At 38.8% G+C, this 54,805-nt stretch overlaps 1 protein-coding gene across 1 annotated transcript; it reads left to right on the plus strand.

The window, feature by feature from the left end:
* Window positions 1–563: 563 nt before the first annotated feature.
* On the plus strand, window positions 564–41,955 carry LOC146311339 (neurexin-3a-like). The gene is made up of 5 exons (XM_084743000.1): window positions 564–958; window positions 22,207–23,371; window positions 37,612–37,632; window positions 39,507–39,533; window positions 41,942–41,955. Exons 2-5 carry the CDS (start codon window positions 22,687–22,689, stop codon window positions 41,953–41,955), a joined length of 747 nt encoding a protein of 248 aa, XP_084599126.1. The 5' UTR covers window positions 564–958; window positions 22,207–22,686.
* The last annotated feature ends 12,850 nt before the right edge of the window (window positions 41,956–54,805 follow it).

Below are 54,805 nucleotides of genomic sequence, written 5' to 3' on the forward strand. Positions count from 1 at the left end.
CCCTAGATGTAATGTGTGTTCACTGCACATGGCAGTATATCATTCTTCCGGCTACTGTATTGTAATCTTGACAATAATCACAATTTTTATTCAATATATCTGTAATCTGATTATGTCTTTTTTTCCTTTAACTGTAAAGGAACACAGATCCCTTTTTCTATCCTTATTACATAACTCTGTCACATGTAATCCGTTACTCCCCAAGCCTGAGCACTGAATAGATTTTTTACCTTTTACAGGAAAATGCCCTGCAGCAACATCCATCAGTCACTGCTGCTTTGACCACATCTGAAAACTTCACAAATAGTGACTACAAATGCGTAAAATGAAAACACACAGAGACACACTGCAGATACACCTGAGCCTCAGCGACGAGCTAACAAACCTGCTGATTGTCACGTGTAACTCATGGGAACTCCTCCGATTTAATAAGAACATGAAGGCCACTGAAGCAACATACAGCCACATGCATGTGTGTGTGTAAGACAGAAGGGTGTGTGTGAGAGAGAGTGTGTGTCTCGACCCCGCTTACGAGCCGTACGCCTTTAAATGTCTCGTGCTGGTGCTGAGTAGAGGGCGGACCCGGAGTGGCGCGTGTGCGTGCGTCCGCGCGCGTTTATGTGTGTGTGTGTGTGTGTGTGCGTCTGTGTGTGCGCGCGCGTGCGCCTCTCGCCTGCAGCCGCTGCGAGTCGCACGAGCTAAACAGCGGCTTCTCTAACGTATGATGCACCGAGCTCGACGCACCTGTGAGGACCGATAAAGCAGCCCCGGTACCAGCCTGGTGCTCACCGCCCCGCCGCTCCTGCTCCCGCTCCTCTCCGCTCCCCACCGCGCTGTGCCGTGCCGCACCAGCGGAAGAAAGAAGCCAGAAAAGCTGGATTTTAAAACCACTGCGGCTCTGTGGAGTTTACAGCCGGATTTTAGCAGGTGGATACTCTCTGTGCTGTGTTTAACTAAGGTCAGTAGCGTCGTCTTTTTTTTTTTTTTTTTTTTTTTTTTGTTTACTTCAACCTGTTCATGTTGCCTGAATTCACTGTAGCGGGGCAGAAAGAGGAGAAGCAGGCAGGGGAAATGATGGAGTTTGGGGCTCCTGCCGCACAGGTATCTGGGAACTCGCCACTTTTCCGGGACTTTTTCCAGTTTGTGCGCACGGGGCCGGTGGATATGGTGAGTGCGGAGCAGGTGCGAGTCTCCTTGAAGGAACGGCACCGACTGTGAGCATCAAAACCCGGGGATTTCTGCCATGTTGGCCTCTGAATTCCCCCGGTGGAGCGGAGACACGGTGACAGGCGGGTTTAGAATTACACACGTCCTCTGCGCTCCCCTGAGGCCATGTTTACTATATGAATTATCAATTATATATTTTTATTAAAGCTTTAAAACACATCCAGGTGGCGTTTAAATCTTATCTAGCATTAACTATGAACATCCTCCACCGTAAAAAAAATAGGACTTATTTAACCGCGACCTGCAGGACTCCCTCCACCTTGTTTTCTTAGCGCTGATGAATAATAAATGCGGTGCACGCCAGGTGTCCAGTGTCCACGCATTGTTCTCGTCTGCGGCTTCATGTTAAAATGTCAAACAAACGCACCCTGACACGCCGCGCGCGTCCCTCTCCGCCCAACACACACACAAACGCGCGCGCTCACGCACACACAAACACTCCTCACACACTCTTTAAATATAGATGCATATTTTTTTTTTTTAATGTAATCCGAGTGTTCGGGTTGACAGGCGGTTTGATACATGACCTTCTGCGTGCGTTAACGGAGATGGACAAACACGGCACGCGCCAGCAGGGCTGCACACTTCCTCGCGATGCAATAATAACCATCACATTCCTCCATTATCCCTCCTCTTCCTCCGTGTGTGTGTGTGTGTGTGTGTGTGCACAAATCCAGCTGTTTTCACACAGAAAATCACATTAATTTAATTAATATAAGCGTTTTACGCATTTCAAACGTGCTATGACATTAAAACGTTGCTATTTTTAAAAAATAGGCATCAAAATATTATGTTTTTGTATTAGAATTCGCTCAAAATATCGGAATAAATGAAATAAACCATGTGATAGTTATAAACGTGACGTTAGAACGATTAAATGTGGGGGAAAATATCAAAATTTCCTCAAATGATGGTTCTGATTATTTTGGATGATTTCGTTTCCCCGGCGGATCAAATGGCGTCCGCAGGGACAGCCCAGCTCTGCTCCTAATAAACTGCATTTCATGGTTACAACTTTTTTTTTCTCTCTCTCTTCATCAATCCACACATTTGTAAATCCACGCACAGTCAGTCAGTCAGTCTGGGCCTGAGCCTCAAATCCATTTTACAGACAGGAATTTTAATTTCAATGAGCGCTGCTGCTTTCAGTTTCTCTCCTGTTTTTTTTCTTCCACTGCGACGAATGCAGGATGTCCCATTTCTACAGCACATTTGTCAATTTTCATTGCAGGAAAGAAAAAAAATACGAGGCCTTATGCGGTGAGTGCGCCATAAAAATACTCCACCTGCCGCAAAATCAGCAGCAAGACATCCAGGCCTCATCTAACGCCTTTTACTGACTGATCCAAATCTAGAAAAATAAAAAAATAACTGATGGGTGAGTCTTAAATTGGTGCGGATTCATTATACAGGCAGAAAAGATGACAGTGATATTTTTCTTCATCGCTGCAGCAGCAGCACATTTCGATGTGTCGGATTTTAAGAGTTAATAGGATTAGATGATTCTTGTGCATTTATGCAGGGGGAATTCCTAATCAGGCTTTCTCCAAAACGGGCTTCAGAATGGGCGTGACCCAGCTCGCAGAATGCGTCTCTTTTCTCTGCCTGCAAAAGGGCCTAAAGGTGCTCCATCACCTGCACACACACACACACACACACACACACACACACACACACACACACACACACACACACACACACACACACAAACACAAACTCTGCTTCATGAAAAACAGTTGATGTCAGATGTGTTTGGAGAAAGAGAACAAACCCTTTCGATTTTTAACCCTAATTTTAATTTGTTTCTTTTTGTTGCATGCTCCGGATTAAAATAATTCTGGATTAAATGTGATTGTAAATGTGTGCTCACTGTGAACAACAATTCGGCTGTGAAATTGATAAAGATTATGTTATTTTATAGGGAAAAAATACGCAAAATGTTCCTCTAATAGACGGACGGTGCGAATTTTCTCGATTTAATTTCCCTTCTCCTCTATTTTTAAGGTTGGGGTGGGTGGGGGTTGTATGGAGGGGGTAGGATGGAGGCTGTTTTGGGTAATTTGGCTGTCCTGCTTTTTTTTCCTTCTTTTTTTTTTGTTCTGGTTGGCAGCCGATTAACTGCGCTGACAAATCAGGCGCAAAAAGCCAAGGGCTCTCAAGGTAACACTAATCCCTCTGGGCGGGGAGAGTCAAATATTACGCAGGATTTTGGGAGAATGCTCTTTTTTTGCCTTTAATTTGCTCGTTTTTCTGCGTTCAGACTGTGCACCCCCCCTCTGTCGTTTCTTATTTTTAATTTAAAGGCGCTATAGTGTGTGACATTGCTGGGCCTGTCTTACACACTGTCTAATATATAAATTATCTGATATAACAGACAGCCTTTAAAATGAGATGTTAAAATAGAAATCATATGTAAAGCGAAAGTATTTTCCTTTTTTTGCAATTACTAAGATTTCTCCAGGCCTAAAATGCACAGACACGCAATATCCATCTTTTAATGCAGTTTAATTTCTGCTGATGCACAGTTAGAGTATTATTAAGAAAATAGATGATAAAAAAATACACAAAAAGCGTTATAAAGAGGGAAAAGTGAACGCCACAGTGAGAAAGGCGGTGTGATGTTATATAAACTGCTGCTGCTGGTGGTGCTGGTGGAAAAGGCGAGGTATTTGTGGGTGTGTTCGCTGGTGGAGGAGTGTGGTGTGTATTTTTTTTTTTTTTTTTTGCATGTCTGCAGTAATTTGTGCATGTGTGCGGCCGGCATCTTTATCATTTTCTGGTGCGTATAGGCCTGTGAAGGTGTGTATGCAGATGTGTGTATGGTGCAGGCGTCGCGGTATGCGCGCGCGCGTGTGTGTGTATTTGTGGGGTGCTGGGTGCTCTCTCTCTCTAACTGGGTGATGTAATGCCGTGAAGGGTGCTGCAGCAGAACCACAGAGCCCAGAGAAGGCGTGTCCTGCCTGCAGAGTAGCTGGATGATAACAACACGGTGCCCACGCTGCACCCGCCGCCAAAATAACACGCGCTCTCCCACCCACCCATAAACACGCACGCACACACACACACACACACACACACACACACACACACCCTCCACCCCTCACTTTAACTCACCTCCACATTTTGCATGGACCTGCTCTTTATTTATTAGTCTGTTTTTATTTAAAATGAGCAGAAAACAGTGACAAAACTGATAATAATTCCTTTTATTTAAAATTTCTTAAGGATTTCTTTAAACCAGCTGCTTTATTGCCATCATAAAACCAGTCTCTGCAATGTGTCTGTCCCACTGCTGATCAGTGTCCTCCTGTCTTTAAAATCTAGTGCATGATATGGGAAATATAGACAGAGTGGGCCTCCTCCCTCTGTGCAGTATTAAAAACCAAAAGCAAGATTATACATATATTTAAATAATGCTTTTTATTAGGGCTTGGAAATATGGCTTCTAATTAATATCCCAACATTTTTATTTTGATGTATACATTTTTTCATCATAATGGTGAAAAATCTCAACAATGACTAATCACTTTAAAAAGATAGAACTGATAATCAGCTAAATATGTTGTGATGCCAGCTGCTGATATTAAATACATTTTGCATAAACTGAATGGTGTCTAAATGGACACGTTTTTGTTTGTATCATAGCAGATGATTTGAGATGCAGAGGTGATTTTGTGTTGACAAACCACGTGGTACATAGAGATCTTTTAGGGTTGGGCAATATGATGGTCAGGGTTGGGAGGGTTACTTTAAAAGTGTATTCAGGTACAGTTAATAATTACCTGTTAGAATGTAGTTAGTAACCTGATCACAATACTATAGTAATATAATTTGATTTCTTTCCATTACTTTTGGACTGCCTTGAAAGAAAATGTGGTGAAATAGTTTAGCCTAATAATGTTTGTTGTTAGGTTTATTAGTTTGGCCAGCTGTTCCTTCCTTTGTTGTGAGCAATTTATTAATTGATTCAGTGATTAAAAGACAGAAAACTGTCAACATTTCCACCCAGTGAAGCATTTTTTCACTAGAGGCCATGATAATAAATTGGTAACTGTAAAGTAAAACGTGGTGTTAAGACTTGTGAAGTGTTATAATCTGTGCACACTGCATTTTTCTGTATTTTAAAATGTATTAAAAAATGTAATGCTGCTAATAATCCCCATTTTTGCTAAATGTATCTGTAATCTGATTACATATTTTTTTTAATCTGTAACTATAATAAAATAGTTACCATTTTTGTATCCACATTATGTAATCCATTACTCTCCAAGCCTGATGATGATATATAAGATAAGGTGACACTATTGTCTGCTCACATGGAAATTTGTCTTGTATCACACACTTCAACAATCATCAATCAGTGGAATGAATGTAATATAACATAAGACTTCATCTAAGGCAGAGGCAACATCAGTTTGTACTGTCAGTACTGTGGTTAGGGCTGGAACAATTATCATTTTCACGATAAACCGTGATAAAAATTCCCGAATTCCTTTAGTTTTACCATTTCAAATTTTGTAATCATTAAGACCATGTTTGATTACCATGCTTTGAAAAAGTAAATACTCTCCAGCATCTGTCAAAGTTTGCAAAAATCTCCCAGATGCATTTCTGTACTTTTTAATTTCTACTTGTTTAGCCCATCCACAACCTAAAAAATTTCACTTTACTGTCAGAGAGAACTAAATAAACCATAGTTGAGAAACTGAAATAGAGAATTTGGACATTTTTTTTCCCAAAAAAATGACTCAAAATGATCAATCGATTATCAAAATGGCTGGCGAATAACTCTAGCAGAGACAGCATCTACCAGTTTTATACTACTGATATTAAATACTTGAATGGATATTCTACCTTTAGCTCATTGGTCTTTTTTTAAAATTGATGGATTTTTGCTTGTATCTCAGTAGATGATTCTGTGTTGACCACGTGGTGGTACACAGAGATCTTTCAGGGTCGGGCAACACAATGATATATAATGAGATAAGATAACAATATTGTCCATTCAAACAGAAATTTGTCTTGTATCACAGTCAGTGGAATAATGTAATACTAATACTGTAAGACTTCATCTAAGGCAGAGGCAACATCAGTTTGTACTGTCAGAGATAAACCGTGGTTAGGGATGGAACAATTACTGGTTTCACGATAAACCGTGATGAAATTCCTGATACTTAATATTACACTTTAAATTTTAATCATACTTAAAATTGTGTTTGATTACTGTGCTTTGAAAAACTCACAGAAAATACTGTCCATCATCACAGTCTCCAGCTGCAGGCGGTTTTTAAAACAAGACTTGGTGAAATGATTTCAGTCATTTCTGAGCATTTTCAGCACATTTGAACAAAACAAAATAGTGATAACTGTGTTAATTTTGGTCACTATAATTGTGATGTGAAAATTTCATACCATTGCATCTCTAATTGTTTGGTCCATAAAAAGTCAGAAAATGTTGATCAGAGTCTCCCAAAGGCAAAGATGACGTCCTCAAATGTCTTGTTTTTGTCCATAACCCAAAGATATTCAGTTTACTGTCAGAGAGGATTAATTTAGCGATTATCAAAATTGTTGTTCATTATTTTCATAGTTGACAACTAATTGATTAATCAACTAATCATTGCAGCTTTAGCTGAGACACCAACTGCTGGTATTACACTACTGATATTAAATACATAATCCATTCTACCGTTTGGTAATTGCTCTTGTTTTTTCAACAGTGTTTAAACAGACACATTTCTGCTTGTATCTCAGCACATAATCGACTTGCTGACATGATTTTGTGCTGACTAACCACATGGTAGGGTTTCAGTGTGGTATGAAAATTGTCAGTTTCATGCATGCATGCATTGTCAGTTTCAGTTTGCTTATCTATGATATTGAATCCTACTGTATTAGAGCCTATTTGTTACAATACTATGTAGTTTAATATCTGTCAGGACGTCATATATCGTGGAATTATAAGAGCGTGTTTGTTCAACCAAAAAACCCTGTTTTCATTCCTTGAAGGATCATTGTAAGTGATAATAACTGTGTCATACTGTATACCGTATACCTCGATCCTGTGAAACCATGATATTTTCTGAGACAGCCATCATACCGTGATGATGCAAAATCAATTTCAGCGACTTTATACCAAAGTATCTATCCCTTAAATATGTCTGGGTGGGTGAGGCCACTATAAGCTTTGTTACAGACCAGTGAGCAGGACTGTTTGATGACAGCAGTGGATTCATATGATTTTTGCATCAGTGTGATTATGTACTGCATCAGTGGTCGACCAGTGTGGGTTCTTTAATGGCTGATGCTGATATTTAGAGAGCACTGCGGCCGATGGCATACATGGATAACGTGTTCTGAAATCTACACCACAGCCCAATGTATTTTTCTCTCTTATTAATTAATAGAAATTCCATCTAAAACAGCATGACTGGTATTTAAGGGAGAACAGGGTACAATTTGTTAGAAGCAGCGTCATTCAACCACATTATTCTATACATTATAATATAATATATATTTAACATTAACCAGTAATGGTTTTACGCTAAATTTGCTGTCAACTGATTAATCAGTTAGTCACTTGCCATGAATAGATCACTGAAAACAAACGTTCCTGTCCATTATTCATCTATAAACATAGCTGTTTCCAGAGACTTCACTGCATCACATATAGAGAGATGGTTATCAGCCTCAGATGCAGGGCTGCACGTTATGAACACAATCAAACGTTGTGATACTTTTGACCAAAGACCTAAATTGATATTAGTGTTGCAAGTTGTAGGCGCTTCTCTTAATCGATCACAACATTAACAATCAATTAATTGATTAATCGTTATTTAAAAAAAAAAAAAAGAGAGAGAATTTTGCTTATAGCAAACAACCAAATAGCAAATGTGTTTTTGTCCTTCTCCAAGCTTTATTTCCACGGCAACATATTGCATATTCTCTGACAGCATCACAGCCTATGAGACGCATAAAGACATAAAGGCCTTCATATTGAACAGATATACATGAAAATCAGATAATGTAGAGCGCACTCATAAAATAATCTGTTACATGTCAGATCTTTGCTTGATAGATCAATTAAATTTTACTTGATTGACCAATTTCTTAATCGTCATCATCCCTAGTTGATATTTATTGATAAGTGACCATATTGTAGGGATAAGTATTGATGCTTCCACAAAATATTAACACAATGAGATTTTTGATAAATAATTGTCAGTAATATGGATATAATGACTCAGTGCGTAAAGACAAGTTAAGAAAATGACGTCACTTGATAATTCTTTTTAAATCAATCTAAAATAAAAAACATAATAGCCAGAGCATTTATTTTTTTTTACAGCAGAGAGCTGAGGCTTTTCTTGCTTTTGCATCAACATAACTGTACACTTGGGACGACGCTGTTATGTTATATGTGGTACAAAACTTAGTGACAACATGTGGTGGCGGCGCAGAGTAGCAGATCAATAGTTCATATCAGAGAGAGAATGACAGAAGTCAGTAGTTTTGAGCTCAGGTTGATATGAAATATTTTAAATCATAAAAATGACATCAAAATAAGAAAAAATACTCTTGTAGGGTTGATCTCTGCTCATAAAAATGAACCTATCTAAAAAAAAACTAAAACATCTAAATGTTTAAAATAACTTACTGGAGGTTAAAAATATTTTGTTCATGTTTCTACATTTAGAAATCTTTTGGATCGATATGTTTTGTGTGTTTATTTAGTGAAACATGATGATAAAACATCTTTTTTTTTAAAAAATGTCTGATATCTCAGTACTTTTTATCAATTCCTATGGTTTATTGACTTACATCACCTTTAAGCTTAGGCTGTACAGATTTTAGAGATGTGACACATTTAGAGATATTCCAAAAAATGACATTTACAAGCAGAAATACTATTGCAGAGTTCAAAATGGTTAAAACCAGGAAAAGAAAACACTTCTGCTGTATCACGATATAACGATATTACACTGATTCATATTACGATATTAATATAATATCAATATATGGCCCAGTCCTGCTAAGATGGAGTGTTAATGTAGATGCTGTTCCTAGAAAGGTCTGCGTCTGACTTGAAGTGTGTGCTTTGCAGTGTGATGAAGAGCGAGGAGGAAGAGCAGTGTCAGGGTGTTTCATGAGATGCATGAGTGGGAGTGGATGAGGTGGAACATCTCTCCCTCTGTCTCTGTCGCTCCCTCCCTCTCTGCTTCCACTCATCTTTTCCTTCTGCCGTCTCTCCTCCTCCACCTCCTCCTCCTCCTCCTCCTCTTCCTCCTCCTCTTCCTCCTCCCCTCCTCTGTCAGGTTGCATGTCCTGGTCAGATGATTTCCCAGAGTACCACTGCAGCAGCAGCAGCAGCAGCGGCGGAGACAGAAAAAAGAAAATGGCACCTCTTTGAATCCATTGTGAGCCGTGAGCGGCGGCGTCAGTGTCTGCGCGCAGATTCTGCAGGCCTCACACTGAGCCGTACGAGCAAATCAGGAAAAATCACAGCCTGTCCTCTGAGATATTATCTGCAAGCGGCGGAGGACATTTTGTCACTGCGTCTGGACAGCCTCACTGCGTGTGTGTGCGTCTCTGTGTGTGCGATCAGACACCTGCTGTAAAATTACCGGCAAGTGGCATCCATTTAAACACAAGGGGCCTGCCGGTGGGCTGCTTTTATTTGCATTTACACTCACACACACACACACACACACACACACACAGGCACACACACTCCATCCCAGTCCATGCGGTTGTTAATAGGATCCAGAGTGCCGCCGCCTTTTGTCAGTGTGTGTATGTGGACTCGTCCCTGTGGGGTTCGTCAAAGGAGCCTTTCACAGAGAACAATGATCCATGCCGTTTAGCCTTTTAACCCCTGACGCTCCCCACACTGCAACAAAAGACAAACACACACACACACACACACACACACACACACACACACACACACACACACACACACAGAAACACACTGAGCTGAAAATGATGCCAGAACAAGTCTGCATTTGTAACAGGAGTGTGTAGTGTTTACACTCTAAGTGTGAACACATAGTAGCACAAGAACGTGTGTTTGCCAGAGTAGTGGTCCACCTCTGATTGCACCAATCACAAGATTGATTTATTTGTCAGAGACAGTGCACATTAATACACTGTATGGCTGCAACTAGCAATTATTTTCATAGATGATTTATCAGTCAAGTTCTTGATTAATCAACTAATATTTGTTTGTTTTAAAATGTCAGAAAATGGTGAAAAATTTTGAAATCACAGGCTAAAATGTGTTGTTTAACTCACAACCCAAAGATATTCAGTTTACTGTCAGAGGGGAGTGATGAAACCAGAAAATATTCAAGCAATCATTTTTGCCTCACAATTTTCATTTTCACAGAAAAAAAAATCCAAATGGTGATGATGAAAACATGAAAACATGGTTGTCATTATGATGCTGTTTTGTCTCATATTTTTTCCTTTTTCAGAAAACTGCAGATGTGATTTTTGTTGATTTAGATATAGCAATTGGTCAGATTGTGATTTAGACTGTTTTGCAATAAACTGTGCAGCCCTACTGTAAAATAATAAGTTAGTGGTACTCAGTCAGTTGCCACAGTTATTTTGAATTCACAAACTCAAAAGCTGGAAGTTATCTGATCTGAAACATTTGCAGTTAGTTTCACATATACTCTTTGATTACTTAAATGAAAATGATTAAGCCAACACAAATATTTTCAGTAACTGTGCCTAAGAATTTTCACTCACCCCCTCTTATTGCCACAAGTTAAGAAATGACTAACTTCAAGGATAAAAACCCATTATTTCAGGTTCACTAAGGGCTATATGAATCAAAAATTATGAGTTAATAAACACAATAAAAGAAAATCATACTTGCCCTCAACATTTCTAAACAAATTTTAAGTTTTCACTACTTATCACAATTGATTAATTTGAGTATTTGGTTTTAAACATTACTTTAAATGTGCCAGAGTTAGTAGTTTACATCTATAGCTGATGGACAGATGTTACAAAATCACCCAAAATAACAGAATATGAGATTAAATTGACAAAGTTATTCATCATATGTCATTTAAATGTGAGCAGAATGATAATAAAAAGACAACAGAATATTAGTGTTACTAGAAAACATCATTCAGGACATGTTTATACAACATTTTTAAAATGTGCAACACAGAAGCTCAATAAAACAACACATGCAAAGCAAATAAATCAGGAATATTAATGCAAGACAACATTATGCTGCATTGTTAGACACTAAACCCAAAGCAGAGGCACAGACATGAAAATGTGTGGTATATCAAATACTTCTATAAATAATAGTAAAGTCGTAAATCTACGTAAAGCAAATGATCTAAAAATCCTGCCGCTGCTGCAGAGACACACACTGATAAGCCAAAAATGAACAAAAAAAGAAAACAATATTTCTTTTTTATTAGATAGCGGTCCTGACATGAGCTTTAAAGGTCAATATTTGATAGTTTGTGTCATTCGTCAGCACAGCTGAATGACTGTTTTCATGCTCATAGAAATTATAACTGAACACAATTATAAAATGCCAAATATATTAAAATGTAAAAGAGAATATCAGCCTCTCTTAAATAATAACTAATTGAAGAATAAGTTCAGATAAGATAAACTTTATTGATCCTAAGTTCATGTCACAGCAACTCAAAAAATGTACAGGTAGAAAAAGAAGTGGGTGATAAATAGATTAAACAGATTAAATGAAGATAGAATAAAAAATATAAGCATAAAAGAAATGAAATTTAAGACAGTTCAAAAACCTCCACCCTGCAGACATAATCACATGATGTGCAGGTAATTAAAGCGTCATTATATCGGCAGAAATATTGCCGATTTCAGCTGATACAGCATTTAATTTTTTAAGCCTTTATCTGCCGATGCTGGTCAGGGTTGGTGTCGTCCATCACTATGCCAGACAGTCATCAACCACTGAGCCCTCTGACATCGTAACATCGTGATTTAAATGCCGCTGCCCCACCCCGATCCACACCACACACAGACTGGGTCTAAAATTAAGACCCAGCAAGAGCTAAATGCAGGTAGATTTTCCTTTTGCCCGGTAAAATCTTGTTATTGAAAGTACAATAAAAGGTGTGCGAGTAAAAACTGTGAAAGCACGTTTTCATGTAGGTGCAAATTATTTCTAAATCTACTAGATTTTTTCAGCTTCACTGCTAAAGCACATAACAGAAATACAACAATAAAATAAAACAAAATCATTGTCCTTTGTGATGTTTCACATCATGGCTGACATCGCCCAACCCTTACACTGATGACACGTCGATGACATCACGCATCTCTAGCTATGGAAATGCCATTTTTTGGATGAGGACAGATGAACAACAGCAGCTGTTTTATTTTTGTGTTTGTTCGTGATCCATAAATTAACATTTCACATCACATCTGTCACTAGAATTCTTTGAATAAAACTTAAAATGAGAAAAAGATCAATTATCGATTTGTTAACGTGTTTAACTGTCAGTTAAGCAAAATGCACAATCACAGTCAGTATTTAATTAAATGACACCAAATTAATCAAGTAGAACAGACATTGCTAAAAAACAGTCAAAGAATCCTGATAGATGTAATAAAATCATAAATATAATCCTAATACATAATTTAATAGACACAGCAGTGATGGTTAAGGAAGAAGCTGTGTCATGTCAGAGCTGGACAGCATTGATTGGCTGATATCTCTTATTTAATAGGCGGCTGATAAGCAGCTCAGCATGTATAGATCTAACCCCGGAGAGGAGCTCTGCTCAGCTCTGATAACAGCTCAGAATAAAGACAAATAAATCTCACCGCTGAAAATGTTTGCTGCTAGAGGAAATTTATGTGAATCTGTAGAGCTTGTAAATAATTATATGTATTCAACTGCTAAACACTGAGGGTGAAATGAAAATATCTGTATATATTTTTAATAGAAAATTGAGAATTAGTGGATTATAGTAGAAATGGGCAGCCACACATGAGCATTTTCAAAGTAAAGGTTATGCTGATTAGCCAGTGACTGTAATAATTCATTTTAAACTTTTACCTTGGTTGCTATAAATTCATCCTATATTTAAATATTGAAATAATTTAATGGTTAACAGATAAGTGATGATGGTGAAGCATGTGACTGATGAGTTGCATTGCCAAAGCTTTTTTCTTATTGGTTGCTATCCAAAACTTCTTGAGACGGGATCCACTGTTTTATAACGCTTCCAAAAATAGTCTAGGACTGCAGCCAATGATTATTTTCATCACTGATTAGTGGTTTCATTAGCATAATTTCAAAAATGGTGAAAAATGACGATCGCCGTTTCCAAAGCGTAAGTTGACGTCCTCAGATGTCTTGCTTTGTCCACAAGACAAAGATATTTTGTTTACTGTCATAGAGGACTAAAGAAAGCAGAAAATATTCACATTTGAGAAACTGAAATCAGAAAATTAAGACTTTTTTTGTTAAAAAATTACTCAAAATGATTAATTAATTATCAAAATCGTTGATTAATTTAATAATAAATTAATAACTGATTAAGCGTCGCAGCTCTAAACATTCAATGTGAAATTTATGTTTTGCAGGTGAACAGTCTGAAAAGCACGTGTCTGTATCATGTGAATTTATTACATGTGAAATGGTGCATAAGCTGCACTCATACTTTTCTGGTAAAGGAAGAAAATGCAACCCTCTCTTCCATGAAGAACAACAAAACAAAAGTAAGAACAACAATTACATGATATTATAAATACAGTATAAATACAGAATGCAACTTCATTGTCCAACTGAGTGGACAATTGTTACCCTGATTATAGATTAACGTTATAAAACCACCACAGGGCACTTATTAGAGTTGGAGGGGTTACTTTCAAAATGTATTTTGATAAAATTCCTAATTATTGTGTTTTTTAAAAAAAAAAAGGTATTTAGCAACCTAATCCAAGTACCAATTTCTGTTCTATTCGATTGCCTCAATATGAAACATGCTGAAGTTGTTTTGCCTAATATAATGTTTTATGTTCATTGATAGGTTTATTTATTATTCGTCCACTATTTTTTCCCCTTTCCATTTAGATTAATAGGCGTAATCATGCACTGTTCACACTTCACACTCCGACTTTTAGTAAACTGTCATTAGCTAGCTAACTGGATTGCTGTGTAGCTAACATGAATTCTTTATTATAACTTGATACATGAGTTTCTGAGACCTCTACAACATGAATATGATCAATACTTTACTGAAAAACTTCAATATATCAATGTGATACATCTTCTGCCCTCTGGTGGATTATCAGTGCACTGCAGGCAGCGTACAAAATCCAACATGGCTGCCTTCATGTAGCTACTGGCACATTTTTGGCAGAGAAATCTTTACTAACTTTGCAAAAGTTCCAGTGAGAATAACAGTTATATTGTTACTAATGTTCATATGAAAATGTATTTTATTGAAACAACCTAGCAGATATATGATTAGTTATGTGTGAGTCTTTATTCTGTTGAATTTTATGATGCAATCTGCATTATTCCTACCACAATCACAAATACACGGTTAAATAAAATAATTAAAGATTTAAATGATTATCTTAAGATAAATTTAGAGAGGAAATTTAGATGACAGAATCAGTCAGCTCTCATAATATCTCACTTAGATTTTGCAAAAGGTCAAAGGTCCAGCTTCTAATAAAATAAAAGGAATTTCTGGCAATTATAAATGTTATCCTGCTAATAACCCCCACTTTAACTGAATGTTTCTGTAATCTGACTATGTCTTTTAACCTTTTTTTGAATCCTAACATCATAACTCTGTTACATGTATTCTGTTACTGTCAAAGCCGTGTATGGCTTATTAGTTGAACAAGTTCTAAAATTGGGGGTTCTTGAATTATAATGAAAGTCGAAAACCCTGCTTGTTGTTTTTATATTGCTCGTGTCCAATAATGTTTTTTCAGAAACCTCAGACTTTCTGTTGCACATTCATAGTTATTTAGTAAGAAACATTCACTCTGTAAGTAACCCTGCTTTTGCAGTATGGATAAAGAACACTCCCACTTTGCGTCACGTCGTTGTACCAAACCCACTACTCACCTTTAACGTAGCTTGAGTGATGACAGGCTTTAGAAAACCAACTTTGCTACTGAATTAAACTCCAGCATGTGTCACCTCAGTGATGGGATAAGTGTATCCAGCACCTTTTTCTGCTGATGCCACTTGAGAGTTGTGCTGTAACAGTAAAGCTGTAGCTCGCAACTTGACCTTACAAAAAAAAAACATTGTTGACCTGGATTGCATCTGGAGAAAGGGTTGTCTTTCTTGGTCTTAATGTCAATACCCTACAGTGGAATATGTATCTTGATGTCTAGGATGCTGCTTCTTCCACTGATTGGTCACTGTAGTACTGCTCTTATTCTATAGAGTTACTGGGATGTGTTGCCTATACATCCTTGTTGTCATGGATGTATATCAGTCAAGTAAAATGTGGTAGTTTTGTTGTCCCCCATTCTGGTTTTGGGAACACATGTTCACAACCTGATTAAATGACACCCAAGGCCCGTTTCCACCAAATTAGCTCTGGAACTGGTTGCTTCCAAAGATTTGTGGAACTTTGGTGCTTATCTAGTGAACCAGCCTGCGTTTCTACCAGTTTTGAGCTGAACCACTGGAATCAAGGAGGTCAACAGAGGGGGTTGCACAGTGCACAACATCTTGTAGAATATGACTCGAAAACCTATTTTTTTGGGTTCCAAACCAAATTTATTTTTGATGGAAATGCTCTGAACAGTTTAAAATTAGGTGCTTGAACTGGAACGGTGCAGGTTCCATGTCAGTGACATTGCTGAGCGTCACTGAGTGGTACAATGCAGCACTATAAACCTTTGTTAAGCAGTCTTTATCTGTACTAATGGATGCTGCATTGTGTTTCCTCCATCGCCAGAACCTTGATTATTTCATCTGCACTGAGTAAGCAGAATTAATTGGAGGCTGTGAAGCAGGCGCTCTGAATTGGATCTGATCACTCAGTTTGCACTATGAGGGGGTTAACTGAAACCTCAGTAATACCAATAGTCATAGATGGTCTGAGCCAATCACATAATTGTCTTGGAACATCAATCCACATCATCACATCAACAAGTTTCATTTTGATTTTTACTGCAGAACAATTTGTGTCAAAGCACAGGAGGTACGGGTAACATACACTGAATACTTTAATTGCAGACAACAGAAAGGATGCAGCCCTTACCTGAACCTCACTGAGTTTAAAGAGGCTAAAATTGATTTTTTCATTATAACAATCAAATGAAAACCACAACTGCCTGAAGAACTAGTCCATCCAACCTAGCCTTACAGAGAACAACAATGAGTAGGAAATGTGACATTAGTGATGGGTTGTTAATGTCATGATGATGGGGCAGTGGGATGGTACAGAATATCGCTGTAATGAAGTGCTGACATAAAAATTGAATGAACAATAGTTAAATGGATAAGAAAAGACAAACGCCATTTAATTCAATTCAAAAAGCCTAGTTTGATTTTTAATATTGAGTCAAGTGTTGAATATGATTCTTGAATTACTGACAAAAGTCTGCTGTCAAGCTAGATTCCTAAGCATTTGTATGACTCAGCAGCCCTTTCTCACTCCCAACTCGTCAAAAATACAGGAGCATGTTTGACTCAGCTCGAGTGACATAGTTACCATTTAAACTTTTGGTTGGGTACTTAGAATACCATGTACTTCGTTTGCATTGACCCGCACTGAATACAGGCTTATTATTAAATAGAGATTACTGGAGATTATCAAAGGCAGACAAGGTTGAGTTAGAGTCTGAGTTGGGAAAGAGCCAGGGGCATATAAATTTGTATCATCTGCATAAAAATGGTTATACTTATCAGAAAGAATATTGTAAATGTAAATAGTAGTGGACCAAGAGTAGACCCCTGTGGCACCCCATTTCTGATGGTAACATGACTTGACTAAACAGCATCAGCCATGCAAGTCTTAGTTCTCCCTGTTAGGTAAGCATGAGTGCAACATATTCTAGACCTGAACACTTTAGTTTAGTGGGATTGTATCACTGACAAATGTTTCAAATGCTGTTGAGCTATCACCTCCACATGTGATTACCATTTCTGTCAACATCGGTGAGCAAGAAGATACACTACCACAGTCCACACAATTTTCTTTCACTTTTGCTTGTAGATAAGGTTTGACAAAGTTGGGTCCCTGCACAATCAGTGCAGCTCTTTAACTAGCCAAAGGTTGGATGCATGCAGATTTTAGCAATGAGCTTCATGTCATTTTGAATTTGAAACGAAAATAAGAAACAAAACATCAGTTATGTTTGGGTTGTCCAAAGTAAAGTCTATAAAAGGGAAACAGTCCAGTAGTAGGACCCCAGTGTAAAATGCAATCTTGTATTGAAGCTTTTCTCAAATGTTATAATATGGCCAAAAAAAAAACTGTGCACTGTGCATATGATTTGTAAAGGCTGTGTCTTGGAGGCTGTCAGTGCTGATCCAGCAGGGTGTACCCTCTCTCCCACAGCTCTTGACTTTGTCTTTGGCAGCAGTAGATTATTGGCTCCTCAAAACATACAGTCTACTGTATCCCCACAGGTACATCAGCCTCTAGAATCAGCTGCGCTCTGATATGCTGTCACCTCCAGCTTAGAGCTTTCTCCTGGGCTCTTGATAACTGCCAGAATGTGAAAAAATGCAGTAGTATTCCCTTTAAAATCCCCTCTGACTTTCAAGATATTATATGTTTCCGAGTCAGATTATTTGAAGACATTTCTAAATTGAGTATACTTAATAATTCTTAATTATTTCAAAGTAATGACACATTTTTTGAAACTTCCTGGGGCTTCAGAGTTTCCATATGTTGCACTAGACTTTGTTCTTAATATTTATTTGCAGAGGGTTTCTTTTTTTTATTTATTTTTTTGACATGATGAAGCATGGTACTGAAAACACATGGTACTATATTCTGTCCAGATTGCTAAAGAAGTATCTTCTACAGAACAGGCTGATAATTTATGGCCATTTTCTTTAAGAAAGATGAAATTACTGTTTTGTTCTTATTCAACAGTAGAGCTGTTAAGCTGTTGAATGCTAACACTGTAATCATCACTGTATCTTTGTTAAACTGTACAGATAACTATCCATTTAGCTCAGTATAATGCTAGACCACTACAGTAACATGTTTCAGCTTCAAGAGTGAAGGAAACACCTGACAGTGGCAAGTAAAATGCCATGTTGGGCAAGTACATCTTGCAACTCACTTGTCCAGTCAGGCAAGTGGAAAAAAAAACTTTTTCAAACTATTCTGAACTATATTGACTAATAATATATGATTATTGGTTAAAGTAATTTTTATTGCAAAAAGGCTATTTTCAGCCTCTCAAGTCTGGAGATTTTCTGCTTTTCTTAATTTATTATAATAAACTGAAGTTTGGGTTTTGGACTGACAAAACAAAATGCTGAAAAATATAACTGTGAGCTTTGAGAAATTGAGATAGACATTTTCACTGTTCTCTGACATGTTATAGACATTACAGCCCAAGATTAAACATGATAATTAACTTAAGTCTTTATTGTTATTTGATAACTACTAATAAATAAAAAAAATGGTAGTATGGGGGCAAGTAAAAATTTACTTTGGGCAAGAAGATTTTTAACCCAACAATAAAATTTTAACATTGAGCCCTGAATAAGATCAATAAATACGTCCCTCAGTGTGTATGTGTTGAAGGAAATGTAACCGCTACCTGGATTTGGTTCACTAGCAACGTTTTTTCAGTCCAGGAAGTGCTACGTTCTAAACCACACAGAAGTTTTGGTGTGGTGATCAGGATGGAAGATAGGGGTAAAAAGCACTGAACACCAGAATACCGGGCTTCACGTCTCAAGCTACTAAAACACTTTGATTACCAACTGCTGCAGCGTTGCTGCTGTTGTTTTCATCATGTGAGTCTTTGTGTGTCATCATGGCAAAATGTGATCATGGAGACACTTGAGTGTTTTCCCAGCTGTCTGGACAGATTTTGTCCACACAGTAGTGTCACAACCATGCAAGATGCAGTCACAAAACCTAACAGGTCTGTAGGCAAGATCAAAATGAAGGCCAAGTGTGAAGATGGGTGTGGTCTGAGAAAGGGAGACAGGAAATGGGGAAGGGTCCACATTCTTTTTAAGTCACAGATCACTGTATAATGTATTCAGATTCAGGTGCATCCGTAGTTTATATGTGTGTGGACAGATTTGGCAGTCACGGTGTGTAGTTGATGTCAAAATGAGAGCTGAGTTTAAAGATGGGTGTAATAATGTAGTAACGACTACTGAGCACTCATGGGTTGGAAAGTCAGGTGTAGCGTCTGGTGTGATCCCATCATGAGATGAAAGCTGTTATGTCCTCTTTTGTGTCACAGACTTCATTCAATATTTTACCTTCCCCTAATCTTGAACTAATCTTTAGTTTCCTGGGTAGGATATGGAATGAACATTTTGCAATTTTGCAGACAATTTAATACAATTTTCTTAAATATTTAAATGAAAAAGGTATATAAGTATTCTAGGATACATGGTTTGAAAGCTTTTCTTTTTGCTAATATAAAGATTAATATTACATTTTACAAGAACAATATGATATTAAGCCCATATTGCCTGAGTACCTGCTTGCGTTGCTGTGCCTGTGTGCAGAAAGCTGTCTCTGCAGGCTGGTCATCAGATAAAGGCAGTCTGCCTGGCTGACTGATAGTCATGCACTGCCATGAGAATAATGAGGCTAATTTACGCAGCAGATGACTGATAACTCCAAACAACCTTTGTGGAGGAGGGAAAAATGCAGCAATATCACAGGCACTTTTAATTAGGATTGGTGACTGCCGACAGTACAGTACATTGTTTGCTGTGAACTGTTCATGTCAAACTCTTAACGTTTCTTCTTTCTAAGAAGCTCTGCGCTCAATATGTGTCACATATGTCTTCATTACAGCAAAATCCTACATGTAATTTACAGTAATTGCTCCATACATCAGGGCTGTTACCTGAGAGGACACTGAGATCATATCCTGAGTCATTTTTTCTGGGAATTAGGAAGTGTTTGTAACCTGTGGGGAGTCTGCATTTTACATCAGTGGATATTTTATACTTTGATTAAAATATTCTTCATGCTCTGCTTCTTTTATTATGCTTAATGAATAAGTAAGAGTTATTGTTTTCCCCACAATTGTTATTTCTGTGTGAAGAGGCGTTGTCCTGGAAGAAAAAAAATGTTGATTTATAAATTTTCATAGTTTGATAATGATCTGAATGAATGTGCAAGGTAAAGTCAGTGATGCTCAAGTTACAATACAACAATGTATAAATGCTGCAATACAACTAAGAGCACTTAATTTTTAATGTTGCTCAACTTAAAGTACAGAAGTATTATTGGAAAATACATTTAAAGTACTAGTTCTACAAAACATTGGCTGCTGAGACTGACTGAAGCACACATTACATGACACACTGATCTCAAGACCAAGACTGATCTCAAATACTGTAATCCCAGTTCCAAGAAAACTGTGACATTTTGTAAAATGTAAATAAAAACAGAATGCAATGATTTGCAAAAAATGTATCAACTTATATTTAAATGAATACAGTGCAAAGACAAGATATTTAATGTTCAGAGTGATAAACTTTATTGTTTCTTGTAAATATAAACTCATTGTGAACTTGATGACTGCATCATGTTTCAATAAAGCTGTGACAGGAGCGTGTTCACCACTGTGATACATCAGCTTTTCTTTTAATGACACTTAGTCAGTGTTTGTGAACTGAGGACATTAATTGTTCAAGATTTTAAAGTGAAATTCTTTATCATTCTTGCTTGATATATGACTTCAGGTGCTCAACAGTCCAGAGTCTCTGTTGTTGTATTTTGTGCTTCATTATGCACCACACATTTTCAATGGGAGACAGGTCTGGACTGCAGGCAGGTCAGTCTAGTACTGGAACTCTTTTACTATGAAGACACACTGTTGGAGCACGTCCACAATGTGTCTTGGCGTTGTTTCACTGAAATAAGCAGGGACGTCTCTGAAAAAGACGTTGTCTGGATGGCAGCATATGTTGCTCCAAAACCTGTATGTACCTTTCAGCATTAATGGGGTCTTCACAGATGTAACAGTTACCCATGATGCCATGGGCGCTAGCACACTCCCATACCATCACAGATTCTGGGTTTTAGTGCTGGTAACAATCTGGATGGGCCTTTTCCTCTTTAGCCTAGAGGACATGACGTCCATGATTAGTGAAAACAATCTGAAATGTGGACTCGTCAGACCACAGCACACTTTTCCACTTTGCGTCAGTCCATCTCAGATGAGCTCAGGTCCAGAGAAGTCTGCAGTGTTTCTGGATGTTGTTGATTTATGTCTTTCTCTTTGCATGCTAGAGTCTGAAGTTGCATTTGTAGATGCATAGACAAACTGTGTTTACTGACAACAGTTGTCCAAAGTGTTCCTGAGCCCATGTAGTATCCTTTTTATAATTCTGTAGATTTTTAATGCAGTTCTTAATGCAGTGCAGCCTGAGGGGTCAGAGTCACTCAATGGCATTCATTGTTGGTCTTCAGCCTTGCCAACTTTTTGGGAATTGGGTTGGAACACTACTGAGGACATTTGATGTTTTATATGTTATGACAGTGTGTATGTGTATGAGTTATTATCTAATTTTAATACTTGTATACTAGTATTTAACTATATTACTTCAGTAAATGATCTTAGTTACTTTCTGCCACTGAGTTCAGTGTAAAACTGGGGCAACCTTAATTTCTCATTTAGATTGCACACATACATGTCATGTGCTACTATCATGGGATTTAGATGGAAGAAAGCGCCCCAGGATGTGCTGTAGTGTTGTAGTAAAATCAATGCTAATGGGCCCACTGTAACCCTCTGCTTCTGTCTCTCTGACAGTGATGGAACCCAGAGCTGCCAGCGGATCCCTCGTCAGCTCCATGTCACAGTGGACAACATGAAGGAGGAAACTCTACTCTCCCTGATATCCAGAGAAGTCCATTCCATCAGACCGTACACCATGAGTCTTGATAGCATCAGTTCTGAAGTGTAACAAAACGTATCAAAACATCACCTCCTCCTCCTCCTCTCTCCCTCCGTCAGTCCTCTCTTGAACCCCTTCGGAGGAAAACAACAACTCCTCCATCCCTACTGGACAATCCACTGATGTGATTGACCTTAAAGACTGTTAACCACGACGACTGTTCTCCTGAAACTGCCCTTTTCCCTTTAAAAACATATTTTTATAAGAAATATTTATCTGAATATATCTCTGCACACATTGTGGATAAAACTGTGGATCTCTGAAATTCTGTCGAACCACCTGAAGATTTTAATCGTATCAGACATCTTCTTGGATTACTACATTTTTTTGCAGCTATGGATCTTGTAGGTTTTTCTATCAGGCTGCAGATGTTCCTCAGCACATGTCTGGGACTGGAGTTTTTAGGCACACCAGGTCAGTGGGCACGCTACCTCCGCTGGGACGCCAGCACCCGCGGTGACCTCAGCTTCCAGTTCAAGACGGAAGCCTCGGAGGCGCTGCTGCTGTACTTCGACGACGGAGGCTACTGTGACTTTCTGCAGCTGGCGGTGGTGGAGGGCCGGCTGCAGCTGCGTTTCAGCATCGACTGCGCCGAGACCACGATGGTGTCCGACAGGCGGGTGGACGACAACAGCTGGCACGTGGCCACTCTGAGCAGGTATAACCTGCGCACGGTGCTGGTGCTGGACGGCCAGGCCAAAGCAGATGAAGTGCGGCCTCAGCGCCTGTTCATGAAAATAGTCAGCGACCTGTTCCTGGGTGGAGTGCCTCAGGATATCCGCAACGGTGCGCTCACACTGCCCACGGTGCGAAACATGCAGCCCTTCAGGGGCACAATTACAGACCTCAAATACGGCATCTCACCGCCTCTGTTCCTGGGAAGCCTTAAGGTGCCCCTGGAGTCAGAAGGGTGGTGCACCGTCAACCCGTGTGAGAACGGCGGTACTTGTTCAGTGGTGGATGGGGAGCCGGTGTGTGACTGCTCCAAAACAGAATACAAGGGCCGATTCTGCAGCGAAGGTAATGCAAGTCATTCACTCTGAGTGACACCGACTGTCTCATTCACTCCAACTTTGAATTTATCTCATTTCTTTTTTAATTTTTAATTTATTGAAATTCCAACTGAAGCCATGATGCCAAAACTGCCTCACAGCCCGCTGCTGTTCGTGGGGGTTTGATTTGACTCGCTGAACAAAGTAGAGATGTGGCCAGTAATATAGCTACAGGACTGGGACCAAAGCCAGTTAAAGCCAGTGAAGAATGGAGGGAAATGACAAAGTCATCCAAATAATAATTAATCAAAAAGACAAATTGGCCTCTTTTGGAGAGCTGCACCAGTCCAGCTTAGAAAAAGCATATTTGATTTTGTTGTGGTTTTTCCTCTTGTGCTATGATCCAACTGATTTCACCTCTAGTGTGAAGTCATTTGTCATATTACCTTACAGGAATGTTTATGAAGTGGGGTTGTATGTGTGTGTATTACCTACAGTAGATGGCGGTCGACACACCCCAGTTTGGAGAAGCAGCAGGAGTACCAGTGTAGGAAGCTAAGCAATGTACTGCTGTGGACAGGGTCAGCTAGTAGGATCGGGTGAAAAACTTGGTACTCAGTAGTATAAGGGTTTCAACAAAATTATATCAGTACTACTGATCAGTTCCAATTTATGGTAATTTCGGTTTGGTACCTGGGTGTGCATCTGGGTGAGAGAGTAACTTGAGCAGAGAGAAAGAGAGAGACTGTAGCTTGTGCGACTCACATTGAGTCATGGCGTGGGTGAGCCGAAGGCTGTCCCAAGTGTGGTTAAACTTTTCAAAATTCGAGTCAGACAACACTCATTGCAGTATTTGATCACCTGAAAGCCAAGTCCCCTGCAGCAGCTGTAGCTAATGTTAGCCCTCCTGCAGCCACCATCTAAACAGTGTAACTTAATCCTCTATAGACAAGAAAACTTTAAGTGAGGCAGTGACTTCTTCAGGTGATTAATTAGCTCATTGGATAAACTGCTGTTGGAGATAACTGTTTTGTTTTTTTTTACCTACTTACTGATAATTGTCATGGTTGGCTGAGGAATTTTACTAGCATTAGCAACACTCAGCTACTGGCTGCATCTGAAATTCCTTACCGGCATCATATTTAGTACAACAGTCCATGAGATTGGTCAGTTTGTCTGAAACCTTATTATGAAACCAATATGTGAATTGCATTTTATTAACAGGGAAGTATTACAGTATGCAAGCACTACAGTAGTGATGACAAGAAAATAACAGGAATGATATCATAAGTGCTTCCTCTGAGATTCAAACAATAGCGTTAAGTGCCCTGGTGACAGGCTGACAGGCTGTGGGATGTAAGGACAGGTTTGACAGGGGACAGGGAGGGACAAGGAGGCAGTAATGCTGAACTTGAGAAGTTGATCCTGTCCATAGCAGTACATTGCTTAGCGTTCCACACTGCGTCTCCAAACTAGGGGCACGCTGACCACCATCTACTGCAGGTAATGCACTCATACAACCACACTTCAAATATCTGAACTATACCTTTACAGACCAGCATTATTGACCTTGAAGGTTTCAGTGTTCTTCACGTATAACTTGGCTTTTAAACTCTCTAGTCTGAGGATTGATTCTGCTATAACACCAGGTATCATGGGCTCTGAGGCAGCTTGACTTTGTGGGCTCGCTTGGCTCTCCAAGTGATTGTTGTGATCCCTGTATATATGTGTGTGTATACTCATGTGTGTGTGTCTGAGCTGTAAAATCAGAGAGCTAATCTAAGCATGGTTATCCAGTGAGGCGCAGGTTAATGGCATTGGTCCTGCAGGCAGTGATAAGGACGCCTATGGAGAGAATAGGGCCTCCTGAGCCCCCTTTTCTTCACCCAATCACAAGATGGCAGGTGTTTTATCACGTCCTTTTGTGCTGACAATTTTTTTGCCCGAGCTGTGTGTTCAATTGCTCTACAGCTGGCCGTCCCCACACCAAAATTGATTCCTATTAAAAGAAAGCCCTTTACTCATTTCCCCCTCATGTATTTGCTGCCTGCAGGCCAAATAAAAGCCACTTTGACTCGCTTTATGCAGAAACTTGGATTTCCTGCGATTTGATAAATCTCGAGCGCAGCACATTCGCTGATAATGCCTGTTTTGTTGTGGTAATTGGTGAACATGCAGGAAATGGATTCAGGCACCTTTTGCTTTTTTTTTTTTTTTTTTTTTTTTTTTGCCTGTGCTCTGGGGAAAAAAAACACTCTTGTCATGCACTTAATTATTCACAATCAATACACATTCTTCAGGCTTTCCAAACCAGCAGCTCCCAGCAGCTGAGGAGTACACAATAATCTGAATCCTTATTAGATAATCAATACCGCTTAGATAAGAAAGTCGCTGAACTCCTTTTTTTCCATTTAATTAATTCAGATCAGAGGTAATTTATATTAATGTATTTGTTCTGTTATTTTTTCCTCCATTTTTGACTTTCCAGCGCTCTTCTTCACCTCGCACAAATATGGAATTTACACCCCATTTGGCCTGACTCCAAATCCCCGGCACACAGACAAAAGGCCAGGGAATCTGGAATTTAAAGATTAGGTTTTTTATCTATCTCTGCCGGTGTTTGAAATAAAGGAGCGGATGAGGTTGGGGTGGGGTGGAGCGGGGCGTGTGGGGGCTGGTGTTGGTGCCTTTCTGTGTCTTGGCTTGGCGGCTGAGCTGATTTGCTTTTCGCTCAGCTGATTGACTGGGTGGCATTTAACTGACATGGCGGGTGGAAGTGTTTGTGGTCCAGCTCCTCTCTGTTAGTTTGTCTTTGGCTGCAGACGCGTGAGAGCAGCAGAAGACCTGCTGGTGTGTAAAAAGTCTGAAAGAAAAAAAATAAAAAAATAAAACAATCTGCCAGCTCAGCCGGTGCTTTGTCACGACATCAGGCGGGTGGAGGAGTAGCTGCAGCTGCTGACTGGCACTGAAAGGAGGAGTCATACTGACCTCTCTGCTCTGTGCACCAGTCAAATACATGCCAGAGTTCTGTTCTTGTTATTACAGCGTGACTTGGTCTGGCATCTGATGTTTGCCCTATCATCCAAGCCAAACATTTTATTTGATTCAGTCCATTGTCGTAACTCATGTTGAAGACAGATCATCACAATGGTTAAGGATCTCTCTCATCATGACTAGTCTCTTGTTTCCTGTCTTCAGATCTTGAGACTGTAAGTTTGGCTGTATTCCATTGCATGATGGGTCTTACATCACAAGTCTTGTTTAGCTTAACTAAGCGTTTCTTATTGTCCTTTTCTTTTTGTCTTCCTGTGTTTTTTGATTAAACATCTCTTCCAGGGCTTTTCACGTGGCATTTTTGTAGCCCAGAGCTTTCCTTAAACCTGGGCTAAGAATCGACCCTGGGCTATTCACACTGAACTTAGCTTTTATTTCCAGGCTAAGAAAGCTTTCGCACTAACACATTCGAAGGTGGGCTAAACCCTGATTTTAGCCTAGGGCTTGGAGGCCCTAGGAAGCAGGGTTAGCCCCGAGTTTGTGGGGTTATTCTCTGAAAATTGACTAAACATGGGGCTAAAAAATGCTGGTGTGAAAAAGGGGTAGAAGCAATTAAAGAGTGGTCACAGAACATTTTACAATGTAAAGATTAGTTGCTGTTCCAGTGGAATTATATAACCTTACGGTAACAATGTGTGTGTGAAAGGGGGCCAGGAATATGCAGTGTGAAAAAAACCTTTTGCCCCTTTATGCACATGCATTGTTAACCCAGGTTACCCAGGGCCATATGATTCATATTCCTGCTTCTGCTTACCCTGGGTTAAATGTGTTTTAGAACACGAGACTAATTTTAAGATTCTGATGTGTGGCCACTCTAACAGACTTTAGCCTGGTTTCACACTGGCACCTTTAGCCCTGTGTTTAGTAATTTTTTTTAGGGGCTACCCTGCAAACGCTCCAGAGCAGGGCCAGCAAGTCCTAGGCTAGAGTTGGGTTTAGCACACTTCAGAATGTGCCAATGTGAAAGCTTTTTAACCTGGGGCTAGTAGCTCAGTTAGCCTGGGGCTGAGTGCAGTGTGAAAAGCCCCATTGTAAACCTGGGGCTATAGGATTCATACCGCAATTCTACTGACCCTGGGTTTAGCACCATGTTTAATCGATTTTCAGGGCATAACCCTGCAATCTCAGGATAACCCTGCTCTAGCACAGGGTCAACAACCCCTTGGCTAAAGTTGGGGTAAGTTCACTTTGGAATGTGCCAGGGTGAAATCTCTCCTAGCTCCCTGAGGCAGGGGTTATGAAGGTTTTAAAAATGCTTTTAGCCCTGGGCTAAGTGCAGTGTAAAAAGCCCTTTGAGAATCAAAACAGAAGTCTCTAATTTCACAGCAGTGTGACTGGTTCCAGTTTCACCACTGGTTAGGCATGTCGAGTGCTACAAGACTAACACCCCACTGTGAAAGTGGCCTAAAAGGATTGGGATAACAACAGGAGAATTGGGATAACAAATTCATTCATCATTCAACTCTACAATAAGAAAGAGTTTGACAGAGTGACATACTGATGATTTTGCTTTACTTGTTCTTGCTAATAGTGGAACGAAAACTCAAATTTATCCTGAGGATGGCCTGAAACAGAAGGCAAAAAGGGCCAGTGAAATCTATAAATGTTCGTCCTCTGCAGATATTGAATGTGATATATACTTGTTAAGTATATTGCAGCAGTTTCCCTATTAGATCATCTTTTGTTTCAGTGGAAATTTTGACTCAAGGAAGACATGTCACAGAGTGTTGGAAATGTAAATGCCCTGTCCCCTGGGAACCATGAATGTGCTCAGCAGTCTTGCTTATTTGAGCATTTAGTTTTTGGACAAGTGAAAATTTCAGGGTGCTGCTAAAAGCATGGAATTAATCTTATTGGGGCCATGGGAATCATTCATTATTTTCAAGCTGTATCAGAGTTTCCCCCAGTCATAAGTTGGCATGTGTTTTATATTGCATCTTTTTTTTTTCTTTTGCTAGAGCTGTTTCAGTTACTCTACAGCTGACTGTACCCAGACCAAAACTGATGCACTGTGAATACATTTCTGGCCTTTGCTGTGCCATTTGCTGTTCCCCTGACACTTAATAGGCCTAATATTATAGTTCATAAAAACTCTAACAGGGTGACAGCAGAAGGAAGGGAAAATCTATTTTTAATATTTATTTGAAAATATTAAAAAATATTTATTAGGAATCATCCTCTGGGGACCATCAATATCCACAGCAGAATCTAATGTACAGTGGAAACTAAAAATGCATAAATAAAACAATAAAAATCCAAAGTAAAAGTTAAAAAATATGGCAGATTTGGTGCATTTCATACAGTTTTTTAGACCTTCCTAAATGATTTCCTATGCTACATGTCTTTTTCTTGCACTATTTTGGACTCATTCAGTTGCAGTATTTGAATATGGTGTCCTGTTATTCTTAGTGCTGTGGTATTCCAGCTCTTACATCTATAGGCATGGCAGCATACAGTATCCTCCCACTCCCTCTCTTCTCACAGTTCTCTCTCAAAAACGCACACAGACACACACAACCTCAGCATCCTCCGGCTCCTCAGCGCCACGATGCGTGACTCAGTGAGGCAGCGGTGACCCTTGTAGGTTGATAGGCCGCTTTTCCCAACCTTGATTTACAGCCTCCACGTTGGGACCAGTTCCCAGTGTTGATTTACGTCGGGCTCTCCCTATCGTCTGCCTCGCTGCCTCCTGCGAGGCACTGATAGGTGAGAGGGAGCAGGGAACTCGAGCAGCACAGAGAGAATTTGGGTTGTTGATTGTAAAGGGATAAATAAAGTACCTAATGAGGCTGGCGGAGGTGGAGTGGTGGATTGCCTGCTTTGTGAATACATCAGGGAGAGAATATGACACAACTGGCAGTCAGCAAAACAACCTATGACTCTGTGAAACATCTGCTGATGTACTTTATTTCAATTATTTAACCAAAAGCTTTCTATTGAACACAAACATGAAAGATACACCAAGAACATGAATGATGTGGTGGAACAGTCTCATCATTCTCAATCTGTAAAAACAGACTGATTCTCTATTTGCTACCAAGTGCACTATAATTATTTGGCACATTATTCAGTGACATTTATTATCATTATCATGCAACACAGAGTTGTACAAAACAGTTAAGAGTTGTAGTTCCTGTACAATAAACACAAAATACAAATTAAATTCAGAAAAGAAAAGAGCAAAAATATAAAACAAAATAAAAACATGTTTACGTGCACAGGAAATAATTCTGTCGTACGTTTTTTGAATTAGCGTCAGGTTGAATTATAAACAGGAGCACCATGATGGTGATGATAATATAGCTGACGTTTTCACTTAAAAGTTTGGGATCAACAGCCCGATCCAGGATGCTGTAGAGTAGGGTCCCTCTCTGGTTTCCCGTTGTCAGTCCAGCCTGAGTCCCATTTCTCCCATTTCATTTTCCCAGCCTGAAATTATCCAGGAGCAGCCTTCATTTCCACCCAGAGGAAAAGAAGTGTTCAGAATAAGATGTCATTTTTGTCTAGCCTGTGTCTCCTTGACACAAATGAGCTAAATTTGAGACCAATATCAGACTTTGACCATTTTCTCATACTTCTTAAATTCGGCTTCTAAGAAATAGCCTTGTCTGGTCTCAGCCCGAGACTAATTTGAGCCCAATTGAAGATTTAAAAAAGTTCTTTTTGTGTCTCACTGCACTGATCTTAAATTTGTCTTAAATAATCAGCTCTTGAGATAACAGTGAGCTCCAAAAGAAAACTCAGTTGTCTTTCTTTCTTCAATTAAACTCAGCACTTCCTCACGGATTTTCAAATTAAAAGACATCGACACAGTAGGGGAGCGATAATGCAATGCAGCCGAGTATCATGGCAGTTTCTGTATGTCCTGAGACAAATTATTTTCCATGACACTCTCAAAGACTTTCAAAGTAATAAGGACAAACTTGGTATAAAGAGAGAGAAAGTCCGCACTGGTAGGAAGTTGATGGGCCAAACACAGGATTTTCATACCAGTTTGTTGAACTGTCTTAGTTTGAACCTGACAGTACAATACTAATTGCTCTTCCAGTGCCAAAATGCACACAATAAATCTGTCCAATCACAGCCTGGGGGTGGGACCATGGGCAGAGCTCATCATTGCAAACGCAAGCCATGACAGACAGCCGCTCACAGTTAAACTGTTTCCTGTTGCCGGGGGGACGCCACTATTGATTGCACATTTAGTTTCATTTGTGATTGACTGTCTGCAGTTCAGGGATGGATTGCCATGTAGTGCAGTGCTGAAAGCTAAAAAGTGTGTGTTAGTTAGTGTGTGATAGCTTATGTTGACTGGTTTAATGGAGGAGGATGAGCTAATCCTAATAGATGTCTGCAAGGCACACAGCCGAAGCTGCCTGAAGGGCTGAATGTGAAACTAGAGGATGGATGAATTTTGCAGTGCATAATAACTGTCAGTGTTGCTCCTGTTCTTACAACTCAACAAATTGCTGAACTTTAGAAAATTACTGTAAGAAGAGACTTAATATCAGTGCCCTTCTGTACCTCTAAGTTATTTATTTAATTGGCAAAAAGCTCTATGTTGACTTCATGTTGTCATCAGCAGGAGGAAACTAAACTAATTACTCTAAGTAATTGTAGGCTTTAATTATTTTTAAATTCTCCTTGCATTCACCACAAAATCATCCAGTGGATTTATACAAATGCCATCAGTTCTTCAGTAATGACAATGCTTGTGATTCCATCAGAAACGCTGTGGCGTGTTGCAGAATCGGCTCTCAGCTCTGCTCTGCTTCAAATACAATTAGCACAGAGTAGATCAAACGGGCAGGAAGTCAGACACAGAAAAGTCACAGAGAATCCTGTTAATTTTCAAAATAAAAGACCAAAAGCAGACTCACAATCATAAAGACAGACAGAAAATAAACTATTTAACCATGTACCCTGCCTGTCCATGATAGAGGCACAAACGGCAAGGAAAGAGAACAAAATCTGAGCAAGTAAACATAATCAGGTTGGCAAAACACTCAGCACTTCTGAAATGCTGCTGGGTGGCGCTGCAGCCATGCGGAGGACGGATCAGAACCGTGGCACAGATGTGCTGTGCTCAGTGGAATCAACCGGTAAGAGTTTAGACCTTCCACGGGTTCCAACTGAGTACATACCTGTAGAGAAAGCACTTTGCCACTTTATCGATATCTTATTAAGACCAGTGCAAACAAGACGGTGAAGTCTTGCTCCCTTTAATTAATGATTAATTAATGAAGTTGGAGGGAGAGAATTGCTGAGTTCAGTGAGTAGAATTGATGATGTAAGAGAAAGCCAGTGATAAAGCTTCAGATTAGGCTGCTGCCCTTAAAGTAATTAAGAGGGATGATATAATTTCCTCTCTTTAGAGTATGAAATATTATTTCATTGTTGTTTTTTTAACTGCGGGAGTGCATTTGTAGGGCACAAAATACATTCAAATCCAAACTGTGGCATGGGCAGAACTAAGCAAAAAACAAAGGTGTCTGTCGTGGTTTGTAATTAACAAGACTTCATTGTTTGTCTATGCCCTCTGGATTAACACAGTGTTCTGATTTGACACTGACATCAGCAAAGCAGCATCATTTCTTCATGCCTTCCAAAACTGTTCAAATTACTGTTGAAAAATGAATCTATTCTCAGTACTGACACTGCTATAAAATCACAATATGGTCAAGTCCAGTATCCAAATCACAGAACCAGAAGCAAATTGCGATTTTTTGAAAAAGGAAGAATGTGTGAGACAACAGCATCATAAGTCAGCATATAGATGACCTGCCTAAACATCTCAAAATAATCACAATACGACTTAGTATTTCATTTTCACAGCAGCTCTGTCTATTGAGCAGAAACTAGCAGACACAGCCTCTGTCAATCTGTGGTCTCCTCCTTAACTAGTCTCAGCTCTGAGCGGCTGTTAAACCAGCCGACGGTCCACCAGCTGTAGGCCGGTTGACACCCCGACATGAGCAGATGGCCTCAGCAGCCCTCCCTGGTTGCTTCTCCAGCCGCCCGTATGCTCATATCAACATGAAACATGGCTGCCGGTGAAATCGGTCATCGAGGAGGTTACGGCTGTTGCAATAATGATGATGAAAACAGTAATAATAATCAACCCCTCAGCGCTGGAATGACTCAATCCTTTATCCTGCGGGAATTGTCTGCGTGTGTGTGTGTACGTACTTACCTTTCCATGTACAGGTTTACCTTCCATGTTAATAACGTCGAGAAAACAATCAGTTAAGCCAGCAGCGATGAAAGAAAGCAGAATTTGAAATACCTCATTAATCACCGCGCTCTCCCACTTTATCCAACACATCATGAATCATCCCTTTAAGTAATCCACTTTGAGCTCTAATCCCCCGCTATCCTCGCCTCACCTTTTAGGTATTGAATTAAAAGAGAGAGTCATACTCTCATAGCCTACTAGTCATACCTAGATTATGTGTCCACTGATGAATAAATAAGTTTGTCAAAGTGCCGCTGAGTCACCCTGAAGAATGATGTTTGGATTTTCTGAGCAGAGCTGGAGGATACAGATTTGTTACATTCAGAACAGTGAAAAACCTGTTTCAGAGCCTCCTGAGACAGTAATTGTGTTGAGTTAAATGCTGGCTAGCCTGCCACTGGGAATTGTACCTGTTAGGGTTTGATTGCTTTGACTGGTACCATATTAAATATGTATGTTTTGTGGATGAGTCTCTGTTTCTCTGTCTGTACACACACAGGGGAAGCAAACGGTCAAAGGAAGTAGGTCAAGACAGAGAACAAAATAATGACAGAGCAGGAGGGAGGACCACTGAATCCAGCTGATCACCAGGACAGACAGACAGAGAGATTGAGCTCTGAATGATGGATTAGTCAGAAAGTCAGACTGGATGGAGAGCGAACTGAAAGATGAATTTGTTAATCTGCTCTCTCTGGTGTTACTTCTCTTTATCTACTCCGTCCCTAGTGGATAGTAGTGTCCCCTCTGTCGTCCCCCCATAAAGTCTGGTCATATACAAGCCTGTTCTCAGCAGAAAGATTATAGCACTGGTCGTAAACTGACCTATGTTTACATTTTCCTGACAAGTGACTTTGTGCTGTGGGATTTAATGTCTCTCAGGAGCTTTGTGGCATTGTTATAGTGCTGCAAAACCTCAGATTTGTTCCTAAAATCAGGTCTTGGAAGCATGGGAGAGAACTGAAAGATAAATTTGTGAATTTGAGATCTGACACTCCATTTGCTTAGCATGTGGGGCAGCTGGAATCGCAGGAATCCATCTTGCCAGGCATCAAGTTAGCCGTTTGTGTGTGAGAGTACTGGCAGCGGCGGGTTTGGTTTAGGTGTGACGACAGCGTGAAACATCCATGGAAGCGAAGAATGGCGACTCCATCCATCATACCATGAACTGTAGTTCTTAGTGTTGTCATTTGTCAGAAATACACACAGTGTGTCCAATCTGAGATGCATCTGTGAGAAATCTAATCTAACTCTAAATCAGCTCCATATGTGGCTTAAATCTGATTGGCAAAAATCACATTTATGTGGTTTTGTGCTTTCCAGACTTTCCAAAATCAATCTGGATGCAATCTAGATATGCTAAGAAACACATTTGTGCTGGCAGTCCTTACAGACTGATGGATGTGAAAAGCATCTAACTTTGAAACTTGAGACTGCAACATTCAAACAAAGAGGCGGCTTCATCCCAGTGCCACAAGAAGTACATCCATATTGGACAGTTCTGCACATTTATGCCCAGTGATAGATAGATAGACGGATCAAAAACAGGACTTTCACCCCGGAGTCTTTATATTATTATTTGGTATTTGTGTCCCATCTGAAGCTAAATGTTAACTTTTTATAGACTTAGCAGGCTAAGTAATTTCAGTTTTGTTAGGTTTAGGCACAAAAACTACTTGGATAGGTTTAAAAAAATCATGGTTCACAACATTGAAAAGGCTCTATGGCAGTCACACAGACACATCATCGAGGCAATAAGAACTAGCCAATCACAGCTCAGCAGTAGTAGCCAATCACTGCATAGTAGGGTGGGACTAGGCAAAGTTGGGGAAAGAAATAAAGTGAACGACATAGATCATCTAATCAATTTTCAAAATAAAACGCCCTGCAGAATCGTGAAGATAGATAGTAAAAACAGACGATAAACCATATAGCTAAGTAGCCTACAATAATAGCTTAAAATAAACGAATTCTGAGCAAGTCAGCAAAATCAGGTGTGCAAAATGCTCCACGCCCAGGTGAGGTTAAAAGCCTTTGTGGAGGACAGATCAAACTCACGCTGCAGACACCATGTTATACAGCTGTTCAGTGGAATGAAACAGCAAGGGCTGGGATTATGCGTTTAGTTGTGATGGTAAGGGTTAAGACCTGCGGACTGCATTGTGTCAGTGAAAATCTGCATGATAATAGAAAGACAAACATGTGCGAGTGTGTGCGTGAGTGTTCACACACACTTAATCTGCCCTAATCTCCTTCTGTCCAGAGTGTTGCTTTTCTGTTGGTATTTGAGTGTCGAGTTCAACGCTATGGAAATCTGAAATAAATCAACTGGTTCACAGAGGACACAGAGGAACTGAAGCTTTAGCGAGATTATCTCAACACACATACACACACAGCTCTCTCACATGACCATTTGACCAGCTCCTTCCAGCACAGCTGACACAAGTCCTCAGTTTAAACTGAATTAATATCTAATGCATATCTGATTGACTTCCATCTGCTTGTGTTCACATTAACAGCCTAACATGCCCAATTAGTCCCCGCTAAGAACATTTAATGCATCTCAAATCAATTACCTTTTACTTCATTTTCCAGCTACTTCATCTGAGAGGCTGAACTAAATAATGCCACATAAATTTCAATAATTAAAGACGGACAAAGGGTTTGATGATGAGCATTGGCTGTTTTTTTGGCCCACTAAGGTGTTTGGGCCTTTGCAAGGAAAAAAATCAACTCAGTGATCTGTCCGTCTCTTCTGTTGTCAGCAAGATATCTCCTCAAACTCCACAGCGTGCTTGGCAGATAGTTTTTTCATTAACATTCATGGTTCCCAGAAGATGAGTCTTGAACATTTTGGCAACTCCCTGACTAATGTTTAATTTATTCTTATTTTTCTACAATAAAACCCAAACTCTCATGAGGACAAAAAAAAAATGTATGCATTATTATATTATTATATACTGTAACTCTAAAAGAAAGAAAAGAGTGAAATACATTAAATTATGTCAGTTATGTTAGATGATTTCATCTGTTTATCAACAGTTTGTTTTATCTACAGTGACTACAGTACATCATGGGTTATATAAGTCACTGGTTAGTGCAGTGGGTCCCAAACTGGGAGGCGTGGAGCCATTGCAGGGTGGTGGAGGACTAGAGGAGACATAAAGAATGAAACAAAGTTAAATGAATATGATCTATGTATGGGAAATAAACAAACAAGAGTTTGGAGATTCTATCCTGCTTAGCGTTATTTGAACTCAACAAAACTCTGAATTCTTTTTTATGAGTTCCATCCCCAATTATTCTTTATGATTGATAAAGATTGTGGGATGGGGGGCGAGAGAACATTTTTTGGATTGTGAAAAGGGGGCATACCAGAAAAAAGTTTGGGAACCACTGGATTAGTGAATCTAATGTTTCTACTGTGTAATGATGTTTTATGACATTTAAATCACTCAGTTTGTTAGTTGTTCTCCATATTTGTGTTCAAAATGAGTATTTTTCCAATAAATCACACTTATATGGAAGAGTATTAGGGTCAGGCATAAGAGGAATTTTTTCAACTTTTGAAATGTTGAGAATAAAGGCGAAATGGTATTTAAACTTTGTTATCAACATTTCAACTTTTTGTTAAAATGCAAAACAAATTCAAATTTAGGATTTATTTTTTCTCATGCCTGGTTCTGATCATATAAATTCATTTTTTCTGAACATTTAAAGTTTATTCTTGACATGCAAGAATAAATAAATTATAAAAATTATGGCATGGCCATGGATATTTCTGATGTATATTCCCTACTATTCCATACCTTAAGTATGGTGTGCATATCTGATTATATTTTCATATCACACTCTCTTAAAGCATATTTAATAGTTTTTGTTAAAGTGTAAGTTAATGATTCTTAATCATCACTAATAAATCTGCTCTTCACACTCTGTTGAAGATCCTGTTATCATTTATTTTGTGGCTAAACTCATGTATAGCAATTTAAATCAAAATAGTGAACTCTGTAGGTGTTTGATTTATAGAATTTCATTTTCTATATCACAATCGAAGGTATATTGTCTTTCTTCTCCTCTTTCTTCTTGTTATTATTATTATATTGACTATAAAGTATAATTGAAAATTTTAATCTGTCTGTAAACCATTATTTTCTTTGATAACTTTCCCTCACATTCCTTCCTTTTTTTGTTTAGCAAGATCATCAGTTGGATGTATTCATGAAATTCTGTTTCCATCATTTTCATTTTCTTTCAGAGGGTTATACTGGTAGTGTAAAGCAGCTTTTAATGGCTTCACTTTGAAATGGACACCACTCAGAGAGCATTTGTTTGACCTCAGACATTTTATCTAGTGCCGCCCTCGGGTCAGAATTTCCACTGGACTACCACTTCAGCCTGTGACAAAAGCTGAAAAAGAGTCAAGAGTTTTTTCTGTGGGTATTCACTGTTTCCAGGGTCAGGGCGAACTTCTGATGTCAGCGGCCCCATGGCGTTGACATGACAAAACTACAAGCAAAATCATCAGTATTGAATCCAACACTTCGCACAACATTTCAGCTTCCAGAACCTGTTTGTTTGTTGTTTGTGTACTTGGACAAAGGTCACAAGCTGCTTAAAGGAAGAACTTTATTTGATCTTATTTTATTTTGGGGGTTTTAGGTGTCTAAATGTATATCTTTATGATTTAGCAACAGCACCTGCCCACACAGCTTCAATAAAGCAACATGACTGTACTGAAAGATAACTGAGAGTGTGGATGTTTCTGTCTGAATTTCATCTAATAGGACTGAATGATACTTTAACTCTTTAACTGTTAAAACCTTGTGCACCGTGCAGGACATACACATGGCTGCGCCCACTGCCGGCCCTCTGTATGGAACATGAAGTGTATTATCATTTGCATGACAGTCAACATGCAAGTAAGAAGAGTGTTTCTAATGCTGCCTTTGTTTGCTTGTTTTCTCTGTCTCTTCCTATTCCAGAGGTCAACACCAATATGCCAGGTGAGTTTTCTGAAAAACAATGAAATAAATATATGACAGCCATAGTAATTATTTGCATAGCTGCAGATTTCCAGACAGGTGAGGGTAAAGTAAACATAACATGGGCTGGGCTGCAATGTGAGGCTGCTGGTGAACTGTTCCAGTTTAAAGGTAGATGGTCTATTACATGGACTATTAAAAAGCTCACAAAAAAGAAAGAACAGTAAAATAGCGTGCAAAAAGGAATATAGAATTATTTATTACAAAATTATATGCTATTTATGCACTTAAAGGCATAGTTCAGATTATTTGAAGTGTGGCTGTATGAGGCACTTATTTATAGTCAGTGCGTTACCTGATGGTGGTTGACACGCCCTCAGTTTGCAGAGGCAGCAGGAGTCCCAGTGTATGAAGCTAAGTAGTGTACTGCTGTGGACAGGGTCAGCAGCAAAATGTATTTTAGACACCTACAGAAATCAAGACCAGTTTAAGTGTATGCTACATTTAGAATATTTTTGCTGTCAGACAGTCTTTTCCAGTGAAGAAACTGCTGTTTTATAAGCCAAATATCACTCTCTCCAAAGCTACCAGACTCCATTGACATAAACAGAACATGGTGTCTGCTGCTGCCGCAATCTGTTAACTTTATTTTATGTTATTGTGTCACTTCTGTGAATGTGGACCTTTTAGACCACTCTGACTTATGTGTTTTAAAAGCTTAATGTAAGATGAACTAAAAATCCAATTGAGGCAGCAGTCGACCAACAACATCTGTGTTCTGCGAGCTAAAATTACTGATTTAGCCAATGGAGCCTGGTTGGTTTGGAGAAAGTGATATTTGGCTTATAAAACAGCAAACAGCTTATTTTACAACATTTTTTTCTTTTCTGCAAATTGTAAATACACACATTGAGTGGAAACTCATTTATTGTTCCGCAACCCGTTGATTTATGGACAAAATGCTTTTAATGTGTTGTAGTGATTCACCTACTGCACTTTAACATCTGTTTTAGCCGGACATTAATTATTTTGCATAAAAAAATTCTTGAGCTAAAGCTCCAATTGGATTATGAAAAATAATATTAAAATATATTAAGTCCGGCAATTGATCAGTAAAATGATAAGACATAAGAATTAAAGCTCTTTAAAAGGAAGAAGAAGAGGTATATTAGGATAAAATAAAAAAATTAAAACCAACAGTTCAATAAAAATATAAAAAACGTGAGGTAAAGTGAGGTAGTGTTACTGAAATAAAATAAAACTGCAGACAGACAAAGTTAGAGACTAGCTAGTGAACACAGTGGAGCATGTAATGACTTAAAGTGGTAGATATAGGTTGGTCGAGACCAAAAATGTAGCTAAAAGAGAATAAATGTTGGACTTTGATTCATCAGATGGTCAGAAACATGATTCCAAATAATAACTGATAAAGTTGCTCTCTGTTGCTAAGGTCATTATACTAATGTACAAAAAATGGTTATATGCAAATGTTGTGTTTTGCAGCATTGTCCTCAAACAGCCCAAAAAAAAAAAAAAATCAGTCATTGCAGGTTTAACTTTATGCAGAAGCACTTACCATGTTTTTCGTACTTGAACATACCAGAATAATGCATCCACAATCATATAAACAGAAATTGTAAGTAAGTTTTTTTTTTTTTAATCAGACATTATTTAAGCAGGCTGTCACTTCTTCTCTCATGCTGGTATTTCTTCAGAAGAAGCCTCCTGCTCAGCCACAGGAAGCTTTGTGTGACCTGTTAGCGTGTCCTGATGTCATGTTTTCCCTCCTCAGAAAAACATGTATCATCACAATACTGAAGAGTATTGAAAATAAGTGTGCCGTTTTCTCAAGTGTTCTCTTTCCCTCTTTTCCTTCCCTCTCTTATCTTCTCAAGGCCTTGCACATATGATGGCAGAACAAGGTACGCCTCTCTTTTCCTCTTCCAAATCATGTGATTCTAGTGTGAAACTGCATGTTATGGTGTTGGTGTGGAATATATATGGAAGTGCATGGTTCTATATACATTGTGATTTTATTATTCTGCTGAACGCACTAACTACACATTTAGTCACGACAGTATCAGGATGATACAACATCTACAATGATCTGACATTTGTTGGGCTGTAAAAAACAAAAGCGTCATAATTACATCTAAACCCAACCAATATTAATATTAAAACACCCAATTCAGCCAATTTTACAGTAGCTATACATAGTTTATATCTGTTTTACTTGCTAATAATTCACTAATAATCTGTAAAAGCAAAAGTAGCTACTTTATGTTATTTAAATGGGATGACCACTATGGAGTAATAAAGACTCCCAGGTCAGAATAATGGAAGGTTCCCCTGTTCTTCCCATTATACTGTAAACTAATGACATATTTATCAAATAATACATATATATTTAACAAAGTCAATATAAAGAATATCAAGTGGTAGACAGACAGAGAGACTCGTAGCAAGACAGATATTTATTCTTATGATTATAGATTTCCTAAATAAAGTTGTTTTTTTTTTTTTAAATAAAGAAACTACTTAAATGCTGGAATGCTAGAAGATTATTCAAAGATGGAATGAAGTCTCTCCATTTTTTAGGTAATTTACAGTATATGGTCTGAGCTACCATTTCCCAAACTTGGACCAGGACACTTTTATATTAAGTAAAATGCATACCAGCTTTTATTTACCTCAACTGTAGGCGGTAACATGCCTCTATTATAAACAAGCTTCTATTAGAGGAAGGTATTTATTTCTAATTTCTTCTAATAAGTGTAGGTCATAATGTGATATATATTGTGAAAATTAAAACTTAAACTCAAGAAGATACACAGTCGAGGACTAGGCTTGTTGGGAAATGTAGGCAGCCACTGCAATATTTTAGTAGAAATCCTTGTTTTGATCTGCTACAAATTTATGTCCTTTCTTTGCATCGAGTTCAACTTTGGTGAACTTTGAAGGGGCGGAGTCACAGCCTCAACCAATAGCAAAGGCGTACGTGTGCTGTTCGCCTCGGCAGGCGATTGCCACTGCCCTGCACATTTGTATGTGTGACCGGGCCTTTACACTTTTAATAAAAACGCAACACTTCCTATTTCAAATTAAAAGCCCTCTAGTGTTTCAGTGGACAGTGCAGTTCTGTATAAAGTTACATTACACTCAATAAATTTGATAATGGCTATGATGTATTTACATAAGAAAACTAATACATTTTGTACATATAAATTCATGGTTTGTTGTGTTTTTTTATCAGTACACTGTGAAAAAAATAGTTCAGACAACTTTCAAGGCAACGCACTGCAATAGATTTTTGAGTTTTTAGCCCAACTCAAACTCTTAAGTTTTGAAATAAACTTTAAAAGGTATTGCCGACCTGTAATCTGTAGTTTAGATAATTTACTTTTCTTCTTTAGATAAACTCAAATCTTTGAGTATAAGAAATTAAAAAAAAAAAAAAAATCAAAACATGGTCACTGAGCTGCAAACCTGACTTGTCTTTTTTGTAATTTCTGAAAAATGAAACGCTTTCAATTGAAATTATTAAAATTTGAACATTTACTTTAACTTCAGTGTTTTGAGTTTCTAAATTTCAAAACTTAAAGTTTATCTAAATAAGAAAAGTTAATTATCTCAACAAAAGATCAGTATTTGGTAAAACTTTTTCAGAACTTAAGAATTTGAGTTGGGCTCAAAAAAACGTTTCTCAACTTTTTCAGTTTTTACAGTGTAGTTTATAAATGAAGATGATAATTCACTATGGATTTACTAAGCCTGGATCCTGGAGAGGCATCAGGTTTCTCTGAGGTTTGGATCCTGAAAGCTGAAATAATTTGGGAACCCCTGGTCTGTCAGTATTTTCAGTAAAATAAAAGCATTAAATGAATGTGTCACACAGTTTACCTGACCAGTCTAAAAACAATTTTAAACCATTTGTGTAGTTAGTGCCCTCTGGCTTTGTGTGTAGCTCTGTGTGTGCAGTGTTGTTGTGACATTCAGAGGTCATTTAATACCTGATGTGACTGCATGTTTTAATTGTTTTGTGATGTACAATTGCATTACTGTACATTGATTTATCCTCATGACATGTATTTATATATACATTGATATGTTTGACTTGAACTCACTGTATGTCTCCTCTTCTTCCTCCTCCTCCCTGTCCGGCTCCTCTCTCGGCTGTGGATCCTCTCTTCTTTCTCCGCCTCCTCCTGCTCTTCTAGCTAAAAGCAAAGGTACAGCTTTTTCGAAATCTTTCCTTTTCCGCCTCTATGAAAAGCGACGCTTGCTCTGTGAGTGTTTGAGAGCTCTAATGTGTTTACTTGTCTGTGTTCAGTGTCTCTTCTGTAATGGTTTCTCACCAAGGGTGCTGGATTAAGCGAGTAATTAAGGCAACCTTAATTGAAGGAGAAGGAAAAAAGAGAGAGTGTCGCTTTGTGTTTCCTGACTGCGTGTGTGTGTTTTGTGATTTGTTAGAATGCTGTACAGTGTGCGGAGGGACGCTGCATGTGAGACAGTTTAGTGATGTAAAGTAAACAGCAGTCATTGTGGATCAGTTTTCAAGAGCAGGCTTCACAACCCTTTTTCTCAGGAAATCAGGTTTTTTTTTTTCTCAGAAGTTCAAATGACAACACTTAAAATTCAGTCTCACCACTGGCTGATGACCGGACTTCTTTGGGCAAAAGAACTGACAAACATTGTCATTAACTTTTAAACCTACCCTCTTTGTTGTGTTGGTGAAAAAACTTAGGTGCATTTAGTTTAGTCAGTTATGCTGGTGAGAATGGTGCCAACAATGAGACCAATAACTGACCTGAGACTGCTGCACAGGTCAGTGATACTGGGGGGTAGCTCACTAAAACTGCCTGATGCCCAAAGCTCACTAGCTGAACAGCGCTGTTTAAAAACAAATCAGATCTGTAGACTTGGACGTGGACTTGTACTGACTTGAAATTTGACATATGCTCTGCCTGAAGACTCAACTAGACATGGAAGTCGAGGACTGGTTTCAGTAGAGAACTGGTTCCAAATTGTCTGATCCTTAGGAATTGTACATCTATGAGCTTATCAATCTTGTTTTTCTGAGAGTTGCAGTGCAAAACTATGTGTCTACGCTGCTGGAAACTTGAAAAACAATGGTGCGTCATGAATTTGACACTCGACGTGTCTCGAGTGCCACTGCTTCCCAACTGAGCATCATGGATGAGGGAAAACCATCTGGGTACTTATATCCTGTGTCATGCCTCCACCCACTCTAATTTGACTAGCAATCGATACAAATTCTGAGGTCTTTGCTAGTTTAAATGCATAAAATAAGAAAACTGTTTTGCTGTTAAGCTATTTGGAGCCCACATCCTCTGGCCAGTCAGGTGATCGACTATCTCATGTCTTTACCGATCAATAATGAGTATTGTTACATGGGGTAAGACACAAAGAAATAGGGGTTCTTTCAGTCATGTCAGGACAAACCTGACATACAGCTACCTTGCTGAATCTTCAGGTAATAGATTTCAGACATTTGTCACTTTATATCATTAAGACACTGTATTTTGGCTCTGTTGAAACAAACTCCACTCTAAAAGCAGGTGGGGACATATTTTTATCGACTTTGATCTTACTATTGATATTTACTTTGATCGACAGACACACATCATTTACTCAGTAACATCATTAAGAGGTGATGAAGCGTAAACACACACTGACTGGTGATTTTTACAGTGCTTATTTTCACCCAAAGTGTGGCGTGGTCATGGGACGTGACATGTGGCTGCTCTCGTCCATGTCCCTACTGAGGGTAAACATTTTATATTATAATAACATTAGCACCTTGCAGGAAGGCTTAGCAGATTTTTTCTTTGAATAAGAAAAACCCAGTCTTTGAACACATCAGCTTTCGTCTGAGGACAAACTAAGCCTCTGGATCAACGGCCAATGTTTCTGGACGTCTGGTGTAGCCAGCAGATATCCTGATAATGGATAATGGATATCTGGGTGAGGACTTCCTGCTGTGTGTAGATCATTGTTTACAGTCCTATTAGCAACTTGAGATGCAAGAATGTAGTCAGGGTTTAATCTCTATAAACAGACATCAGCACATGAATGTAGATACATTTTTAAAAAAAGGCTAATTAAAAGACTAAATTGTTGTCAGATGATGTCTGATGGGTTCTAATATGTTCTGCTTCTTTTGCTCTCCATGTAGACTGTTTACCTGCATTCAACCAAAACTTACTAAAACTAAAACAGATGGACTGCAAACGGAAACCAGAACATGTCTGAAATCTTGCCCCTTGCCTGCAGATCCATTTATATTAATAGAATTTATAAAGACAAGGGTGGAAACAGCAGCAATATGGGCATAAATTCCAGGTATGTCATGTGTTTAATGCTCGATGCATGAGTACATGACATTAACACCACATGGGCAGGCTTTGACTCAGAAAACCTAAATGAAGATTTAATCCATTTTAGATGATGACAGACAGAATGACACTGATATCAATAAAATCTTTATCAGTTCCCGTCCTTTGGCTCAACTTGACTTGAAACTTGAAGGCAGGTCTGAGGAGAACTGACATAATGACTCTTAAATATAGTTTTGTCTTTTGGAGCGCTGCCAAAGTGTCAGGAGTAATTGATTATTTAACAAGGATGCACCTGCCAATGTTGCTTTGACCTTTCTTATACTTACAGACAGAGCTGCTGGCACCAAAATAAAGTTGAGGTAAACTCCACTCAGACATGAGAAATTAGCCCTTTAAGAGAAACTAAACCCCCAAACTATTTTTTTTAAGCTGAAAACCAAGTATATGAGTATTTGGTAGTGTGGTTTATGAATTCAGGTCCAAATCTTAACATTTGGCATTTTAGTATAAAGTATCTGAATTGTACACTGGTTGGAACCTGGCTGCTGCAATTAAATTTTTCTCTTGGCTAATCTGGTGGCAGCTGGATTCACCAGAGTTTGTGTCTGCACCAAAAGTGGTACAACCAATCAGCATCCTCGGAGGGACTACTGCTTTTAGGTGTGACGACAGCGATAAACATCCACTGAAGCACTGATCTGATTTGCTGAAGTTTGTCCATGTTAAATGTGATAGACAGATGGTTCATCCAATCACCTGGCAAGTGTTTTTTTTTTTTTTTTATTGAAAGTACCTGCCCTTTTCCAAACAACTTCCCTGATGGTTCTGTCTAACAAACCATCTGGCATGTCAGATTATATTTTTGTAAGATTTATTGGCATTTAGCCAAGTGGTTGTACATTGCAGCCAACTGAATACACCTTACCTCATCCTACAGTGGGCGCAAAACTTCCAGAAAATGCGATGTCTGTATCTAGAGCCAGTGTTTGATTTGTTTGTTCTGGGCTACTGCAGAAACATGGCTGTGCAGCTTCGTCAAGGATGAGCAGTGGCCTCTTTCAGGTGACTGTACAGTATGAATGAAATGAAAACATACTTATGAATATTACATTCAATTTCTGCCATATTCTGCCAGCAGATCCCTGTAAATCTGACACACTGGACCTTCAACTACAGTTTTCAGTTGCCTAAAACATGAGGTTCAATAGTTTTATATCCATTTGAAAGGAAAGCCTGTCTTCATCGTGGCTTGCATTGTTTTCATTTGGTTCAGAGAGATGACAGAGACCAAAAAGTATGAAGTTCAAAGAACTCAGAAAACAGACAGAAACTCACTATGAAGCTTTTAAACCTTCACTGTCACTGATCTCTCAGATTGTTTGATCGCCACTTCAAACTATATTTGTGATCCATCTCATCAGTGTAGAGTCATGTGAACAGTCTAGCTTGAAATGCTAGTTAGAAGCAGAGGAGTGTGTGGGACTGAAGAGCGCCGGGTGCCATATTGTGGTTGAAGAACATGAACCTGAATCGGCATGAAAATGTGGAATTAAAGGTCCTGGCAGGAGCTAGTAGAAAGTGTCAGCGGCTCCAACACAGAGCCACGTCTGTGGGTGTCGCAGCCTGCTGTGTACACCTGTACTGGCTTCCCCCATTCACAGAACAAAGCTGGTGTAAGCTCCTGGAGATTCCTCTCCCCTCACCACCTGTCTTCTCTTCCTTGTTGCTGAGTCTAATCCCTGAGCGAGATGGACATTATTAGGCATCAGGCTCCCCGTCGCCTCCTGTTAGGCAGACAAGAGGCTCCATTCTGGCTCTATTTGCATGGCGGCTCACCGGTGGCAGGGCGACAGATAGAGAGAGGAGGGGATAATAGGAAACTGTGTCTCCGCCGTCGAGGAGTCGCATTTCACTGTCGCCGAGTGTTCCGCTCCTCATTTTCACTTTTTTTTCATACTTCTACTCTGTTTTTCTCTCTATTTTAATATTCTCCTGGTCGATCTGCCCTTCTGTTATCTCTGTCGGTGCTCTGTCTTCCTCTGCTGTCTCTGTTGTCTTCTTCATTATCGCTCCTCATTCACTGCCTAATTACTCTTTCTCTCTTGTATGGCCTTTATCTGACCTCACTCCTCTTTCTAAAATCACTACCAACTTCCAACCTTGTCCATTTTTATTCATTCTCATTCTCTGATCATACTCTCTGCCTTAATGCACTCACGTCCACCCACCATTTTAGATTAAATACACTTAAAATTCATCAACTATGGCCATTTTTGACTCTTTAAAATTAGTAAAACATCAACCTCTATGAATTTTAATTTTAACCCAGAATTGCATGTATTTTTTTAAGTTTTTAACCTGGAACATGTTTAATTTTTTTCACGGTTTTCATCATTTGTCTTTACTGCACCATTATGTTGTGGTTTATTTAATACATTTTTATAAGATTTAAAGCTTCGCCAAGCTTTGTGCACCACTGTAAATACTGAAATAATAATAATAATAAAAAAAATAGTGAATTTCAGAATTTTCTTTTCACTCAATGGAAAATTTAGAGAGTAACCTCAGATGTCAATTGTCTTCATACACGCAAAAGAAAATATGTTGCTTTAAAGGACAGATATTGCAATTCTAACCTGTCAGTCATCTCTACTGAAGTGTTAAAATAAAGTTTGAAAATTAAAATCATATTAATACTTAATTAATAATGGTCTCATTAAGGACCCAGTGTTAATGTTAAATGTTAAAAATGTAACTTTAAACAATAAGCTACTGTTTACTCTTCTGCAAAACCTGACTGATTTCCAAAATTGTTGTTCCCATTAGTCACATAGACACATAAACATGAAAAATTTGGCTCCAGGTTGAAAAATACTGAAATTATCATTTGTTTGACTTGATATTGCCTCTACCACATCTCAAGGTTTATACCACGTCACCTTAAACTCTTGTGATAATGACTTTTTTTTTTTTTTTTTTTTTTTTGCTAATTTTGCTGTCAAAAGGCTGCTAGCAAGGTTTGCTCTGTTAGCTTTGACTCTTAGCGTCTAACATCCATGAATTTAACTGTAATATGAGGTTATTTTTAAAATGTAGCTCAGTTATTAAGCTGTTTGATAAGGACATACAACAAATACTCCTTTTTTTCTTGTTCTTAAGGGTCACCTGGTGTAGGTGATCTATCATATCAGCCATGTGCACACTTGCTAGCTTATAGTTTACAGAAAGTAGATTTGTTTGGATTTTGAAAACTAAAGCTAATTATAGAATTTGTTCAGCATTGCGGTAAGGACAATAAAGTGTGGGACAGGTGCATTTAGATGTAAAAAAAAGATTTTTAGCATGGTGTAAAGTAATATTTATATGAAACAGTTTCATTTGAAATAATATCAGAATGGAATTTTATTAACTAATTTCACATATCTGAACATTGAGACCACAGGTGTAGGGCATAAACAAAAATGGTGTTTGGACCCATAAAATGCTTCATAAATTTTTCTTACTTTTTTTCTTTTCTTTTGGTCAATTTGTTTAATAACACTGTATATATTTAACAAGCATCATATGAGAAATTTTAACATAAATATAAAATCTCAGTGCTGGGACTTCAAAGTGCCCGTAGTTGTAGAAACACCCATTTACTCATGTGTTCCCATAATGTCAGATGTACTCATGTACAGACACTGCTCTGTACTTAGATAAGTTGTTTATGAAGCCATGTCCCCCTTAGACATGAATGTCCTTACATGCAGGTGTGATGTCAGGTCTCAGGTCCCCATAAGCCTTAACTCCGCTTATATAGTCCTCTTATATGATCTTGTCAGTGGAAAACTACTGAGGAGTGTTTATGAGACTGAGAGCTCATCAGAGACCTTGAGGGACAGTTTGTGTCTTGTTTTTCGGGAACACGGAGTTCAGGTGCCATCACAGGTGCACCCACTGAAACGTTCCATTCTTTGCTTCAAGGTTAAACACAGAGACGTGCTGGAGCGATAACTCCTCCCTCCTTCACTCCCTTTAAAATGAAAAGGGGAGGAGCCTGAGAAAACTACCAAAAACTCCACAACAGGAGGAGCCGAACTGGGTATAAAAGAAGGCTCCTGAGGGACTGTAACTCCCCATGGACCAGCCTTCAGTTAACTGTATTTGCTTTTGAACAACAGTAGACTTTTTGCATTAAATTGGATTGAACTCCACTGGACTCTGTGTTTCTCTGATTTTCTAAAGACTTTTTGGACATGAAGAAAAGTGTTGGAGGACCTGAAAAGTCTCCTGAAAAGGCCTCCTGAAGGTTTTCTCCAACACCAACACCTCATATACTTCTGTTTTCATGTACTCGGTTGCTTGTTTCTAGAATATTTCACATATATACAATAACATTCTTTGGTTGCTTCATATATATACATATGCTTTATTTATTTTATCCATTTCTGTAGATATTATCATGGATGATGGAGGAAACTGACAGAAGTCTTTTGTGTCTGAATGCTGTTGGTTGATGTCTGGGATTCCTGGGTAGCAGTGGGTGGGGTTGGGTTGAATGGGCAGGTAGTACCGTGTCATAATTGTAAATTAATTATCTTTTTATTGACTAATCGATAAATCGACTTAATTGTTCTACTCAGTCCCTTTAGTCTAATTGTGATGTTGTGATCGCATACCTAAAACAGAGCAAAATACATCACATTTTATTTTAGAAAGGCTTCTAGGCTGCAAAAAGCCCACAAAATCCTGGAGGAACTGTCTACAGTCTTGGCCCATGAGGTCAGGGTGAGAGGGTGGGGCTGCACTGAGGTGACCGGAGGAAAGCATGAGAAATGGGGGGCAAAGTAACTGTTGTACTCTTTGTCTTATTTACCCTTTGTCAGTTTTGTGACTGTGATATTGTCTCCCTTCCCTCATACAAACAATATCATTGGCCTTGTTTAACTTTTTGAAATTAATTATAAAATTCAGTATAACTGCTAAGTGGGTGTGCATCATTAACACATTTTGCATTTGCTGGCCCTTCTTGCTGATAGAACAAAAATAATTCTGTGTGGTTTGTTTGAGCGTGTTGAAGCTCACTGAGCTGCCAGCAGTGACAGATGCTCATAAATGAGTGTGGAGAGAGAGGCTCATGATCATTTTGCCGAGGGTTTAAAAATGTGTCCAGGGCCGCCAGTCAGCCAGTGGGCATATTTGATTGTTGAAAAGGGCAGATCCTCCACTAACATCATCCTAATTTAGTTCGACATCAGTGGTGCAGAGTCAACGCCAGGGAGAAGTGACTGAAGGGGGCTGTTAAAAATCGCAAGGGGGCAATTTTTTCATTGATTTAACCATGCAGTAGCCTCAGAAAGACAAACAACAAGAAACAACATAAGGCTACTGTTTCAAAATCAAAGAATACAATTATTAATCACAGTACTTACATAAGAATATTACAGAATGTTAAAAGTCTTTGAATTTGTGAACGATTCCCGTAGAAAGAGCTGTTTGTGGCTCCAGTTGTCTCTCATTGACTGTCCCTTCACTTGTCTGTGTCCTACACAAAGCGAACAGCGCTGTCCATGGTCCTGAAACAACAGTGACTCTGTCCATTGTTCTGAAATAGCAGCTACACGTTTCTGAGCCAGTGATTTTGTTGTTTTTGATGTTTTTCTATAGATATATAAAGCTTAACCCTTCAGTTGTTTCTTTGTCCTCAGAGGTACAGTCACTTGACAGGCTGTGGGAGGGGCGGCATTAAGAGGGTGAACTTTATATCAGGAGAAACACTGAGGAGGGGGATGGGTCAAATATATGCTCATAATTTGTATCAAAAATCCAAAATGGCAACAATACATAGACAAAGACACTGGCTGTGATGAAAGTGTTGTTATTTTTTTCTTGTTTATAATATTTCTGAGGGGTTTTGTCTTAGAAAGTATTCTTTTTAAGGATACTTTTAATATTCCAGTTAAAAAGGAAAGAACTTCATTTTGACAACTTTGATAATCAGACAGTGAACGTGTGCATCCTGGAGGATCTGTTGCCCAGATAAGGGTACAAAACAGAGACAATAAGACAGATGTCCTTTTTTTTTTTTTTACTTTCAAGGCCTGTGCTTCACAGATAATCAATAGTATATATGTGTGAAATATTGATTACTCTTTATTCTACTCTTAAATGATTATTGATTAATTCACCACTGTATGTGTATCTGTGTGTTTTTGCATAATCTCTGGTCAAAATACACAACTTAAATAATAATTAAAAACAGGAACAACATGATTTATTTATAAATGTTAATAGCTTGTTGTTTATTCAAAGATAAGATTTGTTTCCAGTGCTCAAAACATATGTGAATAACTATTGTTCAGGGTTTTTTTTTTTCACTTTTTAAACTTTTTTATGCACATGAATAAAGTAGCTTATTAATTGTTTATAAAATGTTAAATGTCTGCACATGAACTACTAAAAAAACAGGAAAATATTAAATTTATACCCTAAATGATCAATGTATCTTAAAGGTCACATTTTGTAAAAACAAAAACTTACATTTTGTTATTCCAGCCTAGATACATTAGGAAAATAACATTCATTTTAGATAAATTTTCCAAAATATAAAATACAACTGAGGGGGCTAGGTCCCTTAAAGACCACTTATGGAGTTGAGCTCACAGTGGTGGATCATTTTAATCATGGATGCACAATATAGATTTGTGATTAGCTGATACAATAACCAATACTTGCTGGTCATGGCCGATACAGATACAATAACAGGTATTTTCACATTTTAATATATTTGTTATTGACACCATTATTACAGCAAAAACAAATGCCAGATCTGACTCTTGAAATGTTCTTTTATTTTTCTAGTAAAGCTTATTAAAAAAATATTTATCATGCATATATGAACTTACTACAAAAATACTGACACCTACAGTAAGAGGCCACTTTCTCAAACAAAAAAGGCGAGCGAAATATGACCAAAACTGATCAGTAAGATGAAATAGGTGCTCTTATTCTTGTGCTTTACACTTGTACAAATCAATTCAACATCCTGAGCCATTAATTTTATTTTATTTTTAGTAGTATTATGTGTGTAATCCTCCTGCTCTGAGGTTCATCTAATAGTAACTAAATTTGCCCTGAAGCAGTAAATCCAGTCAACCTGTTCATGAGTGGATCAGTGGTGTCATGATGGTTTCAGGGTGGAGGAGAACAGACACGTTGGGGGTTGGTGGTCAGGGTGCCTGGACAGTTGTGTTTTCCGCGCTTCACTGAGTGCTGGTAAGTGAGCCAGACACGGAGGGCGGGGATAGCCCAGCATCAGTGACAGAGGGGGGGGGAGTAGGTGGATGGGTGTGCCTCAGAGGCATGTTGAATCAAGGTGAAATGCAGTTCTTGTGGAGCCTGCAGAGGCTTTGCCTCGTTGGTTTGATCAGCGCGTGAGGACAAAGCAGTGCTTGGAGGTTTCATGTGTGGCTGACTGTTGTGACTTTTCTTGAAAGATGGCGGCTCTGTTTTACAATGTCAGCCATTATGATGAGTTATGATCCAATTTAATTACCAGTTTAATTTGAGATCTGGTGATCTCCTCACATATTATTCTAGTAGGGAAAGCAACAGAGAAAGTGTGATTTAATTTAGTAACTGTGTGTTTGTTTGTATCATATTTAATTGCCTCCCTGATTGTGTTACTGGCCCCCGGGTATTTGTGTCTTGTTATGTTGCTGCATTAACAGATTTCTGCAGTTAAGCTGCTGAAGAAAATATTCTGCTTTTGTATTAAGATATTATTAAGTGACAAAAATGGTGCTCTCAAAATGAAAAGGCTGTAATGCAAAGTTAAAATCTCTATCTGATTATGTCACAAATATATATGTACTCAGATTATATCGGCAAGTTCTTGTAAGTTGTCTAGTCTGCTTCTTTTTTGTTTTAATTTTTATCCTCTGTCATTATATATATAATTTCTACTCCTCATCCAAACATCTATAAGTTTTGCTGCCTGCATAAATATATGATATTTTAACCATGTACCTCAATTAACCAAACAACAGAATATGATTTGTATTTGAACTCCACCTCCAAAATACAAAAATAAGTCTAAACTGAGTGCGTAACTGTTAATGGTCTGTGTGTAAATCAACACCAAACACTGATCAGCAGATTAGTGGAGAAATAAAAGCAGAAATGTTCTGGGTCTTATTACATGAGTTTCTTTAAAACGTGGAGGTTTGTATATATTTTGAGAAGGTTCAGATGAATGTTAAGTTGGTCTGAAGTGAAGTCTCTGTTCCCAGGGTTCTATGTTCTATGCTAACACCTAACCCTAACCATAATTTATTATGTGCTACATATGGAGCTGGAGAACATAGGACCCAGGAAACATACAACCTAGGGAACATAGGGCCTTGGGAACAGAGGATGGTGGGAGCATAAGAACTTTGGAATGTAGGACCCTGAATATAGGACCTTGGGAACATCGGACCCTGTAAACGTAGAGCCTTGGGAACATAAGAAGCTGGGAACATATGACCCTTAAGATAGGACCCTGGACACTAGGACCTTGGAAACATAGGTTCTTGGGAACATAGGACACTGGGGGCATAGGACCTTGGGGACACAACATTGGACTCTGGCAACACAGGACCCTGGACACCAGGACCTTGGACTTTGTGAATATAGACTCTGAGAACACATGGCTTGAACATAGGACCTTGTGAACATAGAACTTTAGGAATACAGACTCTGAGAACATAGGACCTTGGGAACAAAGGACCCTGGAAACATAGGACCTTGGGAACATAGGGACCTGATAATGTAGGACCCTTGTAACAGAAGACCCTGGAACATATGACCTTAGGAATATAGGACCCTGATCGTAGGACCCTGGATCATAGAACGAATATTACTCCAAAACTCTGGATGTTTTTCATATTGTTTCAGTCCACATGATCTATGCATATATGTGAATAATGGACTTATATTCGGTACCACGTCTTGAAGAGAACCCATCTTATAAAAAAAGCTCTTTTTGGTAATGCCTGACCAGCCTGGTATATGCCAATGTCTTTAAGACCAAGCTGAGATAATGGTGATGACATCACTAGAGTTATTTTATTCAGAATTTGCTGCCCTGCCAGAGCAACAGGACACATCATACAACTATTACAGGCTAAGCAGGACTAACCAAGATGGTTAAATTATCTTAAACTGTTTAATGTGCTTTGAATTTTGCAACATCACCTGCAGCATGCTGTGTCCAGCAGGAACAAATGCACGTGCAGCACACGTCTCCAAAATCACTGACTAAACCACCCCTAACCTCCTAGACTTGAACATCCCAGAGTGTGTACTCTACCATATGATGCCATGTCTGTGCCTCAACCCTGTCTCTGCTCTCAACTCCCATCTGGTCACAGAAACAGGTGCCCATTCTCAATAAAAGCTTATTACTCCCTGTCCCTGCTAACCGTCACACGTATGGACACTAGATAATGTTCCTTTATCGATGCATATAATGTGTGTTTAGAGGTGGATGTTTGCATGGATGAATCAGTGTTCATTGATACATGTGGATATACACTGTTTATATTGTACATACAGTATGTGCACAGTATAAATACCATCTAAATAAAACCGCAGGGATGCAGAAAACACAACACACTAACACCTCATCATGTGATTCAGACCAAAACCACGCTTGGCAAGCCGCTCACAGCCGAGCTGTTCATGCAGTCCCATACTATGCCATGCCCCGTGCTGGCACAGATCATATGCCAAAAAACAGCAGTGGCAACAAAAACAACAGACCCAGACAAAACAGAGAGAGCAGAGCAGAGAACTGACAAACCACACTTAATTTGTTCCCCATGTCCTTCTCTGTCTACTGCTCTTCTTCCCTTCTTCCTAAAGCTTCAGGCCGGTTGTACCAGCCAGTAGAATTTAACTGATAGTGCCTCTGAAGGCTGAAGCTCCAAGTTACCCTTAAAATATATTTTGGGCTGATTTAATTGTTTAATTGATTCATCATTTTAAAGTAAGGATGACACGTAATGTGTGCATTCATATCAAACTTAAAGCAATCAACAGCAACCTGGAGAAATATGGAATTTATTTAAGATAATAGTGTGTTTTCTACTAGCAGCTAGTAGCTATAACTGCTGGCAAAACACAGGATATGTCGGATACATCAGAGACTGAAAAAGGAAGCTGGCAAACATGACTAAACATTATGTGAAGAAAACTTGCATTACTTCATTAATGCATTACTTCATTAATGAACTTGATTTCTCTCTGAGCCACATTAGTTAGATTTTTAAACTGCAATGGTGATCATTTAACAATGAGGTAAACAACTCCCATGATCCCACGCTGCTTCACAATGTCATGCCTTTTCTTATTGGTTGTTGTGTTAATGTTGAATTTTCAAAAACAGAAGTTACACTGGATATGAGCTGTATGTGTGTAGCCCACTAATGCTCTGAAGTCTTGGGGCTCCCCCAAAAGTCGAAATGATACTTTCCACAAGAGCAAGAATGCAAGGGACCACTAGGGTCAGCAGGATGGAAATTTTGTCATCAGAGGGTGTACTCATAGGTTCTGTGTGTCCACAGTGGTCGCATCTGCGGTGTGTGTCCACAGAACACATCTGTTTGGGAGAATATTCAGGTCTTAAGAGGCAGATGCTCCAAGTTGTGCCATGAGAAAGACGAATGCTCCGACCATCCCATCAGTTGTGGGTGGCTGTAGCTCAGGGAGTGGAGTGGGTCGTCCCCTAAGCACAACGTTGATGGTGCGATCCTAGTCTACTCCAGTAGTCCTTGGGCAAGATACTGAACCACAAGTTAGAGTGCTTGTGT

Source organism: Lutjanus erythropterus, chromosome 18 (assembly GCF_056507025.1).
Source record: "Lutjanus erythropterus isolate fLutEry1 chromosome 18, fLutEry1.hap2, whole genome shotgun sequence".
Classification (NCBI taxonomy): Eukaryota; Metazoa; Chordata; class Actinopteri; order Lutjaniformes; family Lutjanidae; genus Lutjanus; species Lutjanus erythropterus.

What these genes read in the sequence shown, in the direction of transcription:
- LOC146311339 (XM_084743000.1), top strand. Translation starts at nt 22,687, where the DNA reads ATGGATCTTGTAGGTTTTTCTATCAGGCTGCAGATGTTCCTCAGCACA. An exon ending in GGGCCGATTCTGCAGCGAAG is followed by an intron (nt 23,372 to 37,611) that starts GTAATGCAAGTC and finishes TTCCTATTCCAG; the next exon opens with AGGTCAACACCAATATGCCA. An exon ending in GGTCAACACCAATATGCCAG is followed by an intron (nt 37,633 to 39,506) that starts GTGAGTTTTCTG and finishes TATCTTCTCAAG; the next exon opens with GCCTTGCACATATGATGGCA.